General features: G+C 40.0%; 1 protein-coding gene across 1 annotated transcript; it reads left to right on the forward strand.

The window, feature by feature from the left end:
• Positions 1-5,424: 5,424 nt before the first annotated feature.
• Positions 5,425-39,944, forward strand: LOC129353017 (transcription factor 4-like; the record flags this gene model as incomplete). The annotated part of the gene is made up of 4 exons (XM_055022230.1): positions 5,425-5,542; positions 23,569-23,627; positions 38,452-38,578; positions 39,892-39,944. Coding segments are annotated over 4 exons (357 nt in total), but the record flags the coding sequence as incomplete, so codon positions are not given.
• Positions 39,945-55,000: the final 15,056 nt, after the last annotated feature.

Below are 55,000 nucleotides of genomic sequence, written 5' to 3' on the forward strand. Positions count from 1 at the left end.
CGCCCTGTGCGTGCTGACATCACTGCACCCTGAAACCCACAGAGCTGCAGAATCTGATGAGCAGATAAAACGTTTTCATCCAGAATCTGCTCAGCGATCCGGATCGTTCCTGCGGGTCGCGGTTCCCCGGCCCGTCGCTCCGATCCGGACCGATCCGGACCGATCCGGACCGATCCGGACCGATCTGGGTCTGGAACAGAGGGGGGCAGCATCACCCTGAAGCAGCGGCTGGTCAGAAAGCAGCCAGACGGGCCAGAACCAGAACCTGGAGAACCTGTAATGATAATAATATTTATCTTGTTGGTCTCTGAGTTTCACAGCCTGCAGAGCTTCTGATTGGATCGACTTTAATGTTGCTTTTTATATTAATGGAGCGGTGAACATGAGGCCACATAAAGCAGATCTGTTCTCTCTGTAACTCTGTGTGTGTGTGTGTGTGTGTGTGTGTGTGGGTGTGTGTGTGTGTGTGTGTGTGTGTGAAGTGTTGGCAGCAGATAGCGGTTGCCCCCTGGGCTTTGCCAACGTGGCGCTGCCCCCTCTGCAGCAGCATGGCACAGCCTCCGTCTTTGTTGTGAAGCTGGCGCTTTCTCTCTCTCTTTCTGGGTTTTCTTTTCTGCATGTTATCAAAAATACAACCAACATTTATTTAAAAGAACATTCTGGATTTTTAACACTGGAGTCATTCTGTTTTAATCAAGAAAAGTTGCATTTAAGGGTAGAAAAGCAGATTTGTTTTAAAAGAATGAAACGTTAAATCTCATTTTGTGTTTGTGATCTAAAATCAGCATCATGTTTTCACTGGATTATGCAATTTATGAATATCAGAGATAAATTCATTCAAATCAGAGGAATGAAAATGTCTTTAGTTTTTATAAATTCAGATTTTTAAGGGTTCAGGAACTTTATGGTCTCATTGGTCCAGGATTCTAACCAGCTGTATTTTGTACCTAAATGGATAAATATTGCTTGAAACTTGTTTTTGGCATCTTAGACTTTCTATCCTGATGATAATAATAAATGATTAAACTTTGAGTTTAATTAGACAAAAGAACCTAAAATAATCATCAGATATAATTTATGCTTCAAACAAATAATCCTGGAGTTTATATCAAAAACTCTGATGGAAACATATTTACATATTTTATCAGTGGGATTATAACAGAGTTTGGAATAATTTCTCTTCACTCTGAGCTGATTTGACAGAAAACTGAATCCTGCATGAATTTCAACAGAAATATCGATGTTTTGATGCATAACTCAAAAATCACAACCGTTAAAAGTAAAAATAAAAATGTTAGACACTCAGCTGAACAATTAAACGAAACATAAACTGGGATTAATTAAAACCGATTCCAGTCAGACTTTCTGTCAGCTGCTTAGTAATTTAACAATATTTCTGCAGGAAAATATAAAAACTTTAAATGGCAGAAATTCTTCTGGTATTAAAAAAAGATCAGATAATCACAAATACATTTAATTTAAATCAAGAATCATTTTCAGTTTTCACTGGATCAAAATCTAAAGCTAAATAAACCTGACTTGTTTCAGGAAAAAAGAGATAAAATAAGGTTGATTTGGTGAAACATGGCAGAGGGATAATTTAGCAACAGGCTGGAAGAAAAGTTTAAAATGCTCTTAGTTTCTTCATGAAGTGAATCGTTAGTGAATAACGAGGAAACGTTGTTTGGTGTTTCTCTGCACCTGCATCAGCAGCGCTGCGAAAATCAGATAAACATCAAAGCTTCATTCAAACATTAATAAAATGTGAAAACTTTTATTAGAGAAAACATGAAAAAAGACAAAAGTTGTTGCTTTAAGAAAACATGAAAGCTTTTCTTAACAGAACGTAAAATAAAGGTGAAGCGTTGGCAGCAGTCTGAGTCGAGGTGTTCTCTTTGCGGTTTCGTCTAAACTGAACATGTTTATATTGTGTGAACAGATGTTTCCTGTGGTAAGCTTTTAGGTAACAGACTCACCATCTCTCTGTGTGTGTGTGTGTGTGTGTGTGTGTGTGTGTGTGTGTGTGTGTGTGTGTGTGTGTGTGTGTGTGTGTGTGTGTGTGTGTGTGTGTGTGCGTGCGTGCAGGGGAAAATGCATTTTTTGGTTTCATTGTAACTGCTGTCACTTTTACAGCTGAAAGTGTGTTTGTTAAATTTTGCAGCTTTTGCTTTCTGATTGGCTGAGGAGCAAATTCATGGTTTTCAGTCGACACTGAAGGAATTTTACTGTCAAAATGTGGAGAAATTAAAGACGCAATTTCACCCAGAAACTCAGAAATACCTGCATTTGTTGAACCCAGGAACCATGTGAAGTTTTTATTGGCAAAGTTATTATAATATTTAAATAATGGCAGAATTAATGAGCTGCTCATATAATTTTAGACGGTTTATTAAAAATACCAGCAGGACTAAAGAAAATCATTTTTAAAAAGTGGAATCACCGTAAATGTTGCAGTTTTATTTTATTTTGTGTTCTTCTACTCAACAGTAAATCAAGCAGAAACTGTCTTAACTAAAAATCAATCAGATTACAGAACGACGGGATTACAGAATAATTAGAGGATTATTATTTTGGTTATTATTTCTGTCTCTATTGAAGAAAACTGAAGAAATATTTCATCTTTCCTGAGCGATGCAAACATAATAATAATAATAATAATAATAATAATAATAAATTTGTGTTTATTTGAAAACATTTTATCAGAAGCGTTCTGGTTACCGTTTCAACAGAACCAGGGTTAAAGGTCCTGGTTTTATCCCCATTTGTTTCTGGGTTGAGATGCAGCCGTTAATAAATCACTCCAGCTGGGCTGCTGTGTCTGAAGCTAATTTATGTTCAGGCTTTGACTAGGCCACTCCAAGCCATTCTAATCATCTGTTGCATAATCAGACTAAGTTTGAGCTTTTCACTCACTGACTGTTACAGCCCCACATCACCACTCTGCCACCACCGTGTTTCACAGCAGAAATGATCTGAAACTTTTCTGAAACTTTTCTTAATATTCATGGAAAAATACTAATTCAACTTATAATAACTTGTTTTAGGTGAAATAATTGGCCAGTGTTACTGGAATATCAGTTTTTCATCGATATTTAGGATTTATTGACTTAAAACAGACTCCTATATCGGCCTGTCACAATAAATCAATGATTCAGATGATCAATTAAAAGGAGGTCAATAATTTTTATTTGGAATATTTATATTTTTCTGTTTTCTGGATGATGACAGTCTTCAGTTTGATGTTTTGCTCTCAACTAACTTCTTTTTTTGTTGGACAGTTTTGTTTGCAGAGACTTTGTTTCATTTTATTTTGTTTAATGATTTTGGATATTTAAATGTTCCAGTGTTTTTTGCAGCGTTTTGCAGTAATAATAATGAATCTGATTGCAGGATCGTTGCTTTAAGTCTGGATTTGCTGCAGGAACATCTGAGTGTTTTCAGGTTGTTACTTACATAAAGCAGAAAGCAGAATGTAGATTAAGAACTCACACCTCAGTCGTAACGCTCTACATCCTCCCTCCTCTTCCTCGCTCTCTCTCTCCCCTGACGGTAGCCTCGTTCGCCCTCCTCTCTGGCTCGCTCCGTCTCTGTACCATATGGCGTAGCATGGTACATTTAGCTTGTCAGTGATAATGGATGACCATGGAAGCCCAGTTTTGCTTTAAGCGCTAGCTTGCTCCTTGCTGACTCGCTGTGTGTGTGTGTGTGTGTGTGTGTGTGTGTGTGTGTGTGTGTGTGTGTGTGTGTGTGTGTGTGTGTGTGTGTGTGTGTGTGTGTGTGTGTGTGTGTGTGTGTGTGTGTGTGTGTTGGATGATGATGCTTTCGGCTGTAGGATGAGAGATCATGAAGCTGACGTTCACTTGACACACGCGCGGTAAACGTGAGGTTTGCTGGTGTGGATCCACTGCTAAGACGAATCTGATTGGCTGTCAGGAGGAGATACTGACTTCAGTTTTTCTGGACTGATTCCTCAGGTGGTTACCACCTAAATAAATGACAATATTTCCCCAAAAACATCTGAAAAAACTATTATTTTATTATTTTAAGTCTGAAATAATAGGCAGGGCTGCATTTATGAGGATTGGGGCCCCTGGGCTGGAAACATTTTGGTGCCCAATCCACTAAAGAAAAGTTATTTTGCTAATTCAAATGTACATAAACTGAATTTAAGGTTTAACACATTTTGAAATACTTGAGTGTATTATTACAACTCACCCGGTTATGGCTTTTAGATAAAGTGTAATTCTTACGACAGGTCTAATCACAGAAATAAAAAAGTTGTGCTTATTTACAATTTTTGTTTTTTTGCTCACATCATCTTTTAAATTGTTTGCGTTCATAGTTTTGTGTAAATAATTTACGACCCCAAAGTGACTTGGATGCGCGGAAGAAGAACGTAAACATCTAATAAATACTTCTTAGCTTCTGATTAGCTTGCTAGCTTAGCTCACTTGCTAATGTCCGGAACTATAAATTCACGAAGAGTCCAAAAATGTACTGAAGTTAATAAAATATGACTGTTTTTCAGGAAGCAGATTTATTTCTATCATTTCATAAAATTGTTGCTGACATTGTAGCTTAGCTTAGCTGCTAATGATGCTAATGTTAATTCAGAAGTTGCTTTTTTGAAGTGTTTCACCAGCATGTCATCTTGTTAGATAGCGAGGCAGCCATCTTCTTTTTCTACTGGTTTTATATCAGAACTTGGTGCATTACTGCCCTGCAGGATGTTTCCTTTTTTCTGTTTAAAATGGGACACAAACTTTTTGGTGGTTATTTGGTTTGGAAAATATTAGGCAATGGAAAATAAATTTCAGATGAAATTATGTTGAACTTTGGAGGTGATAATCTTCTTTTCGGGTGGAATTAATTATTTATTGTAATTTTTTAGGAGTGTTAATTGGGGTTTATTAAATAAATAAAACCTCAACATTTTCTCTGTCTTTTTTCCCCTCATTTGCACCAAAAGTATTTAATTAAATGTGTGAAAAAAAGTTGTAGGGTAAAATAGTATCAATAAAACTGATTAAATTAATTAGCAACAAAATTATTTCACCAAATTTAGGAATGAAAAAATCAAACAAAGCAGCTGAGGGCGAAAAAATTCAGTTTCTCTCTGAGATTTAGTTTCTTTGCGTAACGCTGCTGATGGTTGGTTCCTATGGCAGCAGACGAGGGTAAATTAGTCGCTTCTCTTTTCTTTTTCTCATGTTTCCACGACTTAGCCAGGAGAAAGCAGAGGTCACGACCCTGCTGGCACGCTGTGAATGGGAAGGGAGCTGAAAAAGAGCTGGGAGAAGCATGCTGGTGCTGCTAAACCGGCCCGGATCCCAGCCGCTCTAACAAAGCAGTGTGATACCGCCGCCGTGCATCACCTAATACAATCACTTCTTATTCAAATTTCCTTTTTTTCTCGTCTTTTAGCGGTTTGTGCATGTGCGGCTTGGCGATGGATGGTTTCCAGAGTGTGAAACAAATCAACGAGTTATCAGCAGGTGGGACTGGGAAAGGTGGCGACCGGCAGAAAACAGACTGAGAAAAGGTCAGGAGAAAGATCGCAACTGTCGCCCAGATAAACACAGGCATTGTCAGTCTCACTTTTTAGGGAAAAACAGTCACTTCCTGGTTTAAAAATATCACAAAATATGACAATTAAAATGCAAAATTATTCGTTTTTTCTATTTATTTTCCAGTTGGATGTTAATATTATTTACTTCTTAGGCTGTTTTTAATAAAAAGAGCAACTTTTACTGTCATTTTTCCATTTTGGTCTAAAAAATGTAATTTAAGGGTCTTATTCTCAATAAAACATCAAAATTAAAATGCTAAATTATTTCTTTATCCATGTATTTTCCTAAACACACCAGCTGGATGGAAATCTTATATACTTTTTGGGTTGTTTGGAATTAAAAAAATATTTTATTATCCAAGTTTATGCACAAAAACAAGAAACTTGACTTTCAGTATTTTAAGTGCAAAACCATTAAGCAGAAACTCAACAAAACATTTGATTTGAACTTTAAATGAACTGAAACAGCAACAATAAATGTTCTGTTCTGATCCTGTTTTCTAATCAACTCCAGCCGTTTTTCCCTCTAGTTTTAAATGAATAAACGTGGTTAAAAATTTCCATCCGCTCGTTGTTAACGAGAATCTTTGATTCGCGGTTTTTAGTTGTTTATTGTAAAATGTTATTTTCGCCGTTGCAGAACAAAACCGCCGGCCGGCGTCGCGCCTGCAAACATAAAACCGGAGCGGACCGCAAGTTCTGTTCCTGTTTGGGGAAAAATTTTGGTTTTGTTTTTCTTCGTCCCGATTCTATTGGCTAGCGGAGCGTGGAGGGGAGGTGGGGCGGCTTCTGGTTGGTTTTTGGTGTTATTTTCACTTTGCTGCATCATTTCTGAAATAATCGATAAAATCTGGACTACCTGCATAGCCAATTCATCCTGATATTCATTCATTAATCATTACAATCATTAAAAAGCTTGAAACATTCTCATGACGTCTCGTTAGCCGTTTAGCCTGCTGAACCTGTGGCTCCTGCTGGGCTCCATGGAGAATTACCTCCGTCCGTTACAGGTGCAGTCAGGTTTTGTTTTCTTCCTGAGCCGTCCCTCCGTCCAGCTTTTTCCGCCCTCGCCGTGTCATGTCAGGTGGGTCTGCCCCGCTGCGCCGCGCTGATCACCGGCTCCGGCGCCGTGTGTGGGAGCTGATGTGTCATTATGGAGCTGCCAGGTGGCTGAACTGAAGCTGCGCGGCGACATCGGCGGCGGGACGCGGCCCCCGGCTCCAGCTATAGGTTAGCCCGCGTACCGGAGGCGTCCAGGTGTTCAGGCGCTTCGTCTAAATACAGGGAATTACGCCTGTCACCAGGCGGGAGACGTTCTCCTCTGCAGACGATGCACAGCGAGAAACTCAACTAAAGTTTTACCAAACTGATGCTCTGCGTGGGAAAGCAGCTAAACCTCTCAACTGGAGAAAAATGCAAAAAACTGTTTCAGAATGAAGGTTTGATTTAACATGAAACCAAAACACAGCTGCTCTAATTTATTATTCATTTACTAGCATTATTTGGTCCAAGTTCACCAGCTCTAAAATCCCTCAAACAGAACCGACCCGGTAACATGAAGCAGCCTGAAAAACCCAGTTTATTCAAGGCTTCCACCTGTTTGAGTCGAGATAAACTGTCTGTGAATGAAACGGTTGGAAACCGACCCAAACCGACCCAAACCGACCCAAACTGACCCAAACTGACCCAAACTGACCCAAACTGACCCTAACCGACCCTAACCGACCCTAACCGACCCAAACTGACCCAAACTGACCCTAACCGACCCTAACCGACCCAAACCGATCCAAACCGACCCTAACCGACCCAAACTGACCCAAACCGACCCAAACCGACCCAAACCGACCCAAACTGACCCAAACTGACCCAAACCGACCCAAACCAACCCAAACTGACCCAAACCGACCCAAACCGACCCAAACTGACCCAAACTGACCCAAACTGACCCAAACCGACCCTAACTGACCCAAACCGACCCAACCGACCAAACCGACCCAAACTGACCAAACCGACCCAAACCGACCCAAACTGACCCAAACTGACCCAAACTGACCCAAACCGACCCTAACCGACCCAAACCGACCCAAACCGACCCAAACCGACCCAAACCGACCCAAACCGACCCAAACCGACCCAAACTGACCCTAACCGACCCAAACCGACCCAAACTGACCCAAACTGACCCAAACCGACCCAAACTGACCCAAACCGACCCAAACTGACCCAAACCAACCCTAACCTTCTGCCTCTGTTTGCTGATCAGATCACCTGAGTTCACACCACATAACTCAAAACCTCAGAAACAGCACAAAAGTCCAGATGGTGACCAGTTTTTCCATACATGCTGCATCATGGTATGGTTACATCCTCCAGAGCTCAGTGTTCGATTACGTCTCACGTACCGAGCGTCTACCGAGCGTCTACAGTGCGTCTACCGTGCGTCTACCGTGCGTCTACCGTGCGTCTACCGTGCGTCTACCGAGCATCTACCGAGCGTCTACCGTGCGTTCTACCGTGCGTCTACCGAGCGTCTACCGAGCATCTACCGAGCGTCTACCGAGCGTCTACCGTGCGTCTACCGAGCGTCTACCGTGCGTCTACCGTGCGTCTACCGAGCGTCTACCGAGCGTCTACCGAGCGTCTACCGTGCGTCTACCGAGCATCTACCGAGCGTCTACCGTGCGTCTACCGAGCGATCTAGACGGTAGATCGCAGCCGTCTACTGATTCGCTGCAGAATCTGTTCAAGGTTGTAAAGTAATTTATTTTCTGCCTGCAGCCTGAGACCATTGAACTCAGTGAAGTTGCTGTGTTGCAGGCGTCTGTTTATGGAACAAATTTACAGTTAAATACAGACAGCTGTAGAGGCCAGACGTTTTTCTACAGTGTTACTTTTACTTGAGTAATTTTCTTATTTTCTCTGTATTTTCTACCCACTGAATGAAAAATTCACCAGACACAGAAACACTGTTAAAGTTTCAGAAGTTTAAAATTCTCTGCCTGATTTTATTTTTTGTTATTTATGTGAATTATTGTAATTTTTGTCTTTATATTTTGGTCTGTCCGATGATGTAATTTTTAGATATGAAATGGTTGATAATTTGACCAGTTACTCAGGATTTTACCGAATGCTTTTTTACTCTTCCTGGTCTTGGACAGAAACTTTTACTTGAGTAAAGATATGTTAAGTATTTCTACTCTAACCTGAATATGTTTTGCTGCTCTCCTCTATGTGTCATGGCCGCCTGGGTTGCGTTCTGAATGGCAGGATGTCACATGGAAAGGGTCAATAGGTCGGAGTTGGGCTGAGTGATGAACTGATTGGCTCGCTGTAATGAATGCTACAGCTAGTTAGCATAGCCACCAATGATGGTGGATAAACAGTTTTTCTGTAACGGTCAGTTGTTTGTCCGGCACATTCATGTGTATGATTGACAGCGCTAAGCCCCCCTCCTTGCTCTGATTGGTTGATCTATTCACAGATTATCTGGACAGTTTTAACAAATATGTGAAAAACAACAAATATAAGTTAGATTCTGCAGCTTTAAGGCTCAAAAATCTGAAAATAAATATAGATGTAAAAGATTCATTAGGTTGAAAATAAAGAAAAAATTTTATAATTATTGTTAGAAATGAACTCGCTGAACTAAAGGAATTTTAACGTTTTATTTCTTATTTTTAAACAATTTCAAGTAAATTTATTTTTTCTGCTGCCCTGAAACTCATGATAATAAAACAAATAGGAGGAAGAAAACCTGTTGGTTTAGGATAAAGGAAGAGACTTAACCAGCCAGCGTAGTGACAGAAATCAGAACGTGATCCTTTCACCTTTGACCTCTTCAGTGCGACAGCACCTGACCCTGCAGGGTCATTCCTCTGCCTCCATCTACAGGGAGGCGGAGAAAACACGACGTCACTTTGGAGGAACTGAAACAGTTTTACAGCCGCGTGTGAAGTGAAGGTCGAGGAGACGCTTCTCTTTAAATGACTGGAATAAATCATCATAAAAGGAGAATAAACATGAAATATCACCTGAAAACTTGAAAATGACATGAAAATCTGAGCATCTTACTGCCTAGATTGTGATTCTTTTATGAATGAGTTATCATTTCCCATCACAGGCTAAATAACCCAAATTTAAGGCAAAATGTCTTTTATCCTCCTAATGAACATCAGAAAAATATCTACTGCTATGATCCGTCTTTTCTCCAGGTTTTGTGTTTGGTTGGATGAACACTTTGCCATCACCCTAATCTTTAGCTTCTCCCAGAGATTCTCTGTCTGATTCAAGTCAGTTTAAATTAGTCAGAATAAATGATTTGAACCAAATTTACACCCTTTAAAATCACTTTAGAACTTTATTTACGTTACTTTAGGTGTTAGACGCCATCTGACTTCCAGAGGGTTTTAGTTTTGCAAAACCAACAAATAAATAAATGAAAAGCCTTATTTTTCACAGATGATTGTAAAAACAATCAATACATTCTAGTATAGAAAACTGAAATATGATAAAAACCGTGTTTTCTCTATGAACAGATTCCAGACCAGGTTTTCTCGGCTGTGTCTGCCGCACTCAGGAACTATTTTCAGTTTCCGTTTGTTTCTGGGCCTTCCCGACGCGGCGAGCAGAAACGCGGCGTCTTCATCCCTCCGTAGAGTCAGGGAAGCAGCACCGCGCCGCGCGGCTCTCCCTGCTCTTTGTGCCGCACTTTAATACTTCCATATTGTGCTGCTAATTCCGAATTTCACACCTTTTCTCTGGAAGCTACCTCTTTCTTTATCTGCCTTCTCAACCCGAAACGAGAGGAAACGTGTTAAATCCACCTCTAAGATCCTCTCAGTTCAACATTAGCAGCCGTCATCTGTCTGCCGAACAATAACACAATTTACAGCTACAACTGGAGCGCGCTTTGTTTACGGCGCAGCTGAACATTGTTCATCAATCAATAATGGACTCCAAACACAGAATCAGGCTTTGACTTGTAGGTAATCCTGAATGTTTTACAGGGATTTTTCCTCCCATTTTGCTTTGTTTTATTGTCTTTGGAGCATAATTAGGGTGTTTTCTTCATTTGTTTTAGGTTTTAGGAGGAACATGGGCTCGGTGCCTCATGGATGGAACTCCAGATGTTTTTTTTGTCCAAGGTATTTGAGGAAGTGCTGCCCGAAATCCTCAAGACAAAGACGGCAGATATGGTGGCAAAATCATAAACCCCGGGAAAGCTGAAAACGATCGACTGGAAACGAGAGGCGAAAAACAAACAGCATCAAATCCACAGCATAAAAACCTTTTAAAGCCATTTCTGCTCCTCAAAAACTGAAATGTGAATTTTAATGACGTTCGACTGGATATAAAAGACAAAAAACTAATTATATAACTCAACATTTTTAAAATGTTTTTTGTAGATTACAGTTCCTTGTCCTCCAGGACTGAAGGTGAATTTCCCTCAGCTCTGGTGGATTCACAGCAAACATTTTATCATAAGTCTTTGTTACTTTTCTGCTCCTCAGATCAGATCCAAAACCAAAAACGTACATTTTCTGATATTAGACTGAAAACTAAGGAGAAACTAATTACATCAACTCACCGCCTTTAAACATTTTTATAAAAAGTTAATTATTGTTGTTTTGTTTCCCTCAGATCAGAAACTGAAAACATGAATTTTCCATCAGCTAAACTTGGTGAGCTGGTGGATTTACTCACCATTTTAAAACATTTTAAACATTTTTCACTGTTTCTGCTCCTCAGATCGAAGCCTGAAGACGTGAATTTCTGTGATGTTTGACGGAAACGAGGCGAAAACAAATTCCATCAACTCCCAGATTTAAAAACATGATTTTATTTTGGTCGCCCTGTTTTCTGCTCCTCAGATCAGATCGAAGCAAAGACAGATTGACAAATTTACGGGAGTCATAACGTGCCAAGTCGAGCCTGACCTCGACCAAAGTAAACGCCGTGCACGAAGCGCGAAAAGAGGGAAGAAAGAAGAAGGAGGGCTGCGTTGGGAGGAGGGTACAGAGGGAGGGAGGTTTGGGCTCTAATGCCAGCCTTATGCGTCTTTTAGTCGTTTCCGCCGTCGGGGCTTGGCACCGGCGCAGCATTGTCAGCACGCCAACAAAAATCTGCAGTGGCTGCCGCATTCAGTCTGAGCCGACACACACAGAAACACACCGTGACGCACGGTTCGCCGCCAGTCGCCGGCTTTCGCTGAACAGAAGCTTCGTGAAGGGGGAACGTCTCAAACTCCATTCCAACAAATAAATCCACGTTGGTTTCTCGCTGACTTTTTCTGTTGCTTTACATTAATGTTGTATTGTGACGTTGCAAACGCAGCATCGTTTGCGGCGTGGCGCGGCGGTCCTGCTGCGCGGACGGCTCTGAGGCGCGCGGCCCTGGTTTGTCGCCTCCTTGTTGTTTGTGGGCTGATGCCAGGATGGAGGGCGGTAAAGGGGGGCAGCTTCAGATAATGAAGGTTATTTGGTAAATCGGGGGGGGCGTCTCATTCACATCAAGTCGGAGCAAATTTTGGTGCCAGAAGCTTAATTTTCATTCTGTCCGCGGCGTCCCGACAAACAAAGAGCTCTGGTTGGTTCTCCAACACGCTGCGAATTCATCAACTTTCAGCTCCACGTTTCATTTTGGTTTTGTTTCGCTTCGTCTTTGGTGATGGAAACGAGTGAAATTTGTTCCGGCAGTTTATTTTTCATGTTAAAGTCGTCCATGTGTCTGTAAACAGAGCAGTCAGTGTTCCTACGGCGTCTCTGTCCCTCTGACCTCCATTCACATGCATCTTTGGAAACATTGATCCAGTTTAGATCTTTTGTTTTTCTCTGGTTGGCATTTGTTCAGTGAGACTACAGACATCAGTTTGTGTGGAACTGAAGAATAAAATAAAATTCCTGATGAAACAAGAGCAACGAACGCAGCAAAAGCCAAAACATTCGTTTTATTTCATGTCTCAGCATCAATATATTCATTTACACTCAGACGTGCACATCTGCCCGGTTTTATGATTTATTTTGAGATAAATGATGAACATTTGAACACAGTTTTTATCTTTTCCAGCTTATTAAACAGCTGTTTCGTTCTTTAAGAAAAAAAACCTGTTTGGTAGCAAAGACTCTATAATGTGACAATAAGGATGATAATAAAACACAATAAGGATGAAAACAAGTCAAAACCCAAACAAACAGATTAAATGGACATTTCAGTCATTACAGGTTAAAACAGTTTAAAAAGGTGGTGAGAATAAAGCAAAAGTAAAGCATTTAGCACTGTGTTTATTAATACAATACATAATTCAGCACATAAAAGGAGCAGCTTCAGCACTGTAAAACATCATTTATTGATTTAGGGATGCAGAGAAATTGTGTGAAATGACTTGCTGACTGACAGAAACGTTGATCAACTTTCACATGTAAAACATCTTTATGAAGGAGAAAATAAAGCAGAAAAATCAAATATCAGACATATTTATCAGGTAGCTTTGGGATTATTTTTCTATCTGTCTTAGAAAAATGTGATATTAAAACAGTGAAAATAAAGATACCAACCAAATATTGTTATAAAATATGCTATAGTGTTGAATTCACTCATTAATTAATGCAGGAAAAACATAAAACGTTGATCGATGAACTGAAAGGAAGGAAAACCAAAGATTTACTATGAAAATGTAGAAAATATAAAACAGAAGAGAAATAAATGTAAACACTGAACAAACAGCAGTTTAATGTTTTCTATCTGCTAAATATTAAACACAGAGATAAAAGAAAAACATTTTAAACCATAATCCAACAATGGGAACATCTTCACAAAAAAGACTAATAATATTAATTTACTCACATTAGGCTCATAAATGAGTCGGATTTTTAACTTAAAGCTGCTAAAGATGCTGTGAACATTTTATGTTCTGCAAATAGTGAAATTCAGTGGATTTATTAATCAAACACAAAACAAGTGGATCTTCAGCAAAGTCCAGCTGAAGAGCTGATAGAAACTAGAAATAAAACTATAAATAAAACTATAAATAAAACTAGAAATAAAACTATAAATAAAAACTGTAGGTTTATTCAGGTTGTGGATCAGGGATGTAAATCAAATGGTTTCAGTAAATTAAAGCACAAAACAAACGAAACGCAGCCAGGATGATCATAAACTGGTCAGATCTGACAAAAAGAAGGATTTTTACAAACTAGACAATTAAATTGGTAATTAAATACAGAACGTCCTGGTTTAAGCAGGGTCAGCTGTTTTCATTGGGTTTTTAGATATCAGACAAAAGAACAAAATCCACATGATTGTTACCTTCAAGCTGGTTCACTGAACACAGACCTGATGAAAACATAAGTATTTACTGATGTTAAATAATATTTTGGATGTGAAGGTAGAAGGAAATAAAGTGAGATCAGGGAACAGAGCAGAATTGATCTGTGAACGAACCGGTTCAGTAACAACAGAACTGAAACTAAACGTTGTGTGGAAGGATCTGCGGCTGAACGGGACGTTTAGCTGAAGGTAGAAGGCGACAGATGTGAGATGGACGCCTCGTCTCTCCAGTTGTTCTCGATGCTCGTATACATTCATCTGTTGTTTGATGTATTCAGTGGCTCCGGTGCCAAGGAATCGGTGCCTGCTGGGATTGCAGTGGGGGGAGGCGATGGCGGCAGCGATGGCGGCGGCGTGTCACCAGGAAGACGGTTACTCATCTTCCGTTAAATTAACGGTGATCTCCCGTAAAAACGCAGAACGACATGGCCGCCATGTTGAAACGCAGTGGCTGGTGTGTGTCTGTGTGTGTGTGTCTCTGTGTGTGTGTGTGTCTCTGTGTGTGTGTGTGTGTGTGTCTCTGTGTGTGTGTGTGTGTGTGTGTGTGTGTGTCTCTGTGTGTGTGTGTGTGTGTGTGTGTGTGTCTCTGTGTGTGTGTGTGTCTCTCTGTGTGTGTGTGTGTCTGTGTGTGTGTGTGTCTGTGTGTCTCTGTGTGTGTGTGTGTGTCTCTGTGTGTGTGTGTGTGTGTGTCTCTGTGTGTGTGTGTGTGTGTGTGTGTGTGTGTGTGTCTGTGTGTGTGTGTGTCTGTGTGTGTGTGTGTGTCTCTGTGTGTGTGTGTGTGTGTGTGTGTGTGTGTGTCTGTGTGTGTGTGTGTGTGTGTGTGTGTGTGTGTGTGTCTGTGTGTGTGTGTGTGTCTCTCTGTGTGGTGTGTGTGTCTCTCTGTGTGTGTGTGTGTGTCTCTCTGTGTGTGTGTGTGTGTGTGTGTGTGTGTGTGTGTGTGTGTGTCTCTCTCTGTGTGTGTGTGTGTGTGTGTGTGTGTGTGTGTGTGTGTGTGTCTCTCTGTGTGTGTGTGTGTCTGTGTGTGTGTGTCTCTGTGTGTGTGTGTGTGTGTGTGTGTGTGTGTGTGTGTGTGTGTGTGTGTGTGTGTCTCTCTCTGTGTGTGTGTGTGTGTGTGTGTGTGTGTGTGTGTGTGTGTGTGTGTGTGTGTGTGTGTGTGTGTCTCTCTGTGTGTGTGTGTGTCTGTGTGTGTGTGTGTGTGTGTGTGTGTGTGTGTGTGTGTGTGTGTGTGTGTGTGTGTGTGTGTGTCTCTCTGTGTGTGTGTGTGTCTGTGTGTGTGTGTGTGTGTGTGTGTGTGTGTGTGTGTGTGTGTGTGTGTGTGTGTGTGTGTGTGTGTGTGTGTGTTCCTCTCAGACTTTGTGAAACTTCTGGACCGGTGCCCGGTGGTGTCATGGAAACACTTGAATGGCTCAGTGATTCCTCCCCCATCTCTCTGCATCAGGAGGAAGTTTAACCTTCTCTCCTCTCATCCCTGCCATCCTCATCAAACTGCACTATTAGTCATATATTTTATTAAAATGGACTCATTATATGGGTGTCACAGAACGTCATTTCTTCCTCTCACACAGAGAAAAGGTTTAATGATTCATCGAAACTCGGGGAAAATGGAGCTCAGGCTTTTACTACTTGAACAACAATCTTGTTGTTTCTTCCTTTGGCATCTGACAAATCTGAAAGCGATCCAGAAACCGATCGCTGGCAAACGTGACGGACGCATTCGATCACGGCAGAGGAGAAAGGCAGAAGAATATGGCAGGTTTGGCTGGAAAAACACCTGCATCAGGAAAACACAGAAACATTCAAATCGAGGCAGGATTCAAATTAAAGCAAACAATTTAAGTGAATCCAGAAGCTTCTGAAACAATACAGCTGGTCAGAGTTTAGAGCATTCTGCATTACTATGAAAACTTAACAAATGAAAAGCAGGAGATCCTTCATGCAGGATGAAAAACCCTCCAAAAGCATCAAGAGACAGAGACTCAAACTGTTTATTGTCACTAAAATGAGGAAAACTTGTGTTTTAAATGAACTTTTATCTGTAATAATTCAGCTCAGCTCCGCAGGCCCAACTGTCTGCATGTTTCTACTTTTTCTTCAGAAAACCAGCCATTAAAAAAAAGAATTACATTCTACATTTTAAATACAACAAAATGTGAATTATCCTGTTTTTCTGGTCAAAACTGGAAATGTGAATTTAATTTTCTACTTTAGTTTTCATGCTGCTATATTCTGACAGCAGCCATATATGGAACATCATGTATGGCCACAAAACCTGCCAACATTTTATCCTCATCCAACTTATATTTAGCAGAATTTCAGACATGTGTTTATTGTATGAAATGTCAATTATCTGTATCTTTCTTGTAAAAAATAAAATACAGAACGATGTTCCTGGCGAGAACATGAAACTTTTTTCCCGCCATTTTTTAACATTTAACACAAACTGTCAAACTAAATTGGATTATAGAAAGAAAATGCACGATAGCAGAGTAATTTTTGTTTTTATTTCAGGTTTATGAAACTTGATAAAGTGCCGAAACCTGGAACAAATGTTCAGAAATTGAATAAAAAACAGAAACCTTTGGATTTATAGATTTTTAAATAGATTCAACCGTCTTGTTCCTAGAAGAGCCACAAACGTGTTGCTTATTGGTTTCTGAGCCCTCAGAAAAACACATGCAGTCCTGAGAGTTACTGATATTTATAGCTTCACATATGAATGCTTTTAACAAACTCATCATCGGATGCAGACCAGTGACACGTTGTGAGGATTCGCCATGAGGAATCCAGATGCTCTGTTGGCCCAATCAGTGAAATTCAATTAAAACAATGTTTTAATGGAAAATAAAAAGATGGGGGGCGTTCATGTTCCCCAGGTCAAATAAAATCCAACAGATCAAGTCATCAAAACCCACATGTACCTGTTTTATTACAACGGATATAAAAAGAATGAAGGAGGTTCTGCCGGCTGTCGGACCTGTTGGGTTTTAAAGCTTTCTGCTGTTGGATCAACAGAAATCCACCGTCTACTCGCTCGGCTTTGTTCTGCTGACCTTTTGTCACTTTAGCACCTGCCAATGAACCAGATAATTAAAACACTCCAAAGGAAATGTTAAATAATTTCACTGACCTTTTAAACTTGGCGTAATTTCAGGCAAAAAAAAAGAAAAACAACTGTTGTTCTTGAACTAATCACCAGTCTGTGTCTTCAGCTCAAGTTGAGGGTTTTAAATCCTGTAATCTTAGATATTATTTTACAGAGTTTGTGTTAAAACAGCTTGTATTGTTTTGTCCATGTTGCGTAAATAAGATAATACATCCTGTCATAACGACGCAAACAGCAAAGCCAAACACTGGCATCCATAAAGCCCAGTAAACACCAAGCTAGCAGTACTCAGCTAGCTCACCCAGCTAGCAGCACTCAGCTAGCGGCACCAAGCTAGCAGCACTCAGCTAACGACACTCAGCTAGCGGCACTCAGCTAGAGGCACCAAGCTAGCGGCACCCAGCTAGCAGCATCAAGCTAGCAGTACTCAGCTAGCTCACCCAGCTAGCGGCACAAAGCTAGCAGTACTCAGCTAGCTGCACCCAGCTAGCAGCACTCAGCTAACGACACTCAGCTAGCGGCACTCAGCTAGAGGCACCAAGCTAGCGGCACTCAGCTAGCGGCACCCAGCTAGCAGCATCAAGCTAGCAGTACTCAGCTAGCTCACCCAGCTAGCGGCACCAAGCTAGCAGTACTCAGCTAGCGGCACCAAGCTAGCGGCACTTAGCTAGCTCGCTGTAGCAACACTAACTGAGGTTCTTTATGCGACTTGGACATTTTTGGAAGTTGTTCCATTTCTACTTGCATGTTTTGTCCCACTTTGTTTTTTGTTGCGTACTTTGTAGTTTATGTTTCCTACATAATTTACTATTTGGAACATATTTGGTTTGAGTTTTTCATTTACAATTTGGTCAATTTGATTGTCAAAGTCAAGCTAGCATAACTGAGCCACATTTCCGTAAAAATGTTTTCTCCATTCCAGTTTCTGTTTTTATTAGTTTTAGTTGGCTGGATTTAGAAAGCGTTTTCCCTACATGTGAGCAGGATCTCCTCATATCCACAATGTTTCCAGTCAGTCTCACATAAATCAGCACCAGTTTTAATATAAGATTATATTGCTGGAATTTGGAAAAGCATCCTAACTTGACCAAATCCAGAGTTAATTTGGTCTGTTAGGAAGCGGTGTCATGATATCTAATAGCCCAGCTGAGCTTCCTGCTTCCTGTTCGCGCTCAGCTTGTAATGGAGCTGATTTGTGTTTCCTCTGTCTCTCTGCGCTGTGGATTAGCGGGGATTTGGTCCTCCTGGCTCACCGACTTCTCTATGGGCTTTATGTAGCAGAGTGGCTTGGAAAAAGCCCCTCCTCCCGGTGGGTATCTGCGGCCTCTCGCCGGCCGACTGGGCCGCTTCGTCTCTTAGTCCCGTCATTGAGCCTCTTCGGGCCGCCTGTCTGGGGAGGGCGTCGCTCGGGTTAGCGGGGGAAATGCCCATCTTTAACGTTTGGCCTTTGAGAATTTATGAAGCCTAATGTTTTCCGTTTGGGATTTTGAGGCTTTCTCTTAAATTCCCAGAGTTACTCAGGTCAAACATTTCTAGCAACGGAAATCATTGAACTGTATTTGTTAAATACTCACAGTTCTTCACAACCTGTAGGATTTAAACACGTTTAAGTGAACAACAGTGTCACTCTTTTTGTTATTTTATTGAATCTGTGATTCAAATTGGATTCATCCTTAAATACCAGAATGACAGCAGATGTTGATGGACGTTTTTAGTACATTTATTTCTTAGTGACCTTCATATTTATGATTTCTGTTTCCTAGAGAAAGCTTCATCTAGACTGTGAGAATTGATTCCTACATGTTTTAAATCCGTTTCTGCTCTCAGAATAGATTCTTGTTGACGCTGCAATGCTGCTGATTGTGCTGCAGTCAAACTGATCGGCCATTTTCTGCCCAACATGGCCGCATGTTGGGCAGAAAGACGACCTTCCAAAATTATATTGTGTATTTTAAAACAAACTTGGAAGTTTCTTCTAATGTGGAAAAGACTTAGTTTGTTTTCTTTCTGTAATCTGTAAAACCTCAGACAGGAAGTTGCTGTAGTAACCTTTGACCCCGGCGTCTGCTCTGGGAAATCTGAAATAATTTCAGTAAATCTGTAACCTAAATAAGAAAAAAGCTCGATTAACGTCAACATGGCTTCAGTCGTGTCCATAGAGGAGAATTAATCAAAATATTTTCATTTAAATCTTTTTTAATCTGGTTTTCCGTTTCTCCAGACACAAATATTTGGATCTCCTGAAAAATGGAAACTAATTTACAGAGTAATAATTAAAGTTATTCAGTATCTGTTATTTTTTCAATGGCTCTCTGAAAACTAATATTCCACTTTAAAACCATTCAATTAAGATATGCTCTGTATAGGTTTCATTTTTCAGGTAATGATTTTCCTCTGCAGGTGGAAAACACGTATATTTTTCAGAACCAGGTCCAGATGACGGGGATTTCTGGCCGACCGTTCGGTTCCTGCCCCGCTCCGCTTTTTAATGCCGTTCTTTCTGCAGCAGCCAAATTAAAATACCGAGCATTTTTGTTTGTGTGCTCGGCCCGAGGAGACGATGGCCGGCGAAAATAAAGAGCCGTGCTTAAAAAAGCTGGATTTAAAAATGTTCTGATCAAATTTAAAAGCTGCTTTTGTAGATTTAGTGGATTTTCTGTTTAACTGAGGCTTTTATTTTGTTTTCATGTAGAAATATTTTAAATGTTTAGAAAGTAAAGCCTTATTTCATGATGATAGACGATCACAGTGGGCTTTGTGACGTTGAGGCTCGGCTTCGTGTTTCTGTCTCTGCTTCCAGGAAATAGAAAAAATGAAGTAAAAACAATAAAAAAAACATGAACATATTTTTATAGAATCCCAAACGGATCGGCTCTGCAGTGTCTTGAGACGAAGTGTTTATGGATGCGGTTTCCCCAGGGTGTTTTCACCGCCTGCACACGTGTACTCCAGGTATTTTTACATCGGCGCGGCGCTGGCAGCTGACTGGCTGCTGACTGGCTGCTGACTGGCTGCGCGCTGCCTGGCGATGGGTATTTTTATTTAAGGCTGCGGTGCCAGACGGGAAGAAGCTGCTGCCAGAACCCCCACAGCCGGCGACTTCATGCTGGACCCAGGCCTCCCACTAAACACCAGTTTGGACCTGTGTTTTAAAGGCTTTTATTGTCTTTACACTCAGGTGTTAACTTATTTTGTAGCTTTTTGTTGTTTTTATGTTCTTTTAAATTAGCAACATTTACAATAAAATCTCTTTCAAGTAGAAGAAATATAACTTTTTTTAATCTGACATGATTTATTACAATTAAATGTAGATATCTTTACACTTTAACGGCTTTGGTTGCATATATATATATATATGTTTTTATTTCATGTAAAAATCTATTTGAATTAAATAGATTTTTTACATTTTTAACTGCTATGGTGCATTTTAATGAAACAATGTATATTTATACATATATGAATGTATATACAGAAATATAGATCTATGTGTTTTATTTATAGATCTATATCTCTAATATGATCTTTTTCAATTAAGTAATTATATTTTTTACGTTTTTGGTGAATTTATTTTGGACACAGCCGTTGGCGCCGGGTTTTTTTGGAAACGTTCTCCAGCGTTGCTGCGTGTGTGTGTGTGTGTGTGTGTGTGTGTGTGTGTGTGTGTGTGTGTGTGTGTGAATGGAGCAGCTCCAGTAAGGTATAAATGCGTAGTGTATTCTACATATTTACATGTGTGTGAGAGGGAAAGCGCACATCTGTGGCGGTAATTTCCTGTACTTTGTGTGTGGGGGTGTCTTTGTGTACGTGCCAAACCGGTCCAGCTGGCATCGGTTGTAGCTGAATCCGAGGCCTGTGTATTGGACACACACACACACACACACTCACGGTCGACCACATTCCTATTCTATACGCCTGTAATTATCAACCTCTTCTGCATCGACTACCATGTTGGCATGCATTCAGCGCTGGTCTATACACGCCTGATTCCAGCCCTGCAACACGCTTCATGCATTTCATCCGCACCGACAGCAGAACGTAATTACACACTAACTGCGGTTTGATATTTAGACTGGCTGCAGATTTAAGGTTTTTTTTATCCAAAAAAGAAGGTCTGCGTGGTAAAAATAGTAATCGACGCGGTCCCGCAGCTCGGAGAGGAGGGGAAGCCTGTTCAGGAGCCGCAGAGGAAATTAGCTTTGTTGTCTCCACACAACGGCAGCCGGTGTGTTTTCTGAATTCATCAGACACCTTTTTCACAGCGACGCGTTCGTTGGGTTTGGGGTTTAAAAATAAAAGTTCCTCTCCTCATCAAGCTCTGGCCTGCTGCTAAAGGCTCCGGACGTCTGATTTTAATCACACCAGAGATGTTGGGCGCAGTGATGAAACGGGGATCAGCTGAACGCTGCACATCCTCTGCAAAGGTTATTTCCATCTAATTATGTTTTTATGTATCATCCCTGCAAAAAATACTTGGCTCACTTCAATTAAACTGGAAAAACTACAAAACAAAAATATAGAAAAGAGAAATCGGTGTTTCCAAAGTGCGGCTCGGGGGCCATTTGTTGCCCTCGCAGTGATTCTGTTTGGCCCCCAACTGGGATTGAAACTTATGGGAAAAATGTCTCATTATAAATAATTCACCACAGAGACGAGAACTTTTAAAATCAATATTAATTAAAACAAGATCTTATATTTTGCTAAAATAAATTATTTTAAGTTAATTTTGTCTCATTTCAAGTATGATAATATATTTGCAGTAAAAATACCTGGGAAGAGTTTCTGTTTTGCAGTGTCATACTGTAAAACAGGAACCCAACCCAAGTTCATGATTTAAAAGGACATAGAGCCACAAACTGGATGCTTCGGTTCTGGTCGGGATGCAATAAGACGACCAGAACCGTCGGGAATCAGCCATTTAAATCCCGTCGTTTGTCACCTGAGGATCTCTGCGCTTCCCTTCTGGGCCGTTCACCTCATAAATCTTATATATCAGTCAAATAAAAGCAGCTTTCAATGGCAGAGAATTACAGAAAGAAAAATCTTTAATCTTTTTTTCTCAGAATTTTGACTTTTGATTCAATTTTTTTTCCTCCACAGTTTTTCTATATATTCTTTCAAATTGCCGATTAACTTTAAGAAGTGACTGCAGAGGAAACTATTGATTCATGTTTTAATCGATACATTTAAGGATCTCGATATGAATTTGATGCATTGCGTCTTCAGCGCCTCTTGTCCGCCGAGGCTTTGAGGAATGTGAAACCTCAAGTGGAAAAGCTGAAGCTCTTCACTGGAGTGAAGGAAACATGTTTCTTCGAGGGTTGGCAGTTTCCTGGATTTGGTTTGTGACGGTTGCTTAGCAGGCGCACTAATGAGTCTCTGAAGACAAATGTTTGTCCAGTGAGACTCAGAAGAAAAACAATGGCATTATAAATAAAACGACGTGTTTTATAGTCTTTATTCCACAGATATACCAGAGGAGTTCACAGGGTCCAAAATGGCGTCAATGTTTGGTGCGAACCCAAAAGGAAGCATTTGGTTCTGGCTTTTTGTGTGGATCGACAGAGATGTGTGGTTTTAATTTTGCTGTGAGATCAGGGAACAGAAAACATGAACGCTGCGATCAGAACTGGCTTTGGCGGCAATAACTCCTGAAAGCTGGTGTTTTCTGTTCTAATGTCGCCGGGAAAACAAACCCATTAACACGCACACTGTCAGTGAGTTCAGGCAAAGGAACTGCAGTCAGTTCTGTACAATCAGTGCTTTACTACCTGTAATTCAAGTTTGAGGAAAATTCTCTAAGTTCCTGCTAGAAGGAAGATTGTTCAGTTCAGAAAGGCAATTTAATGTCTGATCAATAATATCTATATTCCAGAGAGTTTCCTGTTTGTTCTGCTCCAGGTTGCCTCATAATGCAACCAGAAAGTTTCTGAAATTAATCTACAAGTTTTAGAAAGTAACCTGTAGGATCCAGGAAGATAATCGTAAAGTTTGGGAAATTTCTTTGTTCATGGATGGAAACTGTAAACCCTTAAAAATACCATCTGTAGCGTTGAGTTTGTTACCAGACATGGAAGTTGAAAATGTGATGCAAACTGTCACCTTTTGCACTTCAGGATCTGAACATTTATCTTCTAATAATTTGCAGAAAATCCGTCTATTGCCAGATTTCATTATAGATCTGAAATATTTAAATACAGTTTGGGAAGCTGAGATAACTCAGCTACATGCTACTAGCTTGCGTTTGCAAACCGGCCAATCCAGGAGCGCCATTTTCTTTCCTCGCTTCTGATTGGCTGAGCCATTGACATGGTTTCCTCTGTGCGTATTAAAGCATATGTAGGTGTTTAGGTATAAAATAAGTTGCAATCAGCCTTTTCAGAGGCCGTCTCAAGTATTTGCATGTAATGTTTGTGCTAATCCCGACGACCGTCCACGTTTTTTTCTCTGGTTATAATAAATTGGTAAATATATGATTTCTAACGTAAGTTTCACTTCTTTGGACACAGCAGAGAGAAATGAAACAAAGTGTGAAATGAATGACTGTAATCTGTGTTGTCTTTCTCTCATGTAGGTAAATCGGAGAGGAGTTCTTACCCGTACGGCAGGGAGTCCAACCCACACTGCCATCAGGTCAGTGAGACTTTAAATGTGTCTTTTATCGGCGCTCAGCGGGCGAGAAGGCGGCCTCTGCTGCCGCTTCGCTGTGGGAGAAAACGAAGCTGAAGAGCAATCTGAGCCTTCATCGCTTTAACATCCTGAGTGGCAGCAAACCACCGCAAAGTCACACTGCAGCCTTTCAGGACCACTTCTTACCAAAACCTGCTGGAAAAAAAGTGAAATCAACATTTACTGAAGTCAGATTTACTTTAGAGTGAAGAAGTTTTCACCAAATTCATCCCCATCATGATTCAATTCACACTTAAACATTTCAGTTCATCTTTTCCCAGGAAACCAAAATTATTTCTTCAACAGCCGTTCGAAGCTTTTCTGTCATGTTTAATTTAAAAGAATCTGCTAAAGTGAAAATATTCTCTCCATATAATCAAATTATTTCCACTGGACTCCAAATAAATAAATGCAATTTAAAACTTCATCCAGTTCAAAAGTTATATATATTCATAAGATATAAAAATTTCTCATTATAACAAGTTTTATTTTTTCAGTTTAACAAGTTTATCCAGTAAGACGATAAAGTTTCTTGTTTTTTTAGAAACGTTCTTGTTTTAATGAGTTATTTTGTTATAACGGGATTTGAAATGTATTCAGATTCAAAAATACTGTATTGATCCCAAAGAAAATGAGATAATATATAATCAGTTTGTTTTAGTCCAAAAGTTTTAAATGATTAACATTTTATTCCAATTAAAACCAGATGATTTTAAACATTTCATTCAGCTTGTTCAGATATTACAATCGATTTTCTCAGATGGACAAAAATAAATAAAAAGATCTATATTTATCTGGATATTAATTTTTCCTGGGAAAGTTTTGATCTCCTAACTCCATCATCTCTATTTATTCATGTGCAATTATTCAAATTTAAAATACAGAAAAGCGTTGATTGATGTGTCCATCATCCTCATAAACAACATCTGTGAGGAATATTTTTATGTTTCTCTCAGAGGTGCATAACTTGGCCGCTTATTTCCAACTTTACAAACTAACTGTCATTAATTTTAAATGCAAGGCTGATATTTTGCAGATCACAGCAGCAGGTGTTATTAGGACTTTGGTGAAAGCTTTGTTGCTCTCGTTTTCTGCTCGTTTCTCGTGGAGCATATGCATTCATGCTAAAGTGCTGCCGATAATTAAGACGTACAGATGCTGCGTTTTGATTCTGCTGCTGGAATATTAAACAGAAAGAGTCTTCAAGTGTTGGCTCCACTTTGATGACCGCCAGTTTAGAAAATGCAGGAGATTTATTCCAGTGCAAGCTGTTGGAAATGTGCGGTCTGATGTTGTGGATTTCTGTCTATTTTTGTCACCAACATATAATAATTAAGGCTTATCAAAGTGCCATGATTCAAAATGCTATGCTACAAGGTGCTGCGGATTATTCATGAATAAGTGAAGTGAATTCATCAGATCTTCTGCAGATCAAAAAGGTTTGAGTTTCAGAGCAGATGAAAGCTGGAGGATAATTGTGGAAAATTAGATCTGCTCAGTAAAACACTTATGGACGCCTGTTGGTGTTGCATCTGACACCAGTAAATAACTTCTGCAGGGATTGTTTGGGCAGAAAAAGTTTTGTCTCAGTGAAAATGATCAATAAATTCAAACAAAGTTTCCTTTAAAGTCAGGAGAGCAGTTTGTATTTTCATTTTAGACATTTATGCTAAAGTTTTGGCGAGTAATTTGAGTTTGTAGTTCTCTGGCTGATCTTCATTTTATAGTTCAGGCAATACCATTTTTTATTGGTATGAAAAAACCAACCGATGAACACATAGTTGCTCAGATGGAAACATTGTTAACTGCAGCGATGTGATAGATGTTAGCACCGTTTATCGCTGCTACCGCTAATATCCTGTACGTTTTGCAAAAGAACCATTTAAAGTTTCCCTCCTGATAGCCTGATGGACTCAGTTTGATTTGGAAATTGCAACATTTATTCCATTTTCACTCTAGTTTCAAACCAACCAGCCTGTTCCCCTCCTGGCCTGTGGGGGCGCTGCACCAAGAACCACTGAATGAAACGACACAAAAGCCTCTGAAGACACTGAGAGCAACTTCCTCCAAATATGGAAAAACAAGATGGAGACATTAGAACTTGGAGGATATTTGAAGCAATTTCTCCTGCTAGCGCTAGGCTAATGTGTTTGCTATGGTTTTATTTACCCAGAATGCCCTGCGTTGTAGTCCACTTCCTGCTTGTGATGTGGTCTCCAGGTCGCTTGGTGTTCAGATACGTATTTGAACTGAACCAGAGTTCAGTTGGACCAGAACCAGAGTTCAGACTGACCAGAACCAGAGTTCAGTCGGACCAGAACCAGAGTTCAGATTGACCAGAACCAGAGTTCAGATTGACCAGAACCAGAGTTCAGTCGGACCAGAACCAGAGTTCAGATTGACCAGAACCAGAGTTCAGTCGGACCAGAACCAGAGTTCAGTCGGACCAGAACCAGGCCCGGGTTTCTAACTGTTGTTTGGATCTTGAACTGCCCGTTACCCAGCAGGTTGTTGCTAGTTGATTCCACCATTTTAACTTGGTTAGGAAACTGCATTTCCCAGAATGCTTTGTGGTTCTGGATTAGAGTGAATGTTCTACATATCGAATGGGGTGTATTAGCAATCGATACTGTTACTGATTTGTTGTGCGGCCCTCACAGGAAGTGACCTGAACGTTTGTTTGTCATCCTGACTGAGTCGTAACGTTTCCGTCCTGATCTGCCGTTTCCAGCTTCCTTCCAGCTGCAGCTTTTGTCTGAGGCGTCATCAACCCAAAGAGAGCAGAAATATTAAATGAATCAAACATCGCCGCGTCTCTGGCCGTTTTCTGACTGGGCTGCTGTCAAATTATCCCGCTCCAGAGTCTGAATGGCTCCTGATGGAAATTGTTGGATTAATTTACATGCTGGGCTGCGGTCCAACATCCTTGGCTGTTAGTGAAAGATTGAGAGAGCAGGAGTAAAATAAAACGTAGAGCGGGGCGGAGAGGTTTTCACTGATCCGTGTTTATATCAGCAGCTTGTTTTTCTGATTCCTGATTGGAGGCAGTTTTCATGGGCCGTATTTATGGAAACAGTCCTAGCTTTATATTTAAATTACACATTACTGTGTGATATAAAAATATATTTTCATTTTCAGTGGTAAGAAAATGTCTAATTACTGTCAAGAGCAAATTAACTTATTTAACTTTTTCTTTGTTTTCCCGCCATTTTTGTCCTAATGCATAAAATTAATGACACAATTTTCACAGATTTTAAAAGTTTTTGAATAATTTTCAAATTCAGGATTTGTAAATTTTGTATTATTATTTATGTGTTCATCCGTTTAAATGTATTGTTTTGTAAAAAGCTTCTTTAGAGATCTGTTGAAATGATGGAGTTCCCCAAGGATCGATATTCGATCCATTTCTTTTGGTGTTAAATACTTAACCCAGTCGGTGCTGATATGACAGATTATTGTCCTAATATTTTTTATTTTGACATTTTTGGGGGAGTTTTAACCACATCAGTTCAGTATTTAATGGATTGACTGCCTGAATCACAAAGACCTTCTTTTACTTTAATAATTACAGTCAAATATAAACATTATAAAGTTATTATCTTTTAATATGAAGAGAAATAATCTGGAGAAACAGCTTCAGTTATTACAGATGGAAACTAGAAATCAGACAGAAATCTGGGTTGAATCTTCAGAATCACATAAAGACAATTACAAAGTCGGCCTTCTGTCACCTGGAGAGCATTTCCAGGATACAATAAACCCTGAGTTTCTTTAAATCCAGATGGAAAACTCGCCTGTTTAGAGTTGCTTTTGATTATTAATTGAAATATTGATTAACTCAAACCTGGATGGCAGTTTTTAATCACTTTGCTTCATTCTGCCTCCTTTGCACAATAAGCAGTTATTAATGATTTATAGATGAACATTTGTAAAGTGATAACATTTTGTATTTTTTCTAGTGTATTAAACTAGAAACTAGATTTAAAATACTCTGTAGTATTTAGAACGTCTTGAAACTTTATCTGCTTCGTGTTTATTTGAGTTTCTTTACCGGAGTTGAGATCATCTGTCTGTTTGTTGGCGTGTTTCAGAGCGTAAAGCGGCGGTGAGATGCCATCCTGGGTCGCACATCTTGCTTACGGCTGCGTAGTCATGTGACTTTGACTGGGCCGAAACCTGCGTCTAATGCTTCAAGACATGAAATATTAAAAACTGCTGAAGCTTCATTTTTAGGTCTTGAGATGCCAACATGTGCACTTAAAGTTCAGGCACATAAAAGCAGCCGTTTGCATAAATATGCGTCTCTGCCTCAGACATTATGCAAACACGCATGAGGAAAATGTATGTAGATGGACTTGAATTACGGGGTGCAAACAGCGTCAATAAGCTGCAGCAGGCCGAGTTTTCATCACCTGCTCAAACCTCCGCAGGTGCAGCAGCAGCTTCCTCGCTCAGTCCTCCATGAGCTGAAATGGCCCTTTAAACACTCCAGAGGCTCTTCAAACACGCTGACCTTTGACCCCAGATCTAATCTGTCGGGTCGAGAGACTGCGCAGTAATGGCTCTCGAACAGAACTTCAGCACAAAGCTGCTGTTCAGCTCCAAGCATGCCGATTTTCACTCCCATAATCACATGCTTTCATTTCTCTGTCATGTTTGCTCTGCAGTGTTTATTCACAGCAAATATCTGACTTTTTAATGACATTATTGTGATTTTGAAATATTATTTCTAATTTAGAAAACCTGAAAAGAAGTTATTTCAGCTTATTGTTGGTAGTTTCCTGTTGTAAAAGAATGAAAAGTATGGAAAAAGAGAATAATTAGCTTTTACTTCTGGAAGACAAGCAGCAAACATTGGGAAGGAAAAAGTGAAAAAACATTAATTACAGTAGCTGTGTCCAATTAAATATTTTTGAAAATAAATTTGCTGAATGGAAACATTTAATTTTGAAAAAACTCTTGGATGAGGCGTTTTTTTGCTCGCATTGGTTTTGGTTTATGTAATGGAAACATTGTTTTTTTTTTGGCTTTTCGCAAGTCACATGATCAACAACTGGCTTTTTTCAGATTTAAATCATTTTTTTAGGTAATAAACTTGATGCCCCAGTTCAGCTCCATAAGTTTATCGCTGCATTAATGAAGGAGTAACTGCTGCTTCCATGCAGCATGTGCCCCAGCAGAACTACTGTTGTGTATGCCTGTTATTAGGCAGTAATAGGAGTTTATTTGCATCAGTAAAAACAAAGTTTTGATTCATAAATCAGAGCGTTTGCCTCTCCAGCTGCTCTCCAGGTCCGAACGCTCAACACGCAGATCCAGCTGCTCGCGCTCTCCAGAGACTCTCAGCCGTCATTTAGTCTCATCTGCCGACCGCACAGATCGACTCGGCTGTATTTTGTTTTTGCCATCAATCACTAACGCACCTTAATGCAGGCGAGCGCGCGCAGGCCTGTGTGTGTCGACGCCTGAGCTGTGACAGCTGACAGTGTGTGTGTGTGTGTGTGTGTGTGTGGGTGTGTGTGGGTGTGTGTGGGTGTGTGTGTGTGGGTGTGGGTGGGTGTGTTTGGTATCCGGACCACCCAGAGGATTGTTCACTCTTTCCATGTTATGTGCAATTATTAAGCTGTTAGAAATGCAGTCGGGGTGAAAAGGAAGCACGGCCCTTCATGATATCTCATAGAAATCATCATTTATTAAAGATGAAACCAAAATGGAAGAGCTGAGTTTGGTCCAAGCTTCATCTGCTGAACAGTTGGTCTGCAGTCAGTGAGGGTTTCCCTACCTGATAATCTGGAAGAATCGGTTTGATTTGGGACAAAATGCATCTGCAGCTGCTGTGGTTCTTTCTCTCTCAGCTCTGAGTCAAACCAGCCTGTTGCCCTCCTGGCCTGTAGGGGCGCTGCACCAAAACCACTGGAGGAAACGACACAGAAACCTCTGAACACTGAGAGCAACTTCCTTCTGCACCAAATCGAAATAAAAATGGAGGCGTCAGATTTTAGCAATTAGAGGATTTCTCAAGCCATTTCTCCTGCTAATGCTAGGCTAGCAGGTTTGTTTAGTTGTATTTACCCAGAATGCCCTGCTCTGTGGTCCGTGCTTTTGGAGCGGTCTGCGGCCCGCTTGGTGTTTCCATATGCATTCAAACCAGAGTTCAGTTCAACCGAACCCAGATGGAGGTTTATAGACAGATCGCTTTAATCCAACTCCAGTCCGTCTGCCTGGAAAGTCTGGTTCGCTTGATGTGAATGCTAATCGACCTCTGACCTCTGACCTCTGGTCCTCCAAAAATCGGTCTGGGTTCGTATGAAGTGAACTCTGGTTCGGTTTGAATGCCTCCAGTTTAGTTTCCATCTGGTGAAGCAGGAAGTTGCTCTCAGTGTCTTTGGGGTTGGTTCTTGGTGCAGCGCCCCCACAGGCCAGGAGGGGAACTGGGTGCTCAAAGGGTTGGGTTGGTTTGACACCAACTGCTTTTCCACTGAAATTATTTAAATTGGCTTGATGAAAACAAGACAATTTGAAAAGAAGTTATCTGAAACTGTAACAAATATTGTGATTTATGTCCCCAGTTGAATCGATATCTATTCTTGAATTGGGATGTGATGAGTTGCTTTTTGAGATGTCTGGTCTGCTTCCTGCTGTGAGACGGGCTTTATTTAGGCCAGTACCTGGTGAAGTTGAGGAAAAGCCGGTTTAAGGTCAGCGGATCTGGTTGCTTTGTGCGCGAGGCGGCTGGGTTTGTTCCAGAAGTTTCTGTCAGGCATCACGAGGCGACGCGGGGAGCTCCTCTGTCAGCCGCTTTAACCCTCTCCTCTCTCTGATGTGTCGAACATCAAACGCTGCGCTGTCACACGTTACACACACACCGCGCGCCAACAGCTGGTAACAGACACCGAACAGAGCTGAGCTGTCACATCCACACTGCAGAGCTGACACACACACACACACACCGGCAGACCGCACACACACACACACCGGCAGACCGCACACACACACACACCGGCAGACCGCACACACACACACACCGGCAGACCGCACACACACCTCACATCCAGCCTCCATCACACGGCGAAGAGTCAGCGGATATTTTCCTCTTCCTCTGGATTCTTATCTGTGACAAACCCGGGAACGTTTCAAAATTATTTTTATTGCAGGACGACGTCTCACTCCGCTTATCTTCAAAACTATTCACACCCTTTCAACTTTTTACTCACTTTTAACATATTTATTGAAGTCGAGAAGAAAAAACTAAATATTTTTAAAAATAAAAATCTGAATTTCATTCCAAACCCATAAATACTAAAACATTAAACATAAAATGCTTATATTAAGCTAAACTTAATTATTATTATTATTTAAAAAGAGAAGCTAAAGTGAATTTACTAAAATCATAAATTACTTAGCTGAAGCTAATGCAAAAAAACTTAATAGTTTAAAAACAATGTTTGTAAGCTAACACTGAGCTGCTAACAAACTGCTCAGTTATCATTTATTTATTCATCTCTTGATTTTGGCTTCTGATTTTTAACTGTTTTGTTTTTTATATTTGTTTTTCATGATTCTGTCTTGTTTCCTTTCTCTCCTGACATTCATCATGGTTTGATTTTTTCTGTTCTACCTTTCCATCTCACCAAACACTCGGCTAATTGTTTTCTCCCTCCTGTCCTTAATATTTCCTCCTCCCTTCATCTTGAATTCCCCACCTCATGCTTTCCATCCTTTTAATTGCATTTAGGATGCTGCCAGATACTGCGAGGTGTAATGTGCTGTCTGATTCCTCTCTAAGTGTTCTTAAATGATCACTATTTATTTGTCAAGCCAAGCGTTGAGCGCTAATTAAGGAGAAATGCTTTGAACTGCTGGCTGTGTGTGATTGGCTGTTAGCGTGTGAAGCTGATGGAAGACAGAGGAAGACGTCTCGTTGAAGTCAGTCCTGCTCTGAAGCGTTTGCTCCGTTTTTGGTTTGGTTGTTGACTTTAATCTACGACGGTGGAGAAACAGACTGAAAGTTTCAGATACTGTTGGACTTGATTGAGCAGAACTGAACCCAGATCCAGTTGGAACCGGGTTTTTCTGTTCAGGTTTCCTTCCCAGCTCCAGTCATTCAGTCCCACCGACTGGCAACTGTAGATTCACCAGAAGCCATTTTTAACCTTGACAGATCAACTTGGACCTCACAGCGTCTCTCACCTGAGATTGGAGGTCAAAGTGGCAACATTTTCAGTTGCTGCTGCTCAAAACAATGAAAACGTGCGAGCAACATGTTGCCGTCTTGATTTAGCCAGAGAGAAACGAAGCATCAACCTGATCTGCAACCGATGGATGGATGATGGATGGATGGATGATGGATGATGGATGGATGGATGGATGATGGATGATGGATGGATGGATGATGGATGATGGATGGATGGATGGATGATGGATGATGGATGATGGATGATGGATGGATGGATGGATGGATGGATGGATGGATGGATGGATGGATGGATGGATGGATGGATGGATAATGGATGATGGATGGATGGATGGATGGATGATGGATGGATGGATGGATGATGGATGATGGATGATGGATGGATGGATGGATGGATGGATGGATGATGGATGATGGATGGATGGATGGATGATGGATGATGGATGGATAATGGATGATGGATGGATGATGGGATGGATGGATGATGGATGGATGATGGATAATGGATGATGGATGGATGATGGATGATGGATGATGGATGGATGGATGGATGATGGATAATGGATGATGGATGGATGATGGATGATGGATGATGGATGGATGGATGGATGATGGATGATGGATGGATGGATGGATGATGGATGATGGATGATGGATGGATAATGGATGATGGATGGATGATGGATGGATGGATGGATAATGGATGATGGATGGATGGATGGATGGATGGATGATGGATGGATGGATGGATGGATGGATGGATAATGGATGATGGATGGATGGATGGATGATGGATGGATGGATGGATGATGGATGATGGATGATGGATGGATGGATGGATGATGGATGATGGATGGATGATGGATGATGGATGGATGGATGGGTGGATGGATGGATGATGGATGGATGGATGGATGGATGGATGATGGATGATGGATGGATAATGGATGATGGATGGATGATGGATGATGGATGATGGATGGATGGATGGATGATGGATGGATGGATGGATGGATGGATGATGGATGATGGATGGATGGATGGATGATGGATGGATAATGGATGATGGATGGATGATGGATGGATGGATGAATAATGGATGATGGATGGATGGATGGATGGATGGATGATGGATGGATGGATGGATGGATGGATGATGGATGATGGATGGATAATGGATGATGGATGGATGATGGATGGATGGATGGATAATGGATGATGGATGGATGGATGGATGGATGATGGATGGATAATGGATGATGGATGGATGATGGATGGATGGATGATGGATGGATGGATGATGGATGGATGATGGATGGATGGATGATGGATGATGGATGGATAATGGATGGATGGATGGATAATGGATGATGGATGGATGATGGATGGATGGATGGATAATGGATGATGGATGGATGGATGGATGGATGATGGATGGATAATGGATGATGGATGGATGATGGATGGATGGATGATGGATGGATGGATGATGGATGGATGATGGATGGATGGATGATGGATGGATGATGGATGGATGGATGATGGATGATGGATGGATAATGGATGATGGATGGATGATGGATGATGGATGGATGGATGGATGGATGGATGATGGATGGATGGATGATGGATGGATGGATGGATGGATGGATGATGGATGGATGGATGATGTACGGTTGGATGTTGACTTGATGCTAAGATAAAGGTGTGTTGCTGCTCTGTTCATTATTGATTATTGATTTTGGTTGAACTGTTTGTATTCGTCCTTCTGGATAGACAGGAAGTGACCCTGTTGGATCCGAGCTCTCTGATTGGCCAGCCAGCCTCAGCCAGAACCAATCAAATCCAATCTTCTTGTTAGAAATAAGTGGACATCTTAATGAACCCGCCTCTGCTTGTTGAGCTCCCATCCGTCGTTCCGTTGCCACTGAAACCCGTCGCCGCCCGGGTCCCAGCTGCTCATACAGACCATAATAACCAAGACGGATCACCAGAGAGCGAGGCGGAGACGCGCCGCGCACAACCAATCGGACGGACACGCCACCGGATCGCTTGACGCGCAAAAATAAACGCATGCAGATACGAACGAAGCCGCCATGATGGATGGCTGCCTGAGTCCGACACAAGCAGCGTTACCGCAGCGACCGCCTCCTCCGCCCTCGCGCTCACGTGTCATCAATTTCCAGCGTGAGAGACGCGAGGAGGGAGGGAGGCACGAGGCAGGAAGGAGTCATTAATTACCAGGAAGTGCTGGCGAGGCAGCGGCGCACCTGTACGCCAGCTGACACACGCACACACACACACACACACACACACACACACACACACACACACACACACACACACACACACACACACACACACACACACACTCCTGAGGGAGTCGGACCCGGAGGCTGCTGCTGCTGCACGGAGAAAACCAGCCGAGACCGAGAAGCTGTGGAGGTTTTCTGGTCAATAAAAGATTTTAATTCAGAAAAACTTTGGAAAAAACATGAAAAATGGAGAAATGCTTTGATTCCGCTCACAGTGCAAAGCGCTAGCTGGGCTAACAGCTAACAGTCCTCCAGTAAACACCAGGAAGTGTCTTGTTGTCCTGAGATTTACTGGACACTGTAAAACTACAACATACAAAAACTGACACCTTACATTAATGTTACAATTATTAGCATTGATACACAACAAAAATATTCAATATTTGATTTTTCATGAAAAGAAGATCTAACATCACCAATTAGATGAACGTGCTTACATATTTTCAACCTTAAAAATCAAACATGTTGATCTTTTGCTATTGGACACTTTTCAAAATGGCCGCCATTTTTGACCTGGAGAATATGTTTCTACTAAAATCAGCAGTTCTTGTTGTCAGTGGTGAGCACAGCTAAAGTTACACAAGAATAATAGCTTAGCTCATGCTAAAGCGCTAAACACAAAAAATTACAGAAACTAACATGAAATATTTAACTGAAGCTCTTGCTGCGCTGCTATTATCATTCAACATTAACAGAAGCTAATATTTTCATCTGATCTGCTGAAAACATAAAATACTGAAGCTATTGCTAAACTGTTAAATTCATTTTTTAAAATAGAATAAGCTAACATTCAGCTATTAGCTATTAGAAAAATTAATTAAAGCTAACACTGACCTGCTAATCGCCTAAAATAATTGCAGGATGCTAACGAACAAGAACCAATTTCAGCTCTTCAGCCTGACATTCAGACTCTTCATTTCCTTCTAAATAAGTAAAAAACGTTTTTAAAACAGAAACATTTCCATGTGGATAAAACATTCCTCATTAGCTTGTAGCAGAACGCCTTTTTATGTTTGTGATGGTAGGACAGAAAATGATTTTTTTTGTTTCTAGTGTAAATATTTAGTTCATTTGACAGAAAAAACTAGAAAACTTTTCAGCAAAGATTTAAGCTTCTTTCAGACAAAACTTAAAATTGATTTTAAAAATGTTATTTAAACTGACAGATTATTTCACTTCTAACTTGGTAAAATGTCTTCTTATAAAAGGATGTGGTGCTTTTTAAACTCCATATTAAGGTGTCATTAATATAAAACAAGCTTCTGTGTTTTGCTGACGTTACTTTGGTTTTATTGGAAGGAAGTAAACGACAATCCAGTGAAAGGTTTTGTGTTTTTGCAGTGCGCTTCTTGTCTTAAAACCAATGACCTCTGAGTCACTGATTTTCCTCCAGAATTGTTCTGGACTTCCCCACATCATGACGCAGCCTCCACCGTGCCTCGCCAGGGCCGATGCCGTGTTTTCGAGCTGCTGCTGTGTTTCCGATCTAGAAGCATGCAGTGCAGGTAACGAGTCGGGCCAGACGGGCGACCTCCCGCCTCGGCGACCCCGTCTAGTTGCTGTGGAGACCTGGCTTGACGCTTGGGCTTTTCTGCAGGAGAAAAGAAAGAAAGGCGACACAATCACCGAGACCCTTTTTGTTTTAGTGGGAACCTCCTTTTAGCCCCGATGGCGGGCGCGCAGCGAGCCCCACCGGGGCGGCGGGAACACTGCCTGACTGTGCGCCTTTGTGTCTGGCTGACTTTATTTAAGACAAGGGCCCTTTTGTTTTAGGGCCCCGGGGCCGAGGGCAGCCCTGTAATTGGCCTACTTAGGCCCTGCTTAGCATGAGAAAAGTCTGCGCTAACTTTTTTGTTTTCAGACGGAACAGGTTCGCTGATGAGAATTCAGATCAGGAGGAGAGAGAAAGAGAAAACACCCTCCCTCCTCCGCGCCCGGAGTCTAAACACACTCCTCCGCCTAAAACACACCACACGCTAATTACTTAACGAGGAGCTGGGAAAAAAACATGTCAGAGGAGTCTATTTACGGGCGGAGGGAGAGGCGGCTTCTTTTTCACCTCCAACAAACTTTCTGCGCCACTTTGAATGAAAAAAGAAAACCCGTCTCTGCCTGAATCGGCCCAGATGCCACTTGTTGCTGCGGAAATCACTGAACTTAATTAGCGGGACAATGTGTGTGTGTGTGTGTGTGTGTGTGTGTGTGTGTGTGTGTGTGTGTGTGTGTGTGTGTGTGTGGGAGACAGAGGGAGCGCTGTGAGAGCGCTGTGAGGCGTAAACAGAGCCGCGGCTCAGAGTCGCAGTCGGTTTGAGTCGGGAGGTGAACGTCATGGTTCTGCTGGGTCCAGGTAGGATCGGCCTGAAAACTCTTTCTGGGTTTATTTCGGTTTGTTTCTGATCCGGTCCAGATATTCACACAGACCTGAAACTGTACCAGGAGTACGGAGCTAGAATGGAGGTTTAACCTGCAGTAAGTTCTCCAATAACTTTTAATCCAGTTTATTTCAAGGTCTGTAATTAATCAATGAATCAAAATTGATTGGAAAGAATCGTGTATTCTGCAAATCTTATCAAGTATTTTTAGTTGGAATTACACTTTTTTTAATTTTATTTTTGCATAAATTTTAAGAAAGTGTTTACTGAAAAGAAGCTCAAATTTCTTCCTGAAAAATTACAAACAAGTTTATTTTTTCTTATTTTAAGTGTATTAAGATATTTAGATTAGAACCTAAAATAAAAATATTTGGTCAGATTTTGTGTTTTTGCAGTTTATAAACAAAATAAGAATTGATAAGTTATTGAATAAATGATGCTACTAAAGCTTTTCCACAGTTGCAGGAAGTCCTGATCATTCATTTACAAATGTGGAGGCTGACATTAGCATTAGCTGCTACCTGCTTAGCATTCAGATGCTAGTTTAGGCTATCGTAGCTTCACTGATAGGCTAACTTCTTTTAGCACAACTCAAACACAACAATAATCTCTTCCAGCGACAGTCGGATCGATTTTTGAATCAGAAATGAAAATCTAGTGGACCAGAGAAGGCGTTGAAGTTTGAGCAGCAGATTTTCAGCCGTACCGAAAACACAGAAATATTTTTTTTATTTTATGTTATTAAGCAACATTTTACAGTGCAGTATCCTACAGTATTATTTATGTTAATAAATAATACTGTAGGATACCATTTATTTATTATGTTAATAAATGTTGTGAATGTGAGGTTTTAAAAGCTACTCGCTGTCCTGCATTGTATAGCAAACCCATTTGTGATTTAATTTGAAAATTAGTTCCAAGTCAGTGAGAACATTTTTCTGACCAGAAATTTTGTTTTGACTCTGAAGACTCAGCAGTGAAATCAAAGACAGACTGAGCTTTTTTTCAATTTTTTCAAAGAGGTTTCAATCAATCACTCAATCAATGGAAGAGCTTCCAGTGAACTTATTAGTGTGTGTAAAATATGCATCAATAGGTATTAATGAGATACAGCATGACTTTGTGGTGGTTTGATGAAAAATTAGCTTTGCCAAAGTCTGGAAGAACAAAGAAAACATTCAGGATGGTGTCCAACATGTGGCCCAGAGGCCATTTAGAGGCCTTGAAATGATTCTCGCAGCGGTCCAAGTGATGCTAAGAGACGTTTAGCTGAAAAACCTGGAGGGAAGTTTGGATATTGTTGTGATTTCAATGCTTGTAATGATAAATTCAAACTTCCAGTTCTATTTTTTTTTTTTTTGGTTCTGTTTTAGATAAATAAGTCAAAACTAGGCGGATGCAGAATGTTTTTGTTTATTTTGAATAAAAACTTCATAAAGAAGAAATTCTTGTTCTGTTAATTCAGATCTAGAATCTGAACCGGAGACGCTGTGAGCTCATATATCCACCTTAACAATCAGTTGTTGTGTTGAGAGTTTACATCTGATAATAAAAAACACATCTGACTCATTGTGCTTGAGTATGGAAGGCCAAGCGTGCCAAAAATCTGTGAAATGTCATTTGAATGTAAAGTATGTTATTAACAGGCAAACTGTTGATTTCCAGTCTGAAAAACCTTGAACATGAGATTCCTAGTTTTAGTTTGTTGTGTGGAGGTTCAGTGAAGTGCTTGACTTAGATCTGAAATTTATATCATTTTGAGCAGATTGTTCCTTTAATTATTTATAATTATTTCGTCAATGGTGTCATTTTAAATCATCCAATGCTAATAATTAGCATAATGATGCTAATGAGTGTGTTTCTGTGGTTCTGCTGTGTTTCCGGTCGCCCGCCTCTCCTGCCCCCAGGCGGTTCTGGGCGGCGAGCTGGCGATGGGCAGCCCCAGCGCGGCGTCGCCCACCAAGCCGGCGGGTCAGTACTACCAGCACTACGGGTCCAACCCGCGCAGGAGAGCGCTGCACATGGACGCCATGGGTGAGCACAGCTGCACCTGCTCGTTTGTCTACAGCAAAAGATTTTTCATTTCATTTTTCTTTGAAACATGACAGAGGTTTCCAACATGAGGTTCTCAGCCCCAGTGTGGACCTGAGGTTTCTGATTAATGAGATGTTTTTATTTTTTTACTCTTGTCTTTAAATTTATCGACATGTTGATAAATGGAGGCATTAAATGTTTTTCAGCTTTATTACGCTGACACTTTTGCAATCATTTTTATTTTTTATAAATAAATACGTAGAACTAATTATATAAAACCTCGTTTTAAATTAAATCCGTATTAACTCGCTTCATAATGATAAGAACAGCTTTTTTGCTTTATTTAATGTTAAATACAGAACTAATTTCAATATTCAGATTGTTAGGATATTCTTATTTTCATTATTTAACATTTAATTTTATATAATTGAATGAAATAAAATGATTTTATATTATATTTTTGTCTCTTTCTTTGCAAATTCATAAATAATCTCCACATACAGAGATTATTTAATAATTTGCAGAGTAATAATTGTACATAAATTTGCTTAGTTTTTTTTATATGCTAACAGTGTAGTAACTGTTCATTTTTAATTGAATAAAATTTTAATTACTCTCTAATAAAAAAAATAAAGTAATGGGAGCGTAGATTTCCTGTTCAGTGCAGCTTAAATTGTGTTTTTTTATTTTTTTAACCTGAATGCTGAACATAAAACATTTCTTTTGTCGAAATGTGTCACTCTGGTTGTTGATGTAAAAATATTTTTGCCGTCCTGATTTAAATATCTACGGCCAATCAGTGAGCGGCGAACATCTGGCTGAAACGGAGACGAATCGCATTTGGTTCGATCGCTTTAAAAACAGGACATAACGAAAACCTTGGGGGCTTTCAGCCTTCAGACAATACACACACACACGCACACACACACACACACACACACACACACACACACACACACACACACACACACACACACACACACACACACACACACACACACACACACACACACACACACACACACACACACACACACAGCTTATTCTCCCATCATAGCTTTACCTTCTGAATTAATCTCTCTATCTCCTGCCTGTTTTTGTGCTGCTCTCTCTATCTCCTGCCTGTTTTTGTGCTGCTCTCTCTATCTCCTGCCTGTTTTTGTGCTGCTCTCTCTATCTCCTGCCTGTTTTTGTGCTGCTCTCTGTAGCTCCTGCGTGTTTTCCTCTGTAGCGTCTTTCTGAGCTTCGCTCCTGTTGGCAGGAAGTGGAATCGCCTCCTAAACTCGCCTTTTCTCGTTTTGTGTCTCTTGCAGAAGTCCACACAAAAAAGTGCGGAAGGTCCCTCCCGGCTTGCCGTCCTCAGTAAGTGATGCTGGTTTTTGGTCAGTAAAAATTGCTGATGTTTTCTTTGATTTGTGGGATTAAAGGATTAATGTCCCTGCTGGGCTTCCGTATGGACAAAGTGATGATGATGATGATGATGATTCTCTGGTTTCAAGGCGTTTTGTTGAATTATGACCTGCAGTTTGTTTATAAATAACTCTGGGCGTTAATAGTCGGCAAATGTTTCATTATAGTTTTGTTTATTAGGGTTTGTTTGTTTGTTGTTTTTTGCAATTAATTTAATTTAAACACAAATTATTTTGCAGTTTCTCCATCCAACTTTTATACTTTCACAGTTTTAAAGTTATTGAAGTTTCTCTTTAAATTATTTTTAGTTCATTTGTTCATTTTTATGGCCAACATTTAAAAGTATTAATAGTTTTTATAGTTACTTATGTTTTTCCTTTTCGCACTTGTTGTGATTTAAAGTTTTCTTTTTATGGATTTTATTGTTTTAATGTTTTTGTCAGTCGGTACTTTTCAAATATTTTAACTTTCTTTTATTTTTTTACAGATTTGACAGTTTTTATAGCCTGTAATTGTAGCGATTGCTACATTTTATTACATTTTACTTATTTAGAAGTCAGAAGACAAAACATTTACAGCTATTTTAATTTTTTTCACACCTTCCAGTTATTATAATCAGTGTTTTTCTGACAGTTGCAGTTTTTTCCTGTAGTTTATGTTTTCTTTGTGTTGATCCATTTCTCCTCGCTGGGTTCTTCAGCTCCAGTCTTGCGTTGTTTGGCTGTCTCTGCGTTTAAACCTGGCTGCTGCTGAAGCCTCTGGGTTCCATGTTTGCTGTTTTTGCTGCTGTTTGGTTTTAGATCTGAATCATTTCTTTAATATCTCAGCCTTTGTGATGAAGTTGGCAGTTCCTTCCTCTCGGATCGCTCGCCGCTCGGGTCTTTGCTCGTTAACGATGCGGCGTGTCGGCGGGGGTCCGTTTTGCCCTTCCTTCCTTCGGCGGAGGACAGGAAGAGAAAGACGAGTGCGACCTGAAGCGTCCGGCTCAGAGGTCGGTTCTTCCGTCAGTAAATCCTGATGAAACGTTTCTGCGGTTTCTCTGGACGATCTGTGGCCTCTTGCATGTGCAGCTGCGTTTTTCTTCCTGGTTCTTCCTCCACTGATCGTTGCTGGTGGCGAACAGTTTGGCTGTTGACGGCGTTGTGGATCGGTCCGGGCCGCCGTCGCCCGGCTTCCCGCCGGTTTGTTGGCAGGCGGCGCCGCTTTGCTGTGCAGAGGAGCAGAAAATGAAGCCGAAGCTTTGCAGGGTTTAAGTTGGTTCTGTAGAGCCGCCGGTTCTGGTTTCATAATCACCGCTCTGTTTTCTGTGATTTCTTTTTTAAGAAGCAGAAGAAGAAGAAGAGCTGCTAACTCTGAACACCAAACCTCTAAAACACAAACTTCCAGAAACATCTTGTTTCTGTCTGTCATCACAGAAAATATAAAAACTTTGTGACTTTCTGTTGAGTAAATTCATCAAAACTCAACTTTAAAATGCCGATTATTTCTGTTTATAAAACAGAGTAAACAGCTGATATTGATCTGATATTCACCAGCAGTTTCAGCGCCACGAGCTGAAAATGTAGCTACGCTAACTCTAATCATGAATATTAACTCTGCTAACACTGAAATGCTAAACCAATACAGTGCTTAGTTGACGCTAACGCTATATAGTAACATGGTATTTAGTGGAAGCTAAATACCAGACGTTAAAAGACGTTAAAATCCATAAAGAAGTATTTTAACGTCTTTTAATTTGACTGCATTTATTTTAGTCTAAGCAGTCGAGTTTAGCTACTGATTGCTACCAGCTGTACTCACCGTTTGCAATAGAGTAAAGTTACCATTAGCGATCTAGAATACTTAATGTTAGCTGGTTAGTGTAAGTATCAACACCAAGCTTGTATGCTAACTGTTTGCAGTCTATTACAGTTAGCTTTAGCAGCCAAGTATAGCGAATGTTAGCTGCCAATGTACTGTACTCATTGTTGGCAAGGCTGCATATTTATCATGAGCAAGTTACTGCTATCTAGCATTGCAACTTATTGTTACAACATCATATACTCACTGTTAGCAATCTAATATAGTTAGCTTGAGCTACCTAGCATTCTTACTTCTTGCGACCAATCAAACTAAATGCTAGTAATATATGCACTGTTGGCAATCTAGTGCAGTTACTTTTAGCTACCAAGTAAGCTAACTTTTAGCTACTAGCCATGCTAATTGTTAAAAACATAATATTAAAATGTTTACTGTTAGCTACCAGCTTTACTAATTGATAGCAGTGTAGCTAACAGTTAGCTATTGAATATGCTAACTGTTAGCTACAAACATTATGAGCTGTGTTGTGAATTGCTGCTCATAATGTTTCTGAGCCTGTGCTAACAGTTAGCAGTTGTTGGAGTAGAAATAAATTGTTATATTCTGATTAAATGATTTAAGTTGTTTGTTGTGTTTTAGGTCCAACTCTGTTTCCTTTAGCCTCTTTCTCATGTTTTTAGTGACTCTTTAGCTCCGTTCCTCTATTTTCTAATTAACATGAGAAAAATTCACATATATTTTGTTGATTTCTTCATCTAAATCTTTAGCTTTAGTCGTATTTTGGACGATTATATTTGGCTTGAAGGTATTTATAGGAGATTTGATGTAGACAGGAGCGTATTAGTCGTCTGATTTTGCTCATTTTTCGGTTTCTCTGTGATATTCGACGTCCTGATGGCTGCAGAACTTTACAGCTTCGTGTTTTTATTGTTTTATGGGTTAGGTACGTTTCCTTTGTGCTGAAGCCCTCCCCCTCTGTTATTCCGGCGCATTAAGAGAATAGGAACAGACATTTTCTCTGCACATCTCTTCCATTTGCATGATTACACACAAGTGTTATTTAAGTTGTTTTCCTCATTGTTGTGTTGCCCTCCCATATGCTCCATTTAAGGGGAAAACTCTTGTCTCTATTTCACATCAACCGCAGACAAAATGGCTCTTTTTGCTTTAATTAATTCATTTCTGTCTCTCTTTTTCTCCCCGTCTCCCTGCGCTGCAAGTTTGTTATTGTTGTTTCTCAAATTTAGTTTGCTGAGCTGATGATTTACTTTGAGAAACAATTAAACGTCACTTGAGAGGAGAGCGTGGGACGTCTTTGTAATCAAAAGAAAATTAGGCATCAGTTGCTAACATTAGCAGGTTGCAGAGTGTTTCTTTGTTTTGTTTTTTTTCCGTTAGATATCATTGTTTTGGTTAATTTGTTGTCCGCGCTGATAAAGTCTGCAGCTCTTCCTCTGAGCTTTGCTAATGTCTGAACGATGGAGGAAATCCAGATAAATATGTCAGAAAATGAGCCGTAAAAATGAAGCTATTAAAGAGAAAACAGATCAACTGATAAACGGCATCAGGTGGCCTCCCATTGCACCTTCATTTTATTCATTTGCAGGAGTAATAATGTAAAATCACTGCAGGTTTTTGTATAAATACGACATCAATGCACTGAAACATAATTCATAAAATTCAATTTATTTCTTTGTTGATTTTTAATCAGTTCTAAACACAAAAATATAAAATCCACATGAATAACAGAGAAATTAAATTCCTCCTGCACTTTACGTCCAAAATCAGGAAAATAAATAAAATTACATTTAAAAAAGACTCAAATGCTTTTTGTCTGATTTGTTCTCTCATCTTCTTTTTATTTTATCTTTATCAAATTAAACTTTGTCATTAAATCCAAAGTCAATACATCAAAAGAGGCCAAATAAATGTGAAATAATAATAACAATGAAAGTTATTAAAATAAAAATCAAGCAATTATACTTGATTTTTGAATTATTTAGAATAAATTTTATTTAGTTTCCACATATTTTCAGGTTTCATTGAACAAATTTATTCAGTTTATAAGAGAAAGATTTGAGTCATTTCATATTAAAACTATGTTCATTATTTATTAGTATAATCAGTTAAATTAGGAGCAAAGTCGGTTTTTCAGTAAAAGTCTCTGCTTGTTATAAAAACAGGAACTTTGTGATGTAATTAATGTTTCCTATTGCAAGTAAAATTCTGTTCTGATGTTAAAGTTGTTACTTTAATCAGGGCAAAGTGGTTAAAAATAAAAAGTTTGGGGGCCACAAACGGCCCGCGCGCCTCATGTTGAACACCTACAGTAACAGCTCTGGAGTCCAATTATTATTTCTGTTGTTTGTTTTTGTACCAGAATAAATGAGTTTTAATTTCAGCAGGTTATTAACTCTGGACTCTGTTTCCTTTCTGTTGTGGAGGAAACGTTTCCGTCTGACCCAGAGCGGCCGTCCTGAACCATCCGCCGCCGCCGCCCGTCTCTGAGCGGCTACTTCCTGCCTCGGCGGCGCCCCCTCCCTCCACGCCTCAGATGTGGTTTTGTTTAAAGTTGACAGCGTTAATTAAATTAAGCCGGTCTTGCAGAAGGCGCAGTAGGAGAGCCGGCGGTCCCCGGTGGGCCGTGGGCGGATCAGGACCGGGGGCAGTGCAGTTCGGTGAGCCGCACTGCCCCCTGCAGGCCGCCCCCGGGACAGCAGCAGCGCTCTGCAGAGCAGATGAGTCTGAAGAGACGTTTCCAGTCTGAGCTGCAGTTTGGGTTTTCCTCCCGACTCCCAGCGGATCCGGTTGGATCTGAGGTCCGTTCTTCCACTGCGCGCCGGATTGTTGTGCAGAAACAGGAAGAGGAATTTCGAGCAGCTTATTGTTGACTGAATCATGTGGCTTCCTGTTATTCCTGCCCGAGACTCGCTGAACGGTTTCAGTCCCAGGCCCAGTTCATGCTGCTGCACGGATGAGGTCACACTGTTTATTAAAATGGGAGTTTGGCAGAAAATGCTGATAGGCAGAAATATAACATGATTTAAAATAAAATTATGGAAAATACTAATTTAATAATTGCAATCTAAAAGTACAACTACAAGCAATTTATTCTGAATTAATTGTTAAAATTAAATTCTATTTTTTTTATCTTTTAATAAAATATTAATATGTGTATTTAATATTTTATTTATTAAAATAATTCCAATGTAGAAATAAAAATGCTTAAAATTAATTTAGGATAAATTCCTCAAATTTAAATTCAAACTAATTATTTTATTTAATTCTCTAATTAAAATATTAAAGTAAAATGATTTAATAATAAAAAAATATTACAATTTCAAAGTAAAAATCCATACAGTTATGATTTAAAATTAAATTCCAACTGAAACATTTAAAAATCCTATTTTTTTATAAATGACTTAAAAACAAAACAATTCAAAATTCTGATAAAAATTTTATAATTAAAAAGCTGCAAGTTGGCCATTTTGACAAGTTAAATGGATAAAAAATATAAATATTAGTGACTATAACAATCAAAACATACAAATTTTAATTTTAAATAATAATTTTGACTTAAAGCATGAAAAATAAACACATTTAAATTTGGACTCCTTTCCAATCCAACCTACATTCCAGTGTAAATGCTGAACTAAGATGAGAAGCTGCGGTCTGTCGCTGCAGACTGACCTCGGCTCCTGCAGAAACTGACGCATGTTTGTGTGTTAGCATGCAGCTCAAATTAGCAGCGCCGCAGCCGTCCTTGGCACAGGATGGCAGGAGAAGAGCGGAGCGGAGCCGCCTGCACACAGCACAAAAACTCTACACTGTTAACAAATTCAGCATTAATTATTGATCCGTTTCTCATACGTGTGAATTAGGTTCTGTGGTTGCTGGTGATTTCTGAGCAGATTTTAAATCAAATGTTTTTCTGATTCCAGACAAACTTGGATTTGGTGTGAAAGCTGCGGCCGTGTTAATGTTTATGCAGAAGAACCCCGAAGAGAGTTTAGCCAGGAATGACCTCATGCTTCTCACACACACACACGCACGCACACACACACACACACACACACCACACACACACACACAGACACACACACACACACACACACACACCACACACACACACACACACACACACACACACACACACACACACGCAGCCGGACAGCTGTGTTTTCTGCTCCGTCTTCTGGATGCTTCACTGAGTCATTTCTCATAAAAAGCTCCTGAAATTCATCTAAACATGTGAATTCATGTCGGCCATTTAACACGTGAAGGAAGCAGCAGGAATAATGAAGAAATGTCGGAAACGTTTCCGTAGATTGACGTGTCGTTCGCTCGTGTTCAGCGCTCTGCAGTTTTCTTGGCTTCATCCCCAAAATGTCCCACACTGCTACGCCACAGCCGCCATTTTGTGTCAGATGGGAAGCTGGCTAATTGAATTACAAGGCATCCGTTTGTGCGTGTTGGGGTGAATAATTTGTGTATGTGCTCTCTCTCTGCAGAGGCTCTTTTCATAAAAGTTGGTTTTAGCACAAAACTTGACATAAATTCATCTCATAGTGCTTTAGTTTTATTCTGAATATGAATTTATTTTGTAATTACAGGCATCTATGTTCCTATTTTATATAGTTTATGGCATTCATCTTTGGCTATTAGCTTTGCTAATGTTAGGCTAAATTTTGGGCCATGCTAGCTGAATCTGAGCTGTTTGTTAGCTTAGCTTAGTTACATAATATTCTCTCGCTCTAAAATCTTGTGTTGGTTTGATGCTGTGATGGTTACAACAACTTGTTAACAAGAATGTATCCAACTGCAGTGAACTTTGACCCAGATGGTGCTAAATGTCAACATTTTGTTCTGATTAGCTGAAACTGTTTCAAACAACAGTTATTTCTGTTCCAAATTATGTTACATAATATGTACAGATCAGTTAGAGTTTTAACTGTACAATCGGAGTGCTGTGGTATTGCTAACTCTGTGTTTGACTATATTATGCTAGCTTTGCTATTGCCATGTTAGCTAAACCTGAGTTTCCTGTGTTAGCTTAGCAAAGTATTAAGTTATATTCTGTTGTGTTGGACTAAAACAGTGACGACTAACTTTTGCACTTTGGAGAGTAAAACGATTTGAAACTGCAGTTAGCATAGCATAGCTCATGCCGTTCTTTGTGTTTGCATTAGTCCAGATGGACCCAAGCTAGTCTGGATTTACTTTCTATCAGCCTGTGAATATTAAATCGATTGTATTTTGTCTGAAAATCCTTCAAACTGTTGAATTTGATGAACAGAAAGACGTCCTGATGATATTTCAGTTTGTTTTTCAGGAATTAGTTCATCTCTAATTTAGTTGTTGTGTGTTTAGTACCACACATTAGGTGATGCTAAGCTAAAATCATGGTAGCTTAGTATCAAAATGTTAGTCTCAAAATGCTAAGCTAACAACAATTTCAAATGAAGACTCAACAATCATGAATTGTACACAAAAATTTTTTTATTATTGTGTTGGAAATCACCATTAAGAAAAAATAAATCCATTCATCTTCATCCTGCTGAAATAAATAAAAATCTCATTTCACCAACATGTTGACTAATACATTAAATCCCAAAGAGACCTGGGCTCTTCCTGGATTAGCTTTAATTATTTCTTTGACTGTAAGTTGGAGACAGCATTGCTTTGTATGGATCAACAGCTCGAACCAAATGATGTATTTATGTTTTTAATTGAATATTTCTGTTTTATCATCATTAGTCACTCCGCTGATGTTCCTGTAACATGATTTCTTGCTAAGCCACAGCAGTTTTTCCTCATCGCCACATTTTCCTGTCAGTTCTTGATCCCAACACCTGATCTTCACGGCTAAATAATAAAAAAAGATGACAGTTTATCCCTTACAACTGCCTTTCTCGCCTTTTCCCAATGAAATGACCTCAGTTATTCTTGCTGCCTCCTCGTCCTTGTGAGGACATTCGGGTTTTACAAGGACCTCTGTTGCACACACGTTGTCGGTTCCTGCTGCAGATGTGAACGCTCCCGGATGCATTCCTGAGCCCAAGTATTTGGCCGCAGCCGACAGGCGGGTTTGAGCGGCGCTCTGATTCGCTCCCAGGCTGTGATGGAAATCACATGTTGTCAAACACACATTTCACTGACGCGCACACACGCCGTGCAGGAATCGATGACATAAAAAACTGCTTCAAGCCGTTGATGTTTTGTTGGAAAGTTCTCGGCTGTCGTCCTCAGCTGCACCAAAATGCCAAACTCGTCGGGTTTGTGGGTATTTTTGATTTATTTTTAGCGTCTTCATGGGAATAAAAAGTTACATTGGCTTCACTTTTCAAGCTTTTTTCTCTTTTGATCCACATGAGGGTGAAATATGGCTGAGGGTTTCTGATGCTTAGTGGCTTATAGGAGTTTCTGACATACAGTGGCCTGATAGTCCAGTAGACTTGGTTCCATTGGGACCAGAACTTCACCATCTGCTGCACCTCCAGCTGCTGTGGTTCTGTGTCTCTCTGCTCTGGGTCGAACCAACCTGCTCCCCTCTGCCTTGTTGGGTGACTGGACTCAACCTGAGGGTGAGGAACCCCATCGTCCACATGGAGGATCGTTGTTTGGTGTGGAGGGTTTGGGTTCATCCCATCAGAGGAGACTTCAGGTCCAAACGAGGAGCCGCTGCTGGGACCGTCCCTCCTTGTTGGTGTGAATATATTTGGTGTCCCCGATAATGAGCTGCAGGGAGAGGCAGGAATATCTTCCCCTCCTGGATCTGTTGCTCCTGTGACCCAATCTCGAGTAGGAGGAATAGATTGATGGATTATTAGCTGGTTCATGAACAAAGGCTGATTTATTTCCTTCTCCTTCTTGGCGCTACATGTCAGTTTGGCTGTGGTTCCTTTTTCCTTCAGGCAATGAGGTGACGATCTGGCCAAATGACCACAACTCTTTCCACCAATTGTACAGGGATCAGTCAAAGTCCTCTGTTTGGCCAGAGAAAAGAACCAGGATGATTTTTACCTTTGTACGGAGGCTGTTAGCATCCACTGAGCTGAACTTCAAAGAATGACTTAAGCTAAATAAAATAACTTCAGCTGAGCAAGAACATGGTAACACACTTCCACAAACTTTACAGCTGATCTGTTTAACTATATTTAAAACCAGATGAAAAGTCTGGGCTTGGCAGACTGACTTTTCCTCCTGTTAAAACTTTATTGTACCTCTGCTGCCAAGTTCCACTTCCTCAGAGGAAAATGTTGTTTTTCCTTCATTCAACAGATGAAAAGCCAAAGTTGTGATATAATCATAGATAATTGAAACTGAAAGGAAGCACAGATTCATAACTGACCCTTTCCTAAAACCGTGTTATGTGGATAGTTTGATGTGTGAATTTAGAGTAAAAATAGGTTTTGATTTATATCTCGGATGTTTTATGAGCAGGAACATTTAGTTAAAGGGATAATTCGGTTTTTGTCTCACCGGGTTACTGTTAACATGTTTTCATGGGTCAATAATTTACCTCTAATGTCGTTTTAACCTCAAGAAAGTTAAACAAAAATGACATTATGCTTTATGAAAGCAGGGTTTTCAGACCTGGAATTGGAGTAAATATTGTGTCCCTTAATTATTTACTCAGATGGATGTTAAAAAAAAAAGTTTTTCTATATACTATAGAAACTTTACTTCATGTTCCTGATTGTTCTTATTGTATTATTTTGATGTCAATAGCAGTTAGCTTGCTGCACTCCCTTGTAGCTAGCTGGCTAACAAGTAAAAGCTAACAAGCTAATTGTTGACATAAATAGCAGTTGGCCTACTGCACTACCTTTTAGCTACACGCATAAGTATTGAAAGCTAATTAGCTAATTGTTGAGATCAAGATCAATAGAAGTTGGCTTTTAGCTAACTGGCTAACTAGTCAAAGCTAGCTAACTAATTGTTTACAGTAACAGCAGTTATCTTACTGCTCTGCGTTCTAGCTAGCTAGATCTGCTGAACGTAGCTTCGGCTCCTTAAATCATAAAACATTTAAATGTTAAAGTGGTGATGATTTAAAGTGGCTAGTTGTTAAATTAAAGCCTTAAAGTGTAATTCACCAATCAGTGGGTGACTTCAGACAAAAACAAAGTTTGCTTTCATACCAAGCAGTAACACCTCCTCCTCTTTTCCTCCTCACACTCCAAGGTTTTTTTGCACTTTTAAACTTTTTGCTAACCCCCCGCCAAGAGTTTCCCTCCAATTTGTTTCCTTTCTCGAAATGTTCCGTTTGTTAGGTTGAACAGAAAATCACAGAAAAATCACCATAAGGGCTGCTTTGCATTTTTAATTAAGAAACTAACATATGAATATATTTGCATATTATTGAGTGCAGATTAAATCACGCATACATAATTAGCGTGCAGCAGCGCTCCTCTCCTCTATGCCTGCACTGTGCTTACCGTGGGTTTTTGTTATTTTTTTGGCAAGCTGCGGTTCTGATGGAGGCCAGACACACAAAACCACACAGACACACCTTCTCCTGACACTCGCGTGAGAAACACTCAAACAAAACCTCTCCATCACTCGCAGTGATCTCGTCTCCCATCGCTGTCAGTCTGAGAAATTAGCGTCTGATTTCCTCCGTCAGAATCGAGGCCATGTCAGATTTCTGATTACGCCAGAAAATCAAGACTTTTCCTTGAAGGAAATAATTGACTTGAGGTCTTTAAACAGTTTATTAACTATAAAACATAATGAAGTCAGGACTGATGGAGTTCAGTGGAAAACTGTTATTAGCAGATTTACTACAATGAAAAGTAAAATATTCATGGAATTTCATCATTTTGTCACAGATTTTTCTCCTTATCCAGTTGATTAAACTCACTGAGAGCCAAGAGTTAATTTTATCTGAACAGAAGGTTTTGTTTCCTCACCATCATATTTTCCACAAATGCTCTAAAAAGACACTTAAAGACTAAATTTAGAAACATGTTTTTATATTTTATTTTTTGTGGTTCAAATGCAGAGAAAGTTTTTTAAAATGATCTTTTTAGTCTCAAAAAGTAGAATAAATTATTTATAAATCAAGAACCTCTCATATGCAATAATATTCTGGAAAAACATGACAAACTGTTTTCAGCTGAACAAATAGAAATAAAGGAAATAAATTGGTGCTTTTGATTTTCTCCAGAAAAAATGTGAATTTTAATGTAAATGAAAAATTAAGTCACCACAGCAGAGGATTAGCAGAAATGTTCCCAACTGAAATAAATACATTATTTATTTCATTATTTAGCCTTAAAGAACGTCAATATATCCCAAAAACTTTCTGATTTAGCTCAGAATGACAATTAATAATTAAATATCAATGTTGGCATCGTTAGGCATCGACTGAACGTGCAAATCAGCAGAAATTGAGCTTCTTTGTGGTGATTTTTTTAAAGTTTTGTGGTGAATTAAAAGAGTTAAAATAACGGGTATGAAAGCTGACCGCGGCTCTGTGTCCTGCTCAGCCAATCAGGACGAAGTTCATGTGTCAAAAGAAGGAAAATTTCCGTGTTTTTGTCGGCATTTTGCTCCATATTAAGTAAAGTTCAGATTAAAATGCAGATCTTGGATATAAAAACTGAAATAAGGAACTCTGGCTGCCAAAGATGTGCGTCTCTTTTCATGAATTTCTCATATTTTTACACATGGATTCAGTCAATAGAGACAGCATCCCAGTTTTAAGGTATTTTTCTGTATATTTACCTGAAAAGATCAAGGTAATGACAAAGCGGTCCTGCTTTGAGTCCAGAGTCAGTGAAACGTTTCCGCGCCGGGTCCAGAAGTCCCTGTTTGTTCTCAGCCTTCATCGGTATCAAAAATATCCTGACTGTGTGCAATCAGAGAAGATAAACTGTGCAGATTCGCTTCCTTTCTTGTTTTTCTGCTTAGTTGCACTCAGCAGTGATTCATTGGGAGTCACGTTTATGTAATGGGAACCGTGTCGCAGAACCAGGTGCTGCTACACCTGATCCCTGTTTATTATCACTTATGCTGCAGCATGAGAAGCCGCAGGGGATTTCCTCCTGGCAGTTTGGGTCAGAACCCAACTGGACATAGCAGAACGCGGCGGGACGGACTGAGGTCCGGACCGAGGTCCGCTCCTTTCATGCCCGCACGTTTTCTCTTCTTCCTGAGACGGTTTAATCCAGATTAATGTTCAGTCCTGGTGTGAACTCACTGGTCAAACCACCAGTTTGGTTCGTTCATCGATAACAAACCAGTAGAACCGTCGGCTTTGGACCCGTTTCCTGATCACCTTAAACCCAATTCAAACAACTTTCAGCAGATTTAAACTGATATTGAAGAAGTTTTATTTTGTTTTAGGACTAAAAAGTCTGTCATAAGTTTCATAAAACTGTCTGAAGGGTTGGATATTAAAATATTTAGAAATGCTCCAAGACTTTAGTGTAAATCTGCAGTTCTCCTCAGATCCTCACTGGGCTCCCAGGACGTCCCAGTTTATCCCAGTCAGTCGGTCCTCTGAGTTCTGGTTTCAGGACCTTCTGCACCACTTTCCCAGACAAATATGAGAATCCAGAGAAACGTTTTTCCTCTTCAGATGAAGAGGAAAAAGCATGGAGTTTCTCACCACGGACTCAGTTCCTATTGTCAGACTCGCCTCGTTAGTCCGTCTGATGATGCTTTGTGAAGCCGGCTGACGTGACAGAAGTCAAGGGGAATAAAGAACGTCGTAAGTCAGACGACACGAAAGACTAACAGACACGTCGGGCGCGGGGGGAGAACGACTCGGAGGAACACAAAGGAGCCGACAGCGGGAGAAGACAAGATTGACAACTGGGCGTAGTGATTTGAAGGAAAATCCTGTCGGCGTGAAATCAGGATGAAATGTGAGATTATAATTCAACCAGGGATTAACTGTCATCTCAGAAGCAAAGACGGAGGGGGGAGAGCCAGAGAGGAGATAAAGACGGAGAGGGAGGAAAACTGGAGGGGAAACGGAGTTTAAAGGCAGAAAACGAAAGGAAGTTCAAGATGAAGGCGAAGTAGGACGAAGTGCAACAAAGGGACCAGGTGGGAGATTAAGTTACGAGGAAGACGAAGGAGGACGAAGGCTTCCTGGGAGAAGAGCAGGATGAAGGCGAGGAGGAGGAGGATGAGTGTGACTGGTGTCCCATAATTTAATGGTGCCAACATCAGCACTCGGCTCCAGGTGTTGATGCCGCGGCGCTCACCGGACCGACAGTGATGAACAGACACCAACATGCTGAACTGCTGGAAACAACGTGAACTCCTCGGTCCGGCCATTACTCATCGCAGCAGAACCGCGCCGCGTTTTTACAGGACCGCGCCGCGTTTTTACAGAACCGCGCCGCGTTTTTACAGAACCGCGCCGCGTTTTTACAGAACCGCGCCGGCTTTCTACTGCGATCACACAAATAATATGACCGAAGGAAACCCACATGTCCTTAAAACTCAGCAGGAAAAACTCATTTCTGGAGCAGAACGCTGCCAGGAAATGAGTCATTTCAACAAAATGGTTTAATTTACGCAAAACAAGATCAAAATATGAAATATATTCATATTTATACACCCATAAAATACATTATTATTATTATATTCTACACATTTTATTCATCCAATTTTATTGTTTATATTTACATGGTTTTATTTAATTTCATCATTTCAAATGTATTAAACAAAATATTTATGTTTCACATGTTGACATTTACTTACTCTAATGAGTCATTTAGCTTTTTTCCTGTTTTTGGCCTCCATACAGGCGGTTCTGAAATCCTCTTTCGACCGCGCTTTGGTGTCTCGCGACCCTCTGATGGATCCTGACACCCATGTTGAGAACCTCTGGTAGAAAATCAACAAATGAGACAGAAATGATTCATTTGATTCAATTAATCATTTCAAAAAGTTTTCACACAAAAACAAATCATTTTTTTAAAAATTACATTTTTCTCAAAACTCATAAAAAACATAAAAATTCACTGTAAAAAGAATCCAGCAAGAAAACTTATTTGATCTTTCCTAAATTTGAAGCTCTGTTCACCTTTGAGATCACTGTGATGATTCTGAAAATCCCCTTTCGACCCCCTACTTCCTGTCTCGCGACCCGGTGGGGATCCCGACCCCTAGGTTGAGAACCCCGATCTAAATGGTCAGAAACCAAAAAATAAGAAACAAAATTCATTTATTTCATTCAGTGAATCTATTCAAAAAGTCTGTGTGATTTCAAAACCAACTAGTGATTAAAAATTATTACACATTTTTAAAATACTAAAAAAATGTTGAGACTAAAAATCAAGAGAATCCAACAGAAAAACTTTTATAATGAGAGAAAACATGTGAAAAACTGACAGAGAAAAATGAATCAGTAAATCTAAATATTACACAAATATAAAAATTATAACAATCACAGCCAATTCTGCTAATTTAACTAAAAACAAAAAGAAAGAAACAAATTCGGAAAGTGCTGAGTCACTGGTTGCTATGGCAACCCTGTCTAGTGAGGGGGGGGGAGATGGGGGGGGGGTGGCAGAGTCACGTTTCATCAGAGACCAGAAATTCATCCACTAACAAAGCGACTCTGTGTGTCAGAGCTGTAAGGATTTCCTGTAGCAGTCTGTATCACAGCGGCTCTGAAAACACAAAACTAAAAGTGCTGGGAGAAGCTAACTAAACTGTTAGCTTCATGAACCCATCACACTATAACGCTGTCTTCTGTAGCAGAAGCTACATTTACTGAAATGTTTTCTGCTGCATACCTCATTCATTCATTCATTCATTCATTCATTCATTCATTCATTCATTCATTCAGTCATTCATTCGTTCATTCATTCGTTTGTTGTATACTTACCATTTTCCAGAGGAAATGAAACTTCAAAATAAAAGCAATACTTAACTACTTGAGAATCCTTAACAGTCAAAAATGAAAACAACACAGATGTTGAACTTTATTCAATTTAAAGTTTAAGAAACAACCAAGGAAATTTACTATGAGCGAAATATTAGCTACACTGTTAGCGCATTAGCGGAAGTGGTGCCACCATTTTGAAACAACTTCAAAATAATATTTAAAATTTTTTCAAACTGAATATTTACAGAAGATCCAATTAAATTAAGCTTTATAGTTTATTAGGAAAGATTTATCTAAGGGGAGCTAAGCAATTTCAAAGTTAGCAAAAGCGCTAAGCTAAAAATTAGCTGTACCAT

Source organism: Poeciliopsis prolifica, unplaced genomic scaffold (assembly GCF_027474105.1).
Source record: "Poeciliopsis prolifica strain line A6 unplaced genomic scaffold, Auburn_PproV2 SCAFFOLD083, whole genome shotgun sequence".
Classification (NCBI taxonomy): Eukaryota; Metazoa; Chordata; class Actinopteri; order Cyprinodontiformes; family Poeciliidae; genus Poeciliopsis; species Poeciliopsis prolifica.